The 72,089-nt window shown below is 45.4% G+C and overlaps 1 protein-coding gene and 1 pseudogene across 1 annotated transcript; one reads left to right on the forward strand and one right to left on the reverse strand.

The window, feature by feature from the left end:
- The first annotated feature begins 745 nt into the window (after positions 1-745).
- LOC131193642 (zinc finger protein 197-like) lies at positions 746-35,509 on the forward strand. Its single transcript, XM_058174069.1, has 7 exons — positions 746-952; positions 19,710-19,810; positions 20,143-20,743; positions 20,990-21,104; positions 21,216-21,283; positions 22,199-22,328; positions 31,728-35,509. The coding sequence occupies exons 1-7, from the start codon at positions 746-748 to the stop codon at positions 32,537-32,539; spliced, it is 2,034 nt and encodes a 677-aa protein (XP_058030052.1). The 3' UTR covers positions 32,540-35,509.
- Positions 35,510-63,189: 27,680 nt separating this feature from the next.
- The window catches only part of LOC131192669 (zinc finger protein 420-like), a 9,789-nt pseudogene continuing 889 nt past the window's right edge, over positions 63,190-72,089 (reverse strand).

Genomic DNA, 72,089 nt, shown 5'->3' on the forward strand with positions numbered 1-72,089 from the left:
TAGTTGGCCAGGCAATATATAAACTAACTATGTATGTTTGTAGAAAGGCATGATATTGCTTTAAGGCTGTGCTGCATCATGCAAGCATCCTGATTTTTTGAGCTCTGTAGCCAATGTATAAAAGGAAGATTAAATTATGGCTTGTTTGGGAATCTACAGAGACGCTACAACATTGTAAGCTGAAGACATGCTGCAACTGTATATTTGAGCTTTATGATCATTGCTTGATCATGGCTAGTTACTGATTCCTCAAGATACTGACTGTTGTGTATTGAACTGTTTTGCTGAACTGAAAGAAGACCTTGCTTGTTTGTTGTTCTACATTGGTAAGAAGACTGACTGACTGACTTTATATGTGTATGACCTGGAATTGTTTTTGGACTATGACTTTGCCTTTTCCCTAAAAGTAAAGGTAGATCAAACCCCAGTTTGTCTGCAAGTGACTGTTATTGTATACAACCAGTCTCAGTCGTTTTCATGCGTAGGGTACTCTGCTCAACAGTCCACAATCTTGGTTGTGAATCCAGATTACCCTTAACATTGGTTATGGGCCCAGAACACTGAGAGTGGCTGTGACTATACAGTAATATAATTCAGACAGCTGTGTTTGATACAAATAGTCCAGGTGAAAATGGCACAAGAACAGTTGTCCAGCATATCCATAGTAACCCGGTTGGATGGATCAAACTATGCATCCTGGTCTGTGAAGTGTAACCTATTTCTACGCAAGGAAGGACTATGGGGCATGGTTAATAATCCACCAGATGTAAATGTATGGGATCCAAATGATGAGGAAGACGAAAAGAAAATAGCCAAATTCAACAGGGATAACGAACGGGCTCTTTGCATAATTGGGCTGACACTAAATGACCAGCACCTTGTCCATATTCGTGGTGAAGAGTCTGCTGCTAGGTGTTGGAACAATTTGAAGAGGATTTATGTTCGAGATAGTGTGGGTGCACACATACACCTTACACGTAAACTGTTTCATACTCGGTTTCTGAAAGGTGGACATATGTTGGCTCATTTGGAGTTTATGACAAAAATTTTCCAAGAGCTATATGAAAAGGAACTCATTTTTTCTGAATTACAACAGGTGTACATTATTCTTTCCTATTTGGACGAAAGGTATGACAACTATGTTTCTTCACTGGAGGTTCTGACCAGAGATGAACTAACATTGTCTGGCATAACCGGAAAATTGCTGGAAGAGTCCAGAAGAAGGCAGGAAAGAGAACAATTCAGAGAGAAACAACCACAGGAAGAAAAACTGTCTTCATCTGTTTATATTGTTAGAAAATGTTTTTCTTGTGGGGCTAAGGGTCATATAGCAAAATACTGCAATAAGGGTAAGAAAATGCCTACTCGTACCCAAAGGTCTAAAAATGACGTTACTCTAGCTGTATCAGGATCTGCTGCGGGAAACAATGATTTTTGGGTAGTTGATAGTGGAGCATCGCAATCAATTACTAGGAGAAAAGAAAGGTTTGTGAAACTGAATAATAGCAAACAATACATAACATTAGCAAATGGGTGGAAAATGAAAGTGGCTGGTGAAGGTATTGCACATTGTCCATTTATCAATGAGCAGTTGCCAATGTTATATATACCAAAACTAAAATACAACTTATTATCTGTTAAGCCTTAGGACAAGCTGGATTTGTAGTAACCTAGCTATATAGGGGAGATAAATGCCTAATAGAAAAGGAAGGTAAATGTGTTACCGCAAAATTAGAAAAGGATTTATTCATACTGAAGGAGAATCCAGCTATAGTGGCTAATGCTAACTCAGTTTATGATAATAAGAAGCCACATGATGAATGTATTCATCTCCTTCATCGATGCTTAGGCCACACAAATTTCAAAGCATTGAAAAAAACAATAGCATTATCTGAGGGAATAAGGTTGAAACCATGTGCTAAGTACCTCAACTGTAATGCTTGCAATCAAGAAAAAAGCAAAGTAACCCCAGCAAACCGAATGAACGGATTCAAAACTAAACGACCACTAGAGGTAGTATTTGCAGACCTCATTGGACCTAAAAACCCAGTTTAGGGGGAGCCAGCTATATACTGAGCTTAGATGATCATTTCTCAACTAAGGTAGGGTACTCTGCTCAACAGTCCACAATCTTGATTGTGAACCCAGATTACCCTTAACATGCGGGATTTAAAATTACGAATTTAGTGGTTCCTGAGAACTGAAAGGTTGGTGACCCCTGATCTAAACTCAAGTCCCGTGGGCTGGATGCAGCCCCCGGGGTGGTTAAATCTGGCCAATGGGGCAGGCCTGGAAATAGCAAAGGACTGGCCCACAGTGCCTCTGGCAGCCTGTTTTGGCTGGCAAACTGCTGCAGGAAGCTGTCCAGGCCGAAAATGGGGGGGGGGTGCGTGCGGGCCCCCTGCATCCCATTTTGGCTGGCAGGATACTGCAAGATGTGTCAGTCGTGTCTCGCCCCCTCCCTCCCCCGCCAGCCTACAGAGGAGAACCACAATGTTGATCCGGGCCTCAAAGAAATCCAGTTTGACACCCTTGTCCTAAATCTCTGTTTTTTCAATAGACACAGAGGGATAAATCACATTTACACACCATTCAAAGAAGACAATAGGAAACCTAGGAAGGGAGAAAAAGACACACCTCTCCTCCAACAGCCAATAGATAAGAAGGGATCAGCACCACATAAACAAGGACATCCCCCTCCCTGGGACTCACCTCTCTGACCAATCACAGAATTGCTCTGGGAAACACACCCCCATAGTTGTATTGGCAGATTCCCACTTGGCCTTTCATGGAAGGCCTCCTGCAGCACCCTGCCAGCCTAAATGGCATTGTCCCCCCCTGCCCAGTTTTGGCTGCCAGAGGCAGGTCCCTTGCTATTTCCAGGCTGACCCCGTGGGCCTTGAGTTTTACACCCCTGTTTTAAGGACAAGGAACTTGAACTCTGTTATTGTACATGCTGACTACTACAGCCAAAATTCTTTATAAGCAGTCAGTGGATAGCAAGGATACCAGCAAGAAGTCATACAGTCATAAGTGGGAGAAGATGGGTGATAGGAACGATGAGAAGATTAATAGTAGTGCAGACTTAGTAAATAGTTTGACAGTGTTGAGGGAATGATTTGTTTAGCAGAGTGATGGCGTTCGGGGGAAAAACTCTTCTTGTGTTTAATTGTTCTGGTGTGAGTGCTCCATAGCAGGGGTCTCCAACCTTGGCAACTTTAAGCCTGGGGGACTTCAACTCCCAGAATTCTGAGAATTGAAGTCTGGCAGGCTTAAAGCTGCCAAGGTTGGAGACCCCTGCTCTATAGTGTTGTTTTGAATGTAGGAGTTGAAACAGTTTAAGTCCAGGATGCGAGGGGTCTGTAAATATTTCACAGCCCTCTTTTTGACTCGTGCAGTATACAGGTCCTCAATAGAAGGCAGGTTGGTAGTAAGAAGAGTTGCAGAGATGAAAAATTACCTGTCTTCATCAAATAAAAAAGAATAGACCTAGCCTGGAAACCACTTCTGGACTTTGTGCTTGATGTAGGCGGGGGAAAAAAAGGAAATCTAACCTTGGGGTTTGCTAATTAGGGACACTCTTGTTCCACAACCAAAATAGGCAAATTCCTGGGGGAAAGCTCCTCACGATTCCACTTTACCTTGAAATTGTGGCAAAGTTGTAGAAGTTCTCCGAGGAAAAGAGCAGAAAGTGGAGAAGGAGAAACATCGCGCGCGGCCCCCCCCCCCCCCCGCGCGTGAAGAGGTTCCAGCTGGGTGAGGAGCGCTTCTCCTCGTTTCTCATCCAGCGCAGGAATCGGCGGTTCTGCATTGGGGGGGGAAGGAGCCTTTTTGAGTTGGGAGGGGCCTGGAAGATTGGAAGCACCAATGGGAATTCTCTTTACTTTTAAGCGTCATCGGTCTCCGGGCAGAGTCGTTTGTGACGTCACTCTGAAGGATTGTTCGGCGCAGAGAGAGAAGCGGAGAAAGTGGGAGGGGGGATCATTTCGGGTATGGAGGGGCTGCAGCTGAAGGGGGTTTCATGGCAGCTCCACAAGGGACCCCCCCACTTTCTTTCCTCTTCACGATTGTCAGCCAGCACTTTCCTCTCTGTGCATGGAGGGGTGGGCTAGATGTTCTTTTAGGTTCCCAAATTGCCCCAGGGAGCGTCAAAGGGGCGCTTGGTCCTTTCCTGAAAGGGGCTCCCGTGGGGGGGGGCTGCCTAAGGAGGAGATGGGGGCAATCAGCCAGGAGCACCGGCTGAGGCTATTCCGGGGAAGGATGGGAGGGGTGACGGGAGGAAGCGCAGCCCCACTGCCTGTTAGGATCCCAGGGGGCAGCCCACAGTCGTGGAGGGCTGGGAGGCCAAGGGCTGCAGCTGAGAGAGGCCGAATCCAGGAAGGCTCTTTCTCCCAGATCCCTCAGGGGGAAATCTCTTTTTTCCATAGTCTGAGGATCCCAAGGATTCCCTCTGGCAGCTCTGGGGTCCCAGATCCTCCCCCTCCGCCCTCTCGGCATGGATCGCTGAGACACCCCCCCCCCGAGAGAGACTTTGGGAAAGGGGGCGAGGGCAAGAGAGGGGAGCGTGTGAGTGAAGGCGCCCCAAGCCAGCCCGCTCAGAGACCCCCAAGTCTTCTCCTGGCTGGGGCGCTGCGCCTCCCCTCCTGCCATCCACCGCAGCCCAACTCCAGGCCAGGTCGGCGCGGGGGGGCCAAAGGAAGTCCATCGTCCCCTCCAGGGCTGACATGAACCCTCTCTTGAGCTGCGGCCCCCCAAGACTGAAGGGACCCCCCCTCCCACTTTCGCCGCTTCTCTCTCTACGCCGAACTCTCTCCTCCAGCGGGTGAAGCCAAGGGAGACTCTGCCCGGAGACCGATGACGCTGCAGAAGGGAGAATTCTCATTGGCCCTTTTGCTCCTTCGGGCCTCTCCCTATGCCGAAGTCCGAGGAAAACTCCTCCTCCCCCCAATCCAGACCCCCCGATTCCCGCCTCTGGGGCTGGGAGCCTCGGCGTCTTTCTCCTCCCTCTTTGGGGCAGCATCAGAAATAATAATAATAATAATAATAATAATAATAATAATAATAATAATAATAATAATAAAAATAATAATAATAATAATAATAATAATAATATCAGAGTTGGAAGGGACCTTGGAGGTCTTCTAGTCCAACCCCCTGCGCAGGCAGGAAACCCTACACCACTTCAGACAAATGGTTATCCAACATTTTCTTAAAAATTTCCAGTGTTGGAGAATTCACAACTTTTGCAGGCAAGTCGTTCCACTTATTAATTGTTCTAACTGTCAGGAAATTTCTCCTTAGTTCGAAGTTGCTTCTTTCCTTGATCAGTTTCCACCCATTGCTTCTTGTTCTACCCTCAGGTGCTTTGGAGAATAGCTTGACTCCCTCTTCTTTGTGGCAACCCCTGAGATATTGGAACACTGCTATCATGTCTCCCCTAGTCCTTCTTTTCATTAAACTAGGCATACCGAGTTCCTGCAACTGTTCTTCATATGTTTTAGCCTCCAGTCCCCTAATCATCTTTGTTGCTCTTCTCTGCACTCTTTCTAGAGTCTCAACATCCTTTTTACATCGTGGCGACCAAACCTGAATGCAATATTCTAAGTGTGGCCTTACCAAGGCATTATAAAGTGGTATTAACACTTCACGTGATCTTGATTCTATCCCTCTGTTTATGCAGCCCAGAATTGTGTTGGCTTTTTTAGCAGCTGCTGCACACTGCTGGCTCATATCTAAATGGTTGTCCACTAGGACTCCAAGATCCCTCTCAGAGGTACTACTACTATTGAGCAAGGTACCACATATACGGTACCTGTGCATTTTGTTTTTTTGGCCTAAATGTAGAACCTTACTTTTTTCACTGTTGAATTTCATTTTGTTAGATAGTGCCCAATGTTCAAGTCTGTCAAGATCTTTCTGTACCTTGAGCCTATCTTCTGGAGTGTTATTCCTGCCAGTTTGGTGTCATCTGCAAATTTGATGAGTTCCCCATCTATCCCCTCGTCCAAGTCATTGATGAAGATGTTGAAGAGTACTGGACCTAAAACAGAGTCTTGGGGTACTCCACTGCATACTTCCCTCCATGTGGATGTAGTTCCATTGAGGATTACACGTTGAGTGCGGTTGGTCAGTCAGTTATGAATCCATCTGGTGGTGGTGCTGTCTAACCCACATTTTTCTACTTTATCTAGTAGTACGTTATGGTCTACTTTATCAAATGCTTTAGGTGGGTTTCAGCAGGTTCTGACCAGTTCTGGAGAACCAGTAGTGGAAATTTTGAGTAGTTTGGAGAACATATGGACTACTAGCCTTGATCAAGGCAAAGCAATAGATGCAATCTACATAGACTTCTGCAAAGCTGTTGACTCAGTGGTACATGATAAACTTCTCCTAAAACTAAAATCCTACGGCATTTCAGGACCTCTTCACAATTGGATAAATGCCTTCCTGTCAAACAGACAACAAGTGGTCAAAATTGGCAATGCTCTGCCAAATCCTGTTCCTGTCAAAAGTGACGTTCCCCAAGGCAGCGTTCTTGGACCAACGCTCTTCATACTATACATAAATAATCTCTGTGACCTTATCTCAAGTTATTGTGTTCTCTTTGCTGACGATGTTAAACTATTTAACACCACCAACAATACTTCTACCCTTCAAAAAGACCTTGACTTTGTATCCGATTGTTCTAAAACTTGGCAACTCCAAATCTCAACCAGCAAATGCTCAGTCTTACATATTGGGAAAAAGAACACTAACACTAAGTACAAGCTTGATGGACATTACCTTACAGATGACCCCCACCCTGTTAAAGACCTTGGAGTTTTCATATCAAATGACCTAAATACCAAAGCCCACTGCAACTACATAGCAAAAAAGGCTCTAAGAGTTGCAAACCTAATTTTATGCAGCTTCTTTTCCAAGAACTCTACACTACTAACCAGAGCACTCAAAACATTTGCTAGACTTATTCTTGAATACAGCTCACCTGTCTGGAATCCATACCACATCTCTGACATTAATACAATTGAACGCGTCCAGAAATATTTTACAAGAAGAGTTCTCCGCGCCTCTGAAAACAACAAAATACCTTATACTACCAGACTTGAAATCCTGGGATTAGAAAACTTAGAACTCCACCAACTCCGACAAGACCTGTGTTTAACACACAGAATCATCTATTGCAATGTCCTTCCTGTAAAAGACTACTTCAGCTTCAATCGCAATAATACAAGAGCAAACAATAGATTCCAACTTAATGTTAACCGCTTCAATCTTGATTGCAGAAAATATGACTTCTGTAACAGACTTGTTAACGCTTGGAACTCACTACCTGACTCTGTGGTCTCTTCTCAAAATCCCAAAAAACTTCAATCAAAAACTGTCTACTATTGACCTCACCCCATTCCTAAGAGGACTATAAGGTGCGTGTTTAAGAGCACAAAAGTGCCTCCTGTTCCTGTCCTATTGTTCCCTTTCATTATATCAAATTAATATAGTTGTTGCATACTTTTGCTTATATATATGTTTATATGATGTGTTGTTGTTTTATGTCAATGTTTGCGTATACTGTTGTGACAAAATAAAAAAAACAAACCAGTAAATACCGCCTCTGACTGGCCCCGCCCCCATCTATTCTCTGCCTTCTGAGTCCCAGCTGATCAGAAGGAAATGGGGATTTTGCTATAACCTTCCCCTGCCACGCCCACCAAGCCACGCCCACAGGACTGGTAGTGAAAAGAATTGAAACCCACCACTGGGCAGCATCCATGGGATCTGCTGGGCTCCTCCTGATGCTGCTGGTGGGGACGCTGGCCCTGATCCCCGGAATTGAAGGGGGGAAGGAGATCCCCAGTAAGGAGGGCGCTCGGCGGGGGGAGGAGGGGGGCGAGGAGGAGCTGTCAATGCTCCCGGGGGAAGGGGGAGGAGAAAGGGGCTGAGACCCCAGTAATGGGGAAAGGGGTCCAGGGCAAGAGAGGCGGGAGCCTCAGAAGCCTCGATCTCCGCGTGGTCTCTGCTCCCCCCCTCACCTCACTTCTTTTGAAGAGAAATATCGTTTCCAAATAAATGCAGCTTTCCCCACCTTTCCAGATCTCTGCCTTGATTTGAAATAAACCTTTAAGCTCAATAAATCTCACAAACATTTTATGTAATGAACAAGCTGGATTTTTTAATCCCTGCCGGTTGTTCTTTAGAATAGAATAGAATAGAATAGAATAGAATAGAATAGAATAGAATAGAATAGAATAGAATAGAATAGAATAGAATTGAATTTTAAATTGGCCAAGTGTGATTGGACACACAAGGAATTTGTCTTGGTGCATATGCTCTCAGTGTACATAAAAGAAAAGATACCTTCATCAAGGTACAACATTTATTTATTTATTTATTTATTTATTTATTTATTTATTTATTTATTTATTTTTGTCACACAGTATATATAAGCATAAGCATGAATTAATTATACAACCTATAAGCATATATGAGTATAATGAAGGAAAACAATAGGACAGGAACGGTAGGCACGTTTGTGCTCTTATGCAGGCCCCTTACAGACCTCTTAGGAATGGGGTGAGGTCAATGGTAGATAGTTTTTGGTTGATGCTTTTGGGATTTTGGGAAGAGACCACAGAGTCAGGTAGTGTATTCCAAACATTAACAACTCTGTTACTGAAGTCATATTTTCTGCAATCAAGATTGGAGCAGTTAACATTAAGTTTAAATCTATTGTGTGCTCATGTATTGTTGCAATTGAAGCTGAAGTAGTCTTTGCAGGAAGGACATTGTAATAGATGATTCTATGAGTTAAACTCAGGTCATGTCGAAGGCGAGGTAGTTCTAAATTTTCTAAACCCAGGATTTCAAGTCTGGTGGTATAAGGTATTTTGTTGTATTCAGAGGAGTGGAGTACTCTTCTTGTAAAATATTTACAATATTTACAATATGTGTAAATAGGTAAATACGTATATTTACATATTTACAATAAGTGTAGCCATATTTTATTGTAGCCTTTTTTATTGCATTCTTTTTTCTCTATTAGCTTGGGCTTGAAGTAGCTGTTTTGAAAATCTATCTCAGGCTGGCCAATTCTAACTGCTGTAAGGTGGGGTTGAAAAGAGAAGGGAGGAATGTTGTGTCTAGGTAGCATTGGAAGAAGATGCCTCAGCTGTTTCTCGCCTGAGGGGATCTGTGCTCTGATTGGTTGCTGTGGGTGGAAAGGGGGCATTTCCCTTTTCCCCGCCTTTTTCATCTGGGCGCCGTTTGAGATTTACCTCAGGATGTTCCTGAGTGTCTTCTCTGCTGCGAATGTTAAATACATTTATTTTTATTATTTATTTATTTTGTCACAACAATATATGTAGGTATCATACAAAAAGGTTATATAGTATATAAACACATATATGAGTAAATATTAGGAGGTATAAGCATATATATATATATATAGGAAGAAGAAAAGAAAAACAATAGGACAGGAACGGTAGGCATGTTTGTACGCTTATGCACGCCCCTTATGGTCCTCTTTATATTGATATAAAACTACCAGTTTGTTTCCGTGTCTCCCACTTCCTTTGGACAGCAGCTGCATATTTCCTCCACATTAAACCTCTTCAGTTGCTCCTTCCAGTCGTGGGTTTTATCCCACAAAGTTTCGGTGATTCCAACAATGTCACACCTGCCTTTGGGCTCTACCTTCACCCCGTTTCTTCCTCGTACTCTGAGCATCTTTGCAGAGGCCTCTGAGTCCCCTTTTTAATGACTCAATATTTGGTTTCTACATCTCCTCTTTTGTGTCTGAGTTCCCCTTTTTTCTTTCCATTTGGTTGATTCCCCTGAGATTGGAGCTTCCAATTAGCTTCTAAAACTTCCCCTCCTTCTCACTTCGGATTCACTTTCAAGCCCTCCAGATGAGGCGAGCCAGCCGGTGTCCAAAGCCGGCCTTCTGGGTCCTTGTGAGGGGCAGCTCATTCCCCGCCAGAAGCCCCCCATGTGGGTGTCGTGGACCATGGTCCAAGAATATGGATATATCATTGGTTCAGGTTTTCTTAGGCCTCACAGCCGGGAGAACTTGACTTGACCTTTTTCAGTGCTACATGACAGACATGATTTATAGTACCCATAGTTTTGCTTTCCCTGAGTTAGGTTTCTATTCAGGTAAAATGTATGATTTCCTGAAAACCATGTGGTATTTTGCTAATACGTATACTCTAAACGCTCGCTGATTGGTATTGATAACTTTCTATATGCTAATTCCCTCCTTGCTGTAGTTACCCCTCCCTGCTAAAACTGCATAATAAAAGAGACTGTTGCGATCTAAGGGAAAGCTTTTTAACAACCCCTTTCTTCGTGCTCTCTCATCTTGAAAAACTTCTGGTGTGGTGTCTTTTATTCAGCTTCTTTCGTCCTTGCGAGGACCTCCTAAATTGTCTCAGCGAGGGCTGAGATTCGTTCCTGCGGGAACCCAGGACAACATCAACAGGGAACCTAGGACAACAAATACGTGTTGCAGACCAACAGCAACATCTGGGGGCTCGTCCTGTCCTGTTGTGTTGTCCAGAGGCGCGATCGTTGTCTAGCGGTGCGTCACCTTCACCCTCATTGCTTACCCGTCGGGACGCGACATGTGCACACGTAAGTAATGGGCTCCTCGAACTCGAAAGTCTCATCATTGCATAGGATGAGCTTTACACTCTGGTGAAGAAGGCTAATTGTTTGCAAAAAGTTAATGGCACCACTGTCTATCCTCTTTCTAAGAAATCTCTTACCTCTTTTCTAGTCTCCTTCTGTCTCTGTAGCTGCCTCTGCTCCCCCTGCAGACACAGCTCTTTCTCCCCCTGCAGCGTCTCCCCTCCGCGGAGGATACAGACACGGCTGCAGGCACTCTTTCTGCCTTGGTTGCCTTTTCTTCTCTTTCTCTAAGAACTGAACCCCGATATCGGCTTACCCTTTAAACCTCAATCCAGCAGGAGGGGACAGCCGATACACGAGAACATCAATGTACGGGTGCTTAAAAATTTAAAAGAAGCTGTTACTTCCTACGGCATTTACTCTCCGTTCCTTCAGTTCCTATGCCTGCTCATTCCTTTCCCTCCTCCTCCCTTTCCCCCCACTCTGAACCTTCAAAGCATATTGAGCTAGAAAGCGTATTGTACCAAATGCCTGTTTCTTCCATCCCTGCTTTGAAAACTGCCTCCTTTCCCCTGCCTGCCTCCCTTCCCCCAGAGCACCCCTCCCTTTCCCCCATGGGTGCGATCGCTCAGATTAAGCAACTGATTTGGTTTAATTGCTTCTCTATATCTGGAAACAATCTGGAAAAGGATTTGCTCACAGTGACTATATGGAAAAAATTGGGAACTTATTTCCATGAAAGTCCAAGAGCCCCTGTAACAATTCTGCCCAAGTGGCACATGATCTTTGAATGCCTCATTTTACTTGCAGACGTCACTTAGACAGTTTGTCCGGACCTCTGCCTTATCAAAAATGACTTAAAAGGATCCACAATCAGTCATGATTTAAACTGCTGAGTTTTCTCAGACAAGTTCCCCAGGTCTTTAAATGTTGTTTGATGATGTGTGTGCTTGTGTATGTATGTATGTGATCATTTTCAGACCTGCATAAGAATTGTAGAGATAATTGTGATGCTTGATTTGCATGGAATGTGTGTATGTGCAAAACTCATTGAGAAGGTGTGAAATTTCTGTGTTGTCTTTTGGATTTGCAAGAAATGTATGCATGTGTGAGAAATTGTCTCTGCATGTGTGTATGTGTGTGTCTGTGTGTGTATCTGTCTGCATAAATTCCGTATGCAAGCAGCCAGGTACTTTTGGAAAAATAAAAAAATGTATTTTTCCTTTTGCAAGCAAGTGAGTTACTTTTGGACATTTTTTTTCTCTTCATATGCATGAGAGTGTCTTTCCAGTGAGTTACTTTTAACTTTTTTCTCTGCCCTCTGGCTTATCTTAACTACTCCCCCCTTCGTTCCTTGTTGTGCCAGGGAAAAGGGTGGGCTACGGGGGAAAACCATTCACCCCCACTCCATTTTTTTTTCTCTCTTCTTTCTTGTCTGAGAAGGGAGGGACAATTAGGCTCTCTGGAAGCATTGCTTTTGTAAAAAGCTATGTAAAAAACTATGCAGATATATTTTCTTTTTCACCATGAAAACAATTTTGATTTTAATTTTTAATCATGCATACAATTTTGATTTTGCTTTTAATTTTAATTTTTTATCTTTTCTGGAACTTTTTGAGGTTTAACCTGCCTGATTAAACCTATACCTTTATAAATGTTTTCAAAGCACTGAGCTGACTCAAACTGTTTCCTTTAGTTTTGTATTTTTGCAGCTGTTCACATACATCATAAGAGTTGGAGGGGACCCTTGGAGGTCTTCTAGTCCAACCCCCTGCCCAGGCAGGAAACCCTACAGCATTTCAGACACATGGCTATCTTCTTATGTATGGATGCATTTTTTTTTAAGCGTAAATCTGTTTTTTGGAAAATGCACTTAGGTTTTCCACACAAACTGACTCACCCTTATTTGCTGTTTGTATTGTTTCTTTTTCTTTTTTAGCAGCACAATATGTGCCCTGTTTTAGGAACTATTTCAGAGATGAGTTAGAAAGTTATAGGATGTGATAAGTTAGAAGAATGTGGTTTGTTTTTGGAAGTTTTTGATAGCATGGATTTGTTAGTGACCAACTTCCACACATGAATAAAAAGGGTGGGAGTTGGGTTTTTATTGATTGATTGTCTTTTTCTCTGTCTTCCACATAGTACCTTTCAACCTCATCTTAGACAGTCTACTCAAATAGTAAAAACTATTTTTCAATCTTACTTGTCCCCTTCTCTTGATTCTAATCTCACTTCTCTTTTCACAACTTTACAGTCTCTCATTTACAAACGTACACATCCCTATTTTGTTATGTAGCAGACGCTGCGGCCTCTGCCTCCTCTCTTTTGACACTTTCTCCTGTCTCTCCTTGGGACAGTCACTCCTATTTTCATCAAAACAAAAAGGCGCTCATGAAACAATTTGGCTTCACGGCTGCTGAGGCATCTGATCATACATCAATGCCCTACTTGCAGCCGCCAAGGTAACTCTCTTCCGATGGGGGTCAACCCCAGAGGAACAGTGGCCTGTCAAATTTGGCAAATGGATGTAACTCAATATCCATCCTTTATACATATTCAGGTTTCATCATGGCAACCTTGCAAAGGGGTGAAACCGCAAAACAAGTAATTAATCATTGTATTCGGACTTTCGTAACGTTGGGATGTCCAAAAACTCTAAAAACTGACAATGGACCAGCCTATACGAGCTCTGCCTTTGCACAATTTTGCCATCGCTGGTCAATAATCCATAAATTCGGCATTCCTTTCAATAGCCAGGGCCAGGCCATTAAACAGGCCTTGGACAGACACTTGGGGTCAAAAGGCATCAGCCCCCCGACACTCCCGGCGTTGCAAAATGTATTAAATGTTTGCTTGTATTCATTGAATTTTCTTAATCTAACCGGATCTCCTGCCTCCACTGCTGCCTCGAGACATTTTTCCGCTCCTCCCCTCCCCTCTTCTCGTCCTCTGGTATATTATAGGCATCTTCCGGATCCAGCTTGGAAAGGTCCAGCTCAATTGATTACCTGGGGAAAAGGCTACGCTGCAGTTCAATTGCCTGATCGAGTCCTGTGGGTTCCGGCTCGCTGTGTTCGCCCCTGTCATCTCAATCAACCAAAAAAGAAAGATGAAGATCCTCCTGATCCTATCCCTGATCTCTCTTGCCTCTTCTGTCTCTAATGCCTCTTCCTCTCTTCCTAAATGTACTCTCCTTGAATATCTAAGACATGGCTAAAGAATGGATATCCAATCCATCCCTCTAACAATACTTACATTATATCCTCTCCCTGTTCCACTTCTCTGTTAATTTTTAACATCTCATCTGAAGACTACAGCACTTATGTATGCTCCCTGTTTTTCCCAAAGCAAGAAAGATCTTTTGACATGAAAATTTCTCTTCTCTCTGCTACCCATTTCTCCTCTGGTGTATCTCGCTCCTTGCCCTCTTCCCACGTTTCTACCCCTGCAGCTCTCCGAGAGCGCTCTTATCCGAGCACAGCAGAACCTGCATCGTCCATAAATTATACTTGGACTATTTTGGACTTCCAAGGAGGCGTCCTTCATTCCATCTCTAATCGAACTCTGTGGCCTTGGTTTCCTGCACTCTACTTTGACTTTGCTGAAATGCTGGTCGGCGCCCATGGATTTAAACATAAAACAAAATGTGATCCTTCCCCTCGGGACGTCTGGGCAATTGGTCCAGGCCTGTATATCTGCCCAGGACATCTTACTGATCTCTCCCACCTAGATGAATGTGGGACCATCTCTGATTGGTACTGTAAGTCCTGGCAATGTGTCAACCGGAAAGATTTGGTGGACTGCTCCTATACTACTGACTATATCAAAGCTATACTAGGCCCTGATAACAATTTGCCTTGGAATTCCTGCTCCAATTGGGCCTGCTGCGTTCGCCTCAATCCTATGACTGTTACTTTTACATCTCATGGAAGGAGTCTTCCGATTACTGAATGGCTTAAAGGGAAAAGATGGGGGGGAAGGTCGAACGATAATTCCGACTACAGACATCCAGGAAATATATTCATAATTCGTCTTACCATGTCCTTAGAAACATCCCCACCTGTGGGCCCAAACAAACAAGTCAATTCGCCCTTTTTACAGCCCTTGATTAAAAGCAACAATCCATTGGTGTCCCTGGTCTCCTCTGCGCATGATGCCCTTGTGGCAGCCCGTACTTTTCCTAACAATGATAGTAGATGTTGGCTGTGTCTGTCTTCTCAACCCCCTTTTTATGAGGCCATAGGTTCCGCCCTACCTTTTACCAATAGCACCTCAGATACCGGTTGTAGGTGGTCTAACTCTTCTATAACGGTATCCTCAATTGAAGGTCAAGGTTGTTGCCTTGGGTATGTACCCTCTAACTTTTCTCACTATTGTATCAATGCCTCCTCGGATGCCTATACTTCCTGCACAATATACTTGTCCAAAGAAAGGCTAGGACTTGACACTGGAGGGTGGACTATAATACACACTACTCTATCAACTGCAGATCTTTCCAAACGTTTAAACGGTCAGTTTTTTATTCCTTCCAATGGCTCTATTTGGGCCTGCTCTACGGGTGCTACTGCATGTGTCAGTGGAGACATTTTACACACAAAACACGCTTTTTGCATTCAGGTTTATCTTCTCCCTAAAATGTCTGTTTTTTCCAATAATGAGTTCTTTTCTCGCATGGAAACACCCCAATACCTTCCACGAACCAAACGGGAGGTGGTTACTACTATGACTTTGGCCCTTCTCCTGGGCCTAGGAGCCACTGGTGCTGCAACTGGAATCGCAGGAATGGTTGTGGCTGACAAAAACATCCATGAGCTCAGTATTGAAATAGATGCTGATCTCAAACGCATTGAGCAATCTATGGTTGCCCTCCAAAATTCCCTGACCTCTCTCTCCGAAGTTGTGTTACAAAATAGAAGGGGTTTGGACTTGCTATTCTTAAAACAGGGCGGTCTGTGTGTAGCTTTGAAAGAAGAATGTTGTTTTTACACTGAAAGTTCTGGTGTTGTGCTTGACTCTATGGCAGAATTAAATACCCGATTGAAAGATAGAGAAAAAGAGCGTTCTCAATCCCACACGTGGTATCAGGGAATGTTTAATCTCTCTCCCTGGTTGACCACCCTCCTCTCTGCCCTAGCTGGTCCTCTGATTTTGTTGCTCCTTGCATGTACAATTGGCCCATGTGTCATGGGGAGAGTTCTAGCATTCTTGAAACAACGACTAAACAGTATTGGAGATGATGTCCTCTTACTAAAGCACACTGTTGAAAATGAATATAAACAACCTCTTTTAGAATTAGCCTCTGAGGCTGATGAAGACTCTGAATCGGGAACCATTCCTTTGAAAAAGTGTACTGACTCCCTGCGGGGTCTCCCGGAGGGGGGATCCACTGGGGATGTCATAGCTTTAGAAGAATATTACCCATCTTAAAAAATAAAAACAGAGGACATATGGATATATCATTTACCCATCTTAAAAAATAAAAACAGAGGACATATGGATATATCATTGGTTCAGGTTTTCTTAGGCCTCACAGCCGGGAGAACTTGACTTGACTTTTTTCAGTGCTACATGACAGACATGATTTATAGTACCCATAGTTTTGATTTCCCTGAATTAGGTTTCTATTCCTTAACCTTCCCTGAGTTAGGTTTCTATTCAGGTAAAATGCATGATTTCCTGAAAACCATGTGGTATTTTGCTAATACGTATACTCTAAACGCTTGCTGATTGGTATAGCTAAGTTTCTATATGCTAATTCCCTCATTGCTGTAGTTACCCCTCCCTGCTAAAACCGCATAAAAAAAGAGACCGTTGCGTTCTAAGGGAGCTTTTAACAACCCCTTTCTTCGTGCTCTCTCATCTTGAAAAACTTCTGGTGTGGTGTCTTTTATTCGGCTTCTTTCGTCCTTGCGAGGACCTCCTAAATTGTCTCAGCGAGGGCTGAGATTCGTTCCTGCGGGAACCCAGGACAACATCAACAGGGAACCTAGGACAACAAATACGTGTTGCAGACCAACAGCAACACAAGAATCCCAATTTCCCTAGAGAGAACTGTCCCTGAAGCCACCTAACAGTACCTGGAGATGTTTCAGGCGCACGCTTGCTAGCCCCAGCCCTGCCCACAGCATCAGGCAACCTTGCAGCCGAGGGCCCCTCTCTTCCTCAGCTCACCTTGTGGCTATGGAGCAGGTGGCGAGCCTGGAGCTCATCCTGGGCAGAAAGCCATGTAGCCAGGTGGAATCGGCTCCCCCCACCTGCCTCTATCCTGCTGCTGCTTGAGAAAAGGACAGGCAATTGTGGAAGATTGTGGGAAGCGCCTGCTTAAGATAGAAGCAAAGGCCAGACCTGTCCCTTTCCAGCGCTCAAATGTCGGTTTTGGGGGGCACGTTCATGCCAGCCCTGGAGGGTAGTGTGGGCTTCGTTTTGCCCTCCCTCCCCCGGATCCTGTCTGGAGGGGGACTGCTGTGGATGAATAAACGGGAGGTAGAGCCCCATAACCACCTAGGACTTTGTGGGGGTCTATGAGCGGACTCAAATGGGGAGGCCTTGGGTGCTTTCACACACACACTATTCCAGGTGGAAGTGCCCCTCCCCCAATCCTGTGGGTCAGTCTCCTCCCTCTGGGAAGCTTCTGCCTTTTGCTCCCTTCCAGGCAAAGGGGTTGCCGGAGGGCCGGTTTGACCCTCAGCGCTGTGGGGTTTTCGGACCCACCGCAAATGGCAGCCCGGTTTGGGTTCAAGAACGGCTGTTGTTCCTCTCAATGGGGGAGGGGGGAAATCAGAGGGTGGTGTCGGAAGATTTACCTTGCCATCCCCACCCTGACAAAACTTTCATATTTTTATCATATTTTTTACCCCAATAACATCAGAAAACCAAGCAGCCACACTAGAATAGAAAACTGACACTTTCCCCACCCCCTTTTTTTTTTCTTCCTGCTCTGACAGCAAGGGAAAGCTCTTAATAGGCTTAAGGGGGTCTCTGGGTGTTCAGCCAGGAATACTTAACACCTGGTAAAAAGATTGCAAGCTCAGATTAGAATAGAATAGAATAAAATAGAATTTTTTTATTGGCCAAGTGTGATTGGACACACAAGGAATTTTGTCTTGGTGTACATAAGTGTACATAAAAGAAAAGATACGTTCATCAAGGTACAACATTTACAACACAAATGATGGTCAATATGGGCCTCAAAAGGGCCTCTGGTGGCTCAACAGACTAAGCAGTCTGTTATTAACACAGCTACTTGCAATTACTGCAAGTTCAAGTCCCACCAGGCCCAAGGTTGACTCAGCCTTCCATCCTTTATAAGGTAGGTAAAATGAGGACCCAGATTGTTGGGGGCAATAAAAGTTGACTTTGTATATAATATACATATGGATGAAGACTATTGCTTAACACAATGTAAGCCACCCTGAGTCTTCCGAGAAGGGCGGGATATAAATTAAAAAAAATCAATATAAATCATAAGGATTGCCAGCAACAAAGTTACAGTCATACAGTCATAAGTGGAAAGAGATTGGTGATGGGGATGAGAAGATTAATAATAGTGCAGATTTAGTAAATAGTTTGACAGTGTTGAGGGAATTATTTGTTTAGAAGAGTGATGGCCTTCAGGGAAAAACTGTTCTTGTGTTTAGTTGTTCTGGTGTGCAGTGCTCTATAGCGTCGTTTTGAGGGTAGGAGTTGAAACAGTTTATGTCCTGGATGTGAGGGATCTGTAAATATTTTCACGGCCCTCTTCTTGATTTGTGTAGTATACAGGTCCTCAATGGAAGGCAGGTTGGTAGCAATTATTTTTTCTGCAGTTCTAAGTATCCTCTGAAGTCTGTGTCTTTCTTGTTGGATTGCAGAACCGAACCAGACAGTTACAGAGGTGCAAATGACAGACTGTTGTGACAAAGAAATAATAATAAAAAATGGGTAGAAACTCATCAAGGAGAGAGGCAAGCTGGAACTCAGGAGAAACTTCCTGACAGGGAGGAGAATTAACCGGTGGAACTGCCTGCCACCAGAGGTTGTGGATGCTCCATCACTGGAGGGTTTTAAGAAGAGACTCAGCAGCCACTTCTTTGAAATGCTAGAGGTTCTCCTGCCTGAGCAGGGGGCTGGACTAGATGGCCTCCAAGGTCCCTTCCAGCTCTCTTGAATTCTGTCTCAGACCGTTGTTGCTTCTGCCCGTCAATAAACCTCCTTTCTTAAGCAGCCTCCATTTGATTCCCTTCTTGGAACTGGAGCTGATTTTTCTTCCGACACTATCAGGGGATAAAATAGAAACCCCCGACTGGAAGGGGCAACTGAAGAGGTTTAATGTGGGGGAAATAAATATGCAGCTGCTGTCCAAAGGAAGTGGGAGACACGGACACAAACTTTTAATTTTATTTCAATATAAATGTATTTCACATCCGCAGCAGACACAAAGGAACATCCTGAGGTAAATCTCCAACAGCGCCCAGAAGGAAAAGGCGGGAAAAAAGGGAAACGCCTCCTTTCCACCCGCAGCAACCAATCAGAGCGCAGATCCCCTCAGGCGGGAGCCCGCCCTCCCCCCCTCAGCCGCAACGGGGTCTTCAAGACCTTTGGGCCACTTTCTCTTTTGGGGAGAGATGACGGCATCTTCCAGTATCTCAGGGGCTGCCGGAAAGAACATTTATTTTTTATTTTCTCTTCCCTTCCCTTCTATTCTATCAATAAGAAGCAGACCGAAGGAAAGAGGTGGAAGTGGAGATGCGCTATATATAAGAAATCAACCAATCGCTCTGGAATGCATTTGGGTTGATATGAAAGCGGGAGAAGAAGCACAGAGGTCGAAGCCTTTGTCTGACAGGGAGCCATGGAGAGAGGGGCCTTTCTTCCCCCTACTCCCATGCCCATCATCCCCGCCCTCTCCCTTCCCCCTCCCACGCGCTCCTCTTTCCCGCCCTTTTTACCATCCTGGCACTTTGCCCCAAAGCCACCAGGGGGGGCCCTCTGCCAAGGGAAGGCAACCACAGGCGCTTCCCCATTGGCCCACTGGAGGGCGAACGTCACATCCGACTCTCCAGAAGAGGCTGAGAAGGAAGTGACGTCACAAACGCTTGCCTCTCTAGGACTCCGCCCTCGCTCTCCTTAATCACTGGGACCCCGGAGGAGGCGGAGAAGCTGCGAGAGAATCTGGAGGGGGGCGGGGGGACATCCAGACGTGCCCTGGGTGAGGGGGGGGGTTTTCCTGGATCCCTTGCTCCTCAACCCCCCTCTCCCTGCAGGGGGGACTGGGGATCCGGGGAAGGGCCCGAGTGGGGGGAGGGGAGGGTCAGATGGAGAGGAGAGGAGCCGGGTGAGGGGGAGGCAGGATTCGCACCAGGCTCCCCGAGGACACCATCCTGTCTCCGGAGGAGGAGAGAAGCGGGGCGGCCTCTCCAGCCGCCTCATTCCCCTCCCTGCACTGGGATGAGCCGCTTTGGGCTCCGGGCAGGTTGGGTGAAGGTCGCTCAGTGGCTGAATCCCAATTTCTAATTCTTTCTGTTTTTCTTCCCATCTCAGATACAGAAACTGGAAACCATTTGTGGTCTTTGCAAGGCAAACTTTTCTCTTGGGGGAGAAAAAGAGCAGAATCATTTGCAGGGATCAGTCCTGCGGCCCCAGAAATGTTCCGGTGAAGGAAAAGGCATCTGGAGACCCACCAGAGTCCTTGGAGCCATCTGGAGTTGCTCTGCAGGACAGAGAAAGGATGGAGACACAACCTTTGGGAAAGGAGGGAGCCGGAAAAGGCCCTTCAGCTGCTCAGCCTGGGAAGGGGGGAAAGCTGTGGACAAGAACCGGGCAGAAGATCCTGGAGGAGGAAACCATCCTCTCTTCAGAAGTTCAGCCCTGGAGCTTCATCCAATATCGGGAGGCTGAGGGTCCCCGAGGACTTTGCAGCCGACTCCATGACTTTTGCAGGCGATGGCTGAAACCAGAAAAGCACACCAAAGCCCAGATGCTGGACCTGGTGGTTCTGCAGCATCTCCTGTTCCTTCTGCCCCCAGAGATGGAGGGCTGGGTGCGGGAGTGTGGAGCAGAGACCAGCTCCCAGGCGGTGGCCCTTGCGGAAGGCTTCCTCCTGAGCCAGGTGGAGGAGCAGAAGGAGCTGATCCAGTTGCAGGTGAGAAACTTTCAGGAGCTCAGAAGGGAATAAAGAATGTGTTTGAATCCTTCACCCCTCCTTCCCAAACTTCTCTGACATTCATTCTATGTGGCAATTCATCAATTATTGTAGGACATTGTTCCACTGTTTTCTCACTCAACGTCACTGATGGATATTGGGGGCTTTGAGGCTGATATAAGAGTCCATTTTATGTCATGTGATGTACAATAATTCTGCTTCTTTTTTCCTTCCTCCTATTTGAAGTGTTGCACTGTAGATATCAGAGATCCTGAGGGAAGGAAGAACCCATCAAATCCCCCTCAGGACCTATTTTTCAGGAGGATCCCGTGGGAAGATCCAAGTCAGGACACCTCAGGAGGTAATGGAAGATCCTCTGATTACCCATCTGTCTTCTCTCTCTCTTCTCTTTCATAGAATATTTCCTCCTATTTTGTTAATTATGCATTTTGAAATTATTTATTCCTTACAGAGAAACAAAGAATGAAGGTTTCTGGTTTTTATGATGGAGATCAAATAGAGATTGACCCTCCAAATCAAGTAAGAAAGGGAAAATTTATTAGATTTTTATTCTCCTTTCAGAAAGTGAAGCGGGTGTGCAGAGTGCTTTCTCCTTCTATTTTCCCTCCTTGTTTGGACTGGGCTAATCCAGGTCAGTTAATCCAGAAGTGGGATTACTTTAGTGAAAGGCACTGAAGGTTTTGTAGAATTAATGATAAAACTTCCCCAGATATTTCTTCAGTGAAAGCAATTTTCAAATTTGCCCATTTTCTCACCTAAAATTAGGACTTGTGTGATGCACAGCCATTTAATTTAGTGCATACCTTTGCTTTCCGAATTTGGGAACAATGGAACAGAATAACAAGTTGGTAGGGATCTTGGAGGTCTTCTAGTCTAACCCCCTGCTCAGACAGGAAGCCCTATAACATTTCATATAAATGGCTGTCCAATTTCTTTTTAAACACCTCCAATGTTGGAGCATCCACAATTTCTGAAGGCAAGTCATTCCGCTGATTAATTGTTCCCACTGTCAGGAAATTTCTCTTTACTTGAAGGTCGGTTCTCTCCTTGAATATTTTCCATCCATTGCTTCTTGGATGCTCTTTTCGTGAAATTAAACATACCCAATTCCAGCAACCTTTCTTTATATGTTTAAGTTTTTGACACACAAAGAGAAAAAGGTTACCATCACTGACCTATTCTATGCCTGTGCATTTGGTTGTTCTTTCCTAAATGTAGAACCTTACATTTCTCACTGTTGATTTCGTTTTGTTAGATGGGGCCCAATCTGTCGATCCTTCTATATCTGGAGCTTCTCTTCTGGAGTGTTGGTATTCCTGCCAATTTGGTCTTGTCTGCAAACTTGATGAGTTCCACTTCTATCCTCTTGTCTAAATCATTGATGAAGATGAACAGATCTTGCGAATTCTGTTCTGTTCTTTTTTCCATGTTCAGGAGAGTCTTGTGTCCTTTGAGGAGGTGGCTGTGTCTTTCTCTGAGGAGGAATGGTCTCAGCTGGATCCTGACCAGAAAGCGCTGCATTCGGAAGTCATGCTGGAAAACCATAGGAACGTGGTCTCTCTGGGTAAGAGTTCTCTAGTCCCCAATCAGAGAGTTCAAGAAGACAGATTATAGTTAGTTTTTTATTAAAGAACCACTAATCAATTACTGTCTCCTGGGAGGGAGAAGGAAAGGATCTGCCTTCTCGTGCTCTAAGGAAGGAAGGAGTCAGTGTCTCTTTGCTTAGATGCTTTCTGTGACTTTTTTTTTTATTGAAAAAGTTTTAAAAAACAAAAACATTTTCCCCCCTTCCCCCCCCCTCACAATCCCCTTCCCCTCACTCTTCACTACCACCACCCCGGCTTCCCGGGTCAATCACAAGGTATTGTTATACGTAGACCAAACACAGAGTAAGATTTTCCCTTCTAATCCAATTAGCCTCATCCGCGTCTTTTCATTTCCTAACCTCCCTCATTACATTCTAAAATAATACATCCTAATTATTCAAAGGCAATCTGATATCTCTTAATGTGATACCTGTTTTGTAAATAATCCAATTTTTCCATTCAATTAAATATCTTTCCTGCGTATTGTCTTTCAAAAAGGCTGAGATTTTTGCCATCTTAGCCAAGTTAGTAACTTTCAATATCCATTCTTCTATTGTAGGTAATTCTTTTTTCTTCTAATATTGTCCAATCAACAGCCTTGCTGCTGTTATTAAGTTCAAGATCAATTTAGTCTCAGTCACTGTACAATCTGTTATAATTCCCAAAAGGAAAAATTGCGGCTTGAACTTTAACTTCTTCTTCAAGACATTTTGAATAATCCACCAAATTCTTATCCAAAAAGCCTTAATTTTCTTGCAAGTTGACCAAATATGAAAGTATGTAGCATCATCACACTCACATTTCCAACATTTCGCTTGGATATCAGGATACATACATCATAATTTTTTGGGATCTAAATGCCATCTATAAAACATCTTATAAAATTTTTCCCTTAGATTCTGTGTTTGTGTAAACTTAACATTTCTAACCCAGATTTTCTCCCATGTTGCCAACATTATTGGTTCCTGAATATTTTGTGCCCATTTTATCATACAATCCTTTACCAAATCCTTTTCCGAATCTATTTCAAGCAACACATTGTACAATCTCTTTATATGCTCCTGGGTCTGATTTCTAATTTGCTTTATTAAATTTTCCTCCCTTTGCATTATACGAATTATTATTTTTTTGTTTACATTTATATCCCGCCCTTCTCCGAAGACTCAGGGTGGCTTACAGTGTATAGGGCAATAGTCTCATTCTATTTGTATATTTTTTACAAAGTCAACTTATTGCCCCCCCAACAATCTGGGTCCTCATTTTACCTACCTTATAAAGGATGGAAGGCTGAGTCAACCTTGGGCCGGGCTTGAACCTGCAGTAATTGCAGGCTTTTGTGTTCTTAATAACAGGCCTTACCAGCCTGAGCTATCCGGCCCTTACCATTTTTGATCTTCTTTCCATCTGGCACTTAGTTGCCCATATTGAAACCAAGTATATTTCCTCCCTTCTTTATTTAAGACTGGTTTCTAATTTGCTTTACCAAATTTTCCTCATTCTGCACTATACCAGTTTTCTGATCTTCCTTCCATCTAGCACGTAGTTGCCCATATTGAAACCAAGTATAATTTTTCCCTTCTTCTTTTAATACGTGCAGAGATTTTAATTGCAAACTACCTTTTTCAGTATACAAAAGATATTTATATGTAATCATTTCCTGATCCTGTTCTATATTTATATTCTCTATTGTATGTCTGGGACTTGCCCACATAGGAACCTTATAATTTAGTTTGTAGGGGCCTCTGTGGCTCAGACTGCTAATGCAGTCTGTTATTAACAGCAGCTGCCTGCAATTACTGCAGGTTCTAGTCCCACCAGGCCCAAGGTTGACTCAGCCTTCCATCCTTTATAAGGTAGGTAAAATGAGGACCCAGATTGTTGGGGGCAATAAGTTGACTTTGTATATAAATATACAAATAGAATGAAGACTATTGCTAACATAGTGTAAGCCGCCCTGAGTCTTCGGAGAGGGGCGGGATATAAATGTAAATAAATAAATAAAAAATAAGAGTATTTTTTCCAAACACGCTTCTTAACACATGATTTTTAAAAGCCTTATCCACTTTTTTGTCATAAATTAAATATGCATGCCATCCATATAGTAAATCATAACCTTCTATATTCAGGATTCTTTCCTCCGTTAGATTAAACCAATCACTTATTGCAGAGAGAGCAGCTGCTTCATAATATAATTTAAAATTGGGCATTTTTAAGCCTCCCCTTTCCCATGAGTCTTGAATTATTTTCATTTTAACCCTCGCTTTTTTACCTTCCCATATAAATTTATTAATACCAGTTTGCCACTCCTCCAAATTTTTTTCTTAATTATTGGTATCATCTGAAACAGGAATAAAAATCTAGGTAAAACATTCATTTTAATAGCAGCTATTCTCCCCAGCAGCGATAACTGCAATTTTTTCCACAGTCAACTCCTTCTGAACTTTTTGCCATAGCACCTCATAATTATTCTTGTACAATTTCCGTATCGATCAATTATTTCCAACAGTGATACACTTGAATTTATAGGATTTGTTAAAGTAATCACCAAATCATCTGCAAAGGCTCTCAGTTTATATTATATAACTTTTAATTCCTTCTGTCTCCTTTGATTCTCGTATTTTATCCAATAATGGCTCCAAAGTTAAAATAAACAATAGTGGTGATAAAGGACATCCCTGTCTTGTTCCTTTCGTAAGCTTAAAAACTTCTGTTAAATTACCATTAATTATTATCTGGGCTGTTTGCTCTCCATAAATCGCTCTAATTATTCTTACAAAACCATCTCCAAATTGCATTTTATCTATTAATTTAAATAAAAAATCCCAATGCAATCGATCAAAAGCTTTCTCTGCATCCAAAAAGATAAATGCTGCTGGAATAAAGTTTTTCTTTTCTAAATATTTCAATAAATTTAGAATCTGCCTAAAATTATTCATCTGTTTCCCTTTTATAAATCCCGATTGATCAGTATGAACTCTTCATTGTAGAACTAATATTAATCTGTTTGCTATTATTTTAGCAAAAATCTTATAGTCATTATTTAAAAGTGAAATTGGCCTATAATTCCCAGGTTTAGAACAATCCTGTTCCTCTTTTGGTATCAATAAAATAAAAGAAGTTCTCCATGAAGGGGGAATTCCCCCTCCTAATTGTATCTGATTAAATAATTCCTTAAATGGACCTAACATCTCATCCTGTAAGTTCCTATAATAACTTGCTGTAAGCCCATCCGTACCAGGAGTTTTCCCCATTTTTAATTGTTTAATTGGCATGCATCCAAGAAGGGTTTAAGGGTTTTTTTAAATAGGTGTCTTCAGAAATTTTTAATTAAATCATCAAATGGGTTTTTAAAGGGTGTGCTGGGTAGGGGTGACACCCACAGGGGGTTAGGCTGGTCCCTTCTAAGGTTCCTGATTTGGAGGTTCTTGATACGGAGATAGCTGAGGAGGTTAAAACTTGACCATCTACGGGTGTTTCCATCGGCACGGTAAGAGGCAGGGGCAGATATGGCGGAAGCGGGGGCTCATATCATGTTCGGGGAGCACGCTTTCGCTGTTTGTGACCGATTGCATGCTCCGGGCCCCCATGCTTTCCTCGTTCCCCGAATGGCTATGCCTCCAGGAACCTGGACCTTCGGCTGATGCTGTGCAATGAAAGGTCCGTCATGAATAAAGCCCCCCTCATAGCCAATCTCATTCAAGAAGGGGGGGGCGGACCTGATGGGCATTTCGGAGACCTGGTTGGGCACAGAAGGGGGGGTTCTCCTTACCGAGATGTGCCCACCAAGTTTCCAGGCATTCCATCAGCCCAAGGGCCCAGGGTAGGGGTGAGGGGGTAGCGGTTGTTAAACATGAGGGTCTAGAACTGAGGGAGGTCACTGTCCCGCAGATAGCCGGTTGTGAAACCCTTCTGGTAAAGTGGGACCGTGGGGTACAGGTGGGCATGCTGGTTACGTACCTGGCTCCTTGCTGCATGGCAGCAGCCCTGCCCGAGTTGTTGGAGATGATAGCCGAGATGGCGGTTGAGACCCCCAGATTTATGGTTATGGGGGACTTCAACGTGCCGTCGGTGGGTGAATCTTCTAGGGCAAGTCGGGAGTTCATGGCTTCCATGGCGGCCTTGGACCTGACCCAGGTAGTTAATGGTCCCACCCACACTGGGGGTAACGCTCTGGACCTGATTTTTTTCTCGGGACAGTGGCTTAATGATCTGGATTTAGGGGAGTTAATTGTTAAACCCTTGTCATGGTCAAATCATCTACTCCTTCAGCTAGACTTTCGAACCGCTACACCCCACCGCAGGGAGACGGAGCCGATTCGATGGTTCCGTCCCAGGCGCCTGATGGACCTGGAGAAGTTTCTGACGGAGCTTGGGCCGTTTCCTGGGGAATTAGCCCACGACTCGGCAGAAGAACTGGTGACCGCCTGGGAAGGGGCGGCCGCCGGGGCTTTGGACCGCGTCGTGCCTTTGCGACCTCTGACCCGGCGCCAAACTCGACCAGCTCCTTGGTACAACGAGGAGCTGAGAGAGATGAAGCGCCGGAAAAGACGCCTAGAGAGTGTTTGGAGGTCCAGCTGCACCGAATCCGACCGAATACTAGTTAGATCACATATTCAGACCTATCTAGTGGTGATAAGAATGGCGAAACATAATTATTTCTCCGCTCTTATTGCATCGGCAGATAATCGCCTAGCTACCCTGTTTAGGGTGACCTGCTCCCTGCTTTTGAAGGAGGCCCGGGAGGACCCCTTGCAGGGATGTGCTGAGGACTTCGTACAGTATGCCCGCTAAAATCGCTCGGATCAGGAATGGTCTGGACGCTGATTGGATAGATCCGGGCGGGATGACGGGGATGAGTCTTGTGGACATTACCTGGGCTGAGTTTGATCCTGTGACTCCTGACAACATGGACAGGCTGTTGAGTAGGCTGAATCCCACCACATGTTTATTGGACCCGTGTCCCTCCTGGTTGGTACTGGCCACACGGGAGGTGACACGAGGCTGGCTCCTGGGAGTTACCAACGCTTCTTTGTTGGGGGGCATTTTCCCCACCGCCTTGAAAGAGGCGGTGATGAGGCCCCTCCTCAAGAAGCCTTCCCTGGACCCAGCTGTATTGGCGAACTATCATCCAGTCTCCAACGTTCGCTTTTTGGCGAAGGTTGTTGAGAGTGTGGTGGCATATCAGCTTCCCCAAAACCTGGAGAAATCTGTCTTTCTAGACCCATTCCAGTCCGGCTTCAGACCTGGATACAGCACTGAGACAGCTTTAGTTGCGTTGGTGGATGACCTCTGGAGGGCTTGGGACAGGGGATGTTCCTCTGTCCTGGTCCTTTTAGATCTCTCGGCGGCTTTTGATACCATTGACCATGGTATCCTGCTGCAGCGATTGGAGGGATTGGGTGTGGGAGGCACCGTTTATCGGTGGTTCTCCTCCTATTTCTCTGACCGTTCGCAGACGGTATTGGCAGGAGGGCAGAGATCGACTTCTAGGTGCCTCACTTGTGGGGTGCCTCAGGGGTCGTTTCTCTCGCCTCTCCTGTTCAACATCTACATGAAGCCGCTGGGTGAGGTTATCCGTGATTTCGGGGTGGATTATCATCTGTACGCTGATGATACGCAGCTGTACATTTCCACCCCAAACCACCCCAACGAAGCTGTCGAGGTGATGGCCCGGTGTCTTGAGGCCATGCGGGTCTGGATGGGGAGGAACAGGCTCCAGCTAAACCCCACCAAGACAGAGTGGCTGTGGGTTCCGGCGTCCCGGTACAGCCAGCTTACGCCATCGCTGACTGTTGGGGGTGAAGTATTGGCCCCCAGGGGAAGAGTGCGCAACTTGGGCGTTCTCCTGGACGATCGGCTGTCTTTAGAAGAACATCTGACGGCCGTCGCCAGTTGCGCCCCTTCCTTGACCGGGACTCCTTACGCACGGTCACTCACAGCCTCGTTGCCTCTCGCCTGGACTATTGCAATGCTCTCTACATGGGGCTCCCCTTGAAGAGCACCAGGAGGCTCCAGCTAGTCCAGAATGCGGCTGTGTGGGTAATAGAGGGAGCACGACGTTGCTCCCATATAACACCTATCCTGCGTGGCCTGCACTGGCTGCCGGTAGCCTTCCGGGTGCAATTCAAGGTGTTAGTGACCACCTTCAAAGCGCTCCATGGCTTAGGACCAGGTTATCTACGAGACCACCTTCTGCCACCGATAGCCTCCCAACGACCTGTGCGCTCCCACAGAGTGGGCCTGCTCAGGGTGCCGTCGACCAAACAATGTCAGTTGGCGGCCCCAGAGGGAGAGCCTTCTCTGTGGCAGCACCGGCCCTTTGGAACGAGTTACCTCCTGGGTTACGCCAACTCCCCAACCTCCGAACCTTCAAGCGGGAATTGAAAACTTTATTTAATCGTGCGGGACTAGCCTAAATGCATTTTAATTATAGCTTTTAAATTTTAAAGGGTTTTATGTCGGTCTACGATCGTTTTAGTTAATTGGCCAATTAAATATACGTTTTAAATTTGTTTTAAATTTGTTATTTATATTATGTATATTCTGTGTTTTTTAATATGGCTGTAAACTGCCCTGAGTCCTTCGGGAGAAGGGTGGTATAGAAATTGGATTATAAATAAATAAATAAATAATTACCAAAATAATTTCTTCAGAAGTTATAGGCCGATTCAATTCTTCCCTTTATTCTAAAGTTAAGCTTTTAACCTTCTAATCTTTCAAATAATTATCAATATCCATATTCAATATTTTATCTTTAGCATATAAACTTGTATAGTATTCTAAGAAAGCTTTTTTAATTTTATCCTGTTGATATCTCTCTTTACCTTTATGTTCTATTTTTTCTATAATGCGTTTTTTTGTTTTTTCCTTAAAGTATATGCTAACCACCTGCCAGGTCTATTTGCATTACAAAAGGTATTACGTTTGGCATATTGTGTATTTGTTGTCACCTGGTCAGCCATTATCATATTGAATTGACTCTGTAATATCTTTATTGCATCTTTAAATTTTTGATTATGCGGATTATGTATTAATAATTGTTGTTTCTTATGAATTTCCTCTTCTAGATACCTACGCTGTCTTTGTTGCTTATTCCTCTTTCTATTATTAATATATATTAATATACCTCTCATAAAAGACTTTCTGGCATCCCAAACCATTTCTATCGATGTTCCCTTATTCAAATTATAATCAAAAAATTCTTTCATCTGCTTTTTACATTGATTTACATTATCCTGATACGTAAACAAGTTTTCATTTAATCTCCATGTTCTTCTACCTTCTTTTTCATATTGCAATTCCATCCAAACTGGGCTATGATCAGACAAACATCTTGGAAATATCTTAATTTTCTTTACCCTAGAAAGCAAATCATTAGAATTTAATATAAAATCAATACGTGAAAAAGATTGATGCCTATCAGAAAAAAAAGTTTGGATAAGAAAAATAGCATAGTGGTATATTTGAGAAAGGATATACCAGCTAAGTTAATAGAAGCAGATACTTATCTCAAATATACCACTATGCCATTTTTCTTATCCAAAGCTGAGGCACCAAAATGTTTACCTAATTTTGAGTTTATTAAGTATTTTTGATCTGATCGTTTAATATGTGTCTCTTGTAAACAAATCACATCATTTTTAAATTGTTTCAAATAATGAAATATTTTTCTTCTTTTCTGAGCTGAATTCAAACCATTGATATTCCAGGTCAGAATTTTATTTGCCATTACTGGCCTCCTGAAGCTTTTGAACAATCAGCTGAAGATCCTCCTCCCATATCTTCGACCTTGCTCCTCCCACCGCTTCTGTAGCAGAATCCTGACCTTTACTTTGAATTTGTTGCTCCTTTTCTTTACGCTTGAAGGCTCCCCTCGTCACTCTTTGTTCTTTTGGTTGTTCCTCAGATGATAACATCACTGGGGTCACCTCAACTTCCACACTCATTTGACTGACTTGAATTCTTTTTTCTATTACTTCTATTTCAACTTTCAACACAGTAGAAAGAAAGTCTTTGGCCTTATGGACAGTATCTATATGATATCTTCTTCCTTGATAATACACTGTCAAACCAACTGGTACCTCCCATCTAAATTGAATCTGGTACTTTTTAAGTTCTTGTGTAAAAAATATAAAGTCTTTCCTATCCCTTAACATCTTGGGAGGAATCTCTTTCAAAACCTTCAACTCCTGTTCTCCTATTTTCAACTTTTTCTGATATGCAACTTGCAAGATCTGATTTCTCATTGTTCTTTTCATAAAATAAACCACAATGTCTCTAGGAAGTTTCTTCTGCCTAGCAATCCATGAATTAACTCTATTTTTTCAATTTGATAAGCAACCTCTTGTGGCTCAAATTCAATAAATTCAGCCAAGGCTTCTGATAAAATTTTCTTTAAATCTTCACCTTTTTCCTCCTGTAGTCTCCTAATTCTCAGAGCTCCTTCCATCATCCTATACTGCATCACCACCACTTGATCTTCATTTTTGTCCAATTTTAGCCATTTCAATTTTAAAAGTCACAAAATTTAAAACTTTTCTGTTCCCCTTTGAGTATAGGAGAGCTCAATTCGTTACAATCCATAAATAACATTTCTTAGTTACGCAGCCAGCACGTGAAGTGTTAATATCACTTTATAATTGCCTTGATAAGTCCACACGTAGCATACTGCATCCAGTTTTGGTTGCCATGATGTAAAAAAGATGTTGACAAGAGTAACAAAGATGATTAGGGGACTGGAGGCTAAAACATCAAGAATGGTTGCAGGAACTGGGTATGTCTAGTTTAATGAAAAGAAGGACTGGGGTGACATGATGGCAGTGTTCCAATACTGCCACAAAGAAGAGGGAGTTAGGCTGTTCTCCAAAGCACCTGAAGGCAATGGGTTGAAACTAATCAAGGAGAGAAGCAATTTAGAACTAAGGAGAAATTTCCTGACAGAGCAATTAATCAGTGGAACAATTTGCCTCCAGAAGATGTGAATGCTCCAACACAGGAAGTTTTTAAGAAGATGTTGGATAACCATTTGTCTGAAGTGGTCCTGCCTAAGCAGGAGGTTGGGTTGAACTAGAAGACCTCCAAGGTCCCTTCCAACTCTTGTTATTCCATTCTATTCCTTAACTCAAAACTGACTGAGTGAGATTTGCATATATATACCATAGATAATTGTAAAGAAAGAGATGTTTTCTAGATATTTTCAAAGCTTTCATGACTTATGAATATAGAAATCATCCTGTCTATATCACACCACTGTAAGTATGCAAACATATCACCTAATGGAATTTCAGAGAAACTCAGAAGGAAATTCATTTGACTTTCTACACTTTGATCTTTTTCTCTAACCTTGTGATCATTTTCATTTTCCTTTTGCTTTGAAGGTAATAATGGGCAGGAGAATCAAGATTTCTGTGAACTGTTTCAAGTGATCAATGCTAAGGATGGAACAGAGAAGTTTGGAATTCGAATGGAATTAGGAAGCCATGAGAGAAACCAGTCAAAGAATTGGAATCGGGAAAGTTCATCTTCCACCGATGCTCCGATGGAAGACTTTCTTGCCCAACAAGAGAAAATAATGAAAAAATATGTTGAGAAAAGCGTGAAGCTAATCAAAGCTAAAGTACAAGTAAATGAACACTATTTAACCCAAAACAAAGGAGAAGATGCTATAAGAAGACACAACGGACAAAATTACAATGGGACATTCATTCTTTCTCTTGGAAATAACTTCCTTACATCTGAAAAAACGTTTGACACAAAAGAGGAACCTTATAAATGTTTGGAATGTGGAAAATGTTTTAGAATAAGCGGGCAACTTACTATTCATAAAAGGATTCACACAGGGGAGAAGCCATATAAATGCATGGAGTGTGGAAAGACCTTTGTTCAAAGAAGAAATCTTATTTCCCATAAGATGAGCCACACAGGGGAGAAGCCGTATAAATGCATGGAATGTGGAAAGACCTTTGCTCGAAGAGATTATCTTATTTCCCATAAGACGATCCACACAGGGGAGAAGCCTTATAAATGCATGGAGTGCGGAAAGACCTTTGGTCATAGAGGAAATCTTATTTCCCATAAGGTGAGCCACACAGGGGAGAAGCCGTATAAATGCATGGAGTGCGGAAAGACCTTTGCTTATTGTAGTGGCCTTAGAAAACACACAAAGCTCCACTCAGGAGAGAAGCCGTAAAAATGCATGGAGTGTGGAAAGACCTTTGCTCAGAATGGTCCTCTTACTTCTCATAAAAGGATCCACGCTCAGGAGAAACTATATAGCAATAGCAATTCCACTTAGATTTATATACAATTCCACAATGCTTTACCACTTTATCTCTGAGCAGTTTGCAGTCTCCAGCAATCTGGGTCCTCATTTTAGCAACCTCAGAAGGATGAATTAACTACTAAAAGAAATCTATACGAGTTGAAGGTGTTTTCAATAAAATGCCAATTTGAAACTTCAATTTCCACTTACTTAAAAATGCTCCATCCATTTTCCTTGCTAAAATATTTTTTCTCATCCAGAATTTGCATTTTTGCTCAAATAGTCACAATTTTCACTTTGTAAAGCCACTGCCTCCTTTTTTAGCTATTCCACAAAGATCTTTAATGTTCCCAGATTCAAATGGGCTAATTATGAAAAAACAACAGCCCACACCTGAAATCTTGTTCTTTGTCTGGGTGGCAGCCAGATTAGATCCCGGGTTTAAATTACGAATAGCAAATTGAATGTTCTTCAGCATCATAGAATTAACAGTTATTAAAAACAATCCCTCAACAGTGAGAAACACTGTTAGCAAAGTACTCTGAGCTGGAGTGAACATTTAAAGGACCCTCTTGGGGGACTCACCCAGAACCTCCCCATTAATCCATCTAAGAATTGTAACAGCATTTGGTGAAGGAGGCGATCAAGAGGGATCCCGTCCAAGGCTCTGCGGTGATCCTGGGATCTGCTTGATCTTTTCAGCCTCCATCTGCCCCACCTTCCCTTTCCCCAAGATCCCCCCCCCATCCCTTCCACACTCCCTGCCTCCACCATTCTGGGTAAGCTATCTGGGAGCCGGACCCCTCCCCACCTCCTTCCCTGGGAACTGCTGGTTCCTTTGGCTGGAAGAAGGCCGGCTAGCTGCAGGCAGAACCTGGTCTGAGGGGTGTCTTCCCCAAAATCCCCCCAAAGGGAAGATCCTCCACATTACAAAAGAGGCCTTGAGACCCCTCAAAAGTGCTTCTCTCATCAAATAAATAAATAAATAAATTACTAAATTTAAATGGCAGGGGAAAAAAACCTAGAATTAAATTAAAACTTTTACAGGATACTAAAGATAAAGGGGGCATGGCATTACTGGACATGGGGCTTAGTCCAGAATGAGCTGCGCAGGTGATAGAGGGAGCTACGCGTAGCTCCCATATAACACCGCTCCTGCGCAGACTGCACTGGCTACCTGTGGCCTTTCGAGTGCACTTTAAGGTGTTGGTTACTACCTTTAAAGCGCTCCATGGCTTAGGGCCTGGGTACTTACGGGACCGCCTGCTGTTACCACATGCCTCCCACTGACCCGTACGCTCTCACAGAGAGGGACTTCTCAGGGTGCTGTCCGCCAAGCAATGTCAGCTGGCGGCCCCCAGGGGAAGGTCCTTCTCTGTGGGGGCTCCCACACTCTGGAACGAACTTCCCCCGCGTTTACGCCAAATACCTGACCTTCGGACATTCCGTCGCGAACTGAAGACACATCTTTTTATTCGCGCGGGGCTGGCTTAAATTGAATTTTATTAATTTTAAATTCTTATTAATTAATTTTAAATGGGGTTTTTAGTTTATTGTATATTTTTATTTCTCAGGCCAATTTTAAAATAAGTTTTTTAATTGCATTTTAAATTGTACATTGTATTATCTGTTTTATTTTTGCCTGTATACCGCCCTGAGTCCTTCGGGAGAAGGGCGGTATAAAAATCAAATAAATAAATAAAAATAATAAAATAAAATATACTATCAGGCATCTATTTTAATTTGGTTAAACAATTGGATGGAGTTAAGAAATAAAAGGATCTTAGCTATAGAAGGACACGACCTGCAAGTGGGATGGCACGCATTCCTTTGGGATGAAAAGTTTAAAACACAGTTACTTTCAAAGGCAGATATTAAGGAATGCTCTCTTACAGACTTGGCAGAAAATGAAAAAAAAAGCACTACATAAAAATTCCAATGTAGTTCTCCACAATGGAAGCATTGAAACATCCAAATTTAATTGATATTGATAAGGTAATTAGATATTAGGATACGTTAAATGAACAGGGAAATTTGAAAACAAAACAGGAACTAGAACAAGATCTAGGTAGGGAGATAGACTGGTAGACATATACACAAATTCACTCCAAATATGAAGAGAATATAAAATTATATGAAATTCAAAATGGTCTGCAAGAATTGGATAAAATTATACAAGGAACGGAAGAAAAATTAATTAGTAAAATATATAAATATTTATTGAGATATAAGATGGAAGACAGGTCATCAAGGAGACAACAATAAAATGGGGAAAAGTTTTTTAGATATAATATAGAATTGGAAAAATGTAAAAAACTGTGGGAAACAAAATAAAATTGACTATGTTTGCGGCATTCAAGAAAACCAGATCAAGATGTTCTATAGTTGGCATCTCCCTCCGGCAAGGCTTGCCAAGATATTTCCAAACATTTCACCAATATGTTGGAATTGTAAAAAGGTGTATGGAATGTATTATTTATGGTGGTGTCAGCCTCGCATGCTATCTTGATTGTTTTGTTTACTTAGTTAAGTGTTTGTTTTATTACTTGTTTATTGCTTAGTTAAATGTTTTATTGCTATTTTAGTGTTAAGTATTAGGAACGGGGTAATGTTCCTTTAAGAGAGGGGGAGAAGGCTCATCTTGAAAGGAACCCAGGAATTCAAATTTCAAGACGCGGGCTGACACTAACGAACTCTGCATACCAGACAAGTGGAAACCATCGGAAGAAGAACCCCATGTGAAACCTGAGGAGAAATGGATTGGACTAGACTGTTTGACCTTTGGAGGGAGGAGGGAATGTATGAGAGATATGTATGTGTAACTCACGCCTACTATTCAGAACTTGCTTTTCTTTCCTTGTATTCAGCCATAGTCAGTAAATTTCTCTATAAACAATGGAGTTGGAGGTTTCCTTTCTTGGGTATTGAACGGAGGCATGCCTGACATTAAGCAAGTTCTCCATCATTATCAGCCATCCAGGAACCTGCCGTGGGGGCTGGATATAAAACACCAGAAAGAAATATCTATGGACTTTATAGTAGAATTGCCCGAGTGGAGGAAATACAGTAATTTGGGTTGTAACCAACTTGTTCTCCAAAAAAGTGCATTTCATCCCGTGTTCTAAAATACCCTCAGCAAAAACCTTGGCCAAGCTGTTTGTCAAACACATCTACAGATTACATGGTGCCCCAGAACGAATAATTTCAGACCGGGGGGGTTCAGTTCACTTCCCAGTTCTGGAAGGTATTTTTACGATTCTTAGGCACAGCCGAGTGATTAAGCTCCTCCACCATCCTCAGACTAATGGATCTTGTGAGAGATCGAATTCTGTACTGGAACAATATTTGAGGTGTTACATTAATTATCAACAAGATAATTGGGCGGACTTACTACCTTTTGCAGAAGTGGCCTACAATAACTATACATAGCAGCACTGGCTTCACTCCATTCAAGCTGGCTGCTGGTTGACGAAGCAATGGAGATACTGTTCCAGGATACTGATGACCTTCTTTGTACCCCTGTCGGTCTCCGGATGGTGCGATGATGACAGACACACCTGCACCGCCAACGCGGCCATCAGGCTCTTCCAGAAGCGAGCTGTGAACTGAACTCCGCGGTCCGAAACCACCCTGTCCGGCAGACCGTGGAGGCGGAAGATGTGCTACAGGAAGAGTAAGGCCGTTTTGGCGGCTGTGGGCAGCCTGCGGCACGGGATGAAGTGTGCCATCTTGGTGAGCATGTCCATCACCACCAGCACCGTGGTGAACCCAGACGATGGCGGCAGGTCCATCAGGAAGTCCATGGAGATCACCCCCCAGGGTATGTCGTGTGTTGGCAATGTCTGGAGGAACCCAGGAGGGGCCCCCGTGGCGGCCTTGGCTTGCCGGCACGGCACGCAGGATGTCATGTACGCATGTACATCATACCACACTCAGGGCCACCAAAAGGTCCGTGTCACCAGGTGGAGGGTCTTGAAGAACCCCAAAACACTGCTGCAGGGTTGTGGCACTGGGTCATGACGAGGGCTCAGAGTGGTCCTGTGGGCACGTATAATCGCCCCCGAAACTTGAGTAAGTCCTCTAAGGTCCAAGGAGACGCGGGGCCCACCTCCGCTCTCCTTTGCTGCGACCAGACGTCCTGGCGCTGTGCCTCTCGCACCCGGGCCCACAAGTCCACCGTTCCCGTGCTGCGGCCAAGGCTTCTGCCGGCAGCACCGACCGTGGAGGAAGGGGGTCCTTGGCGCAGAGATACTCTGGCATGCAGGACAGGGCATCCGCCCTCCGGTTGTGACCGCTGGAAATGTAGGTCATGCGGAAGTTGAACTGGGCAAAAAACAATGACCACCGAATCTGCCGCTAGTTCAACTTCCGAGCTGTGGTGAGGTGCTCAAGATTTCGATGGTCCGTTTGGACCTCTACCTGATGTCGGGCCCCCTCCAAATGGCGTTGCCAAGCCTCAAATGTGGCCTTGATAGCCAGCAACTCCTTTTCCCAGATGGTGTAGTTGCGCTCGGAAGGATTGAGTTTCCGGGAGTAGTTAAGCACAGGGAAAAAGAGTGCCGCCATTCGTCGGAGCCTGTAGCAGCACCGCTCCAAAAGCCACATTTGATGCGTCCATCTCCACCACGAAAGGCCGGAGCGGGTCGGGATGCCTCAGGATGGGTTCCGTGATGAAGGCTTTCTTGAGGGCTGTGAATGCTTTTTGCTGCGGGGGACCCCACCGGAACTGGACCTTCTTCCTGAGGAGCTGGGTAAGTGGAGTCGTCAGTGTGGCGAAGCCTGGGATGAAGGTCCGGTAGTAGTTGGCGAAACCCAGCAGGGGCTGAACACATCGGCGAAGTCCGTCAGCTCAGGAGGCAAGGAGATGGCAGGGGTGGGGATGTCCTGGCCGGCACAGGTGTGGCGGATGTGGTCAACGCACTGCAGACTCGGGGAAGAGATGGCATTCTGCGACCAGGCCACCTGAGGATCGTGGGTCCGAAGCCAGGCCAACCCAAGGACAAAGGGAAAATGAAGGTCCGCCGTGACATAAAATTGGATCGCCTCCTCATGGTCCCCAATGGCCAGGCGCAAAGGCTGAGTGGCGAATTTAATGGGCCCGGCCACCAGTTATTGTCCATCAATTGTCTCTACCCGCATCGGAGGGTCCACCGGAACCACAGGGACCACAAACTGGGTCACAAAGGCCTGGTCCATAAAGTTTGTTGTGGCCCCTGAGTCCACCAGCGTATGCGCCTGGAGCCCGTCCGATTGGTTCCCCAACCACACCTGAGTGTCCAGAATCAGATTCCAAAGGGGTCCAGAGTCTACTTCTGCAACGTCCACTGGGGGCTTGGTACGTGCCCAACCTAGGGTTTTCCCGAGGTCGAGCCTGCTCCGTTTCCCAATTGGTCACGCTGTGATTTGGGGATTGGCGTGCGTGCCCCACTTCACTTTCTGGGGCAAGAAGCGGCGAAGCAGCCGGGCTCCTCACAGTACAGGCACAATCCCCCTTGGCACCTCCGGATCCCCTCCTGGGCCATTAGGCGAGGTCTGGCCGTTCCCAACTCCATGGGCTCCTCCGCAGCGGTTACAAAACGTGGGGCAACCCGGGGTGCAGGTTGTGCAGGAAGCGGGGGTGCAGATGGGACGGTTGCCATTGCAGACGGGCGTCGAGGCGGAAACAAAGGGGCACCAAGTCATCAAGGGTCCATGGCACCTCCACCCGGGCCAGCTCATCCTGCAGCTCCTCTGAGAGGCCCTCCTGGAATGTGTTCACCAGCGCTGCATCATTCCAATCAGAGTCCTGGCACAAAAGATGAAATTCAGCGATGTACTCCTGCAGGGGGCGCTTCCCTTGACGGAGCTCCTTAAGGCAACTGGTTGCCATCAGAATCTGAACGGGGTCCTCATACATGATTTGCAGGTGCTGCCAAAAACACCAGCAGTTGGCTGTCCTGGAGCAAGAGGGGCGTGGCCCATCGGGCAGCCGAGCCGGAAAGAAGGTTAATCACAAAGGCCACCTTAGCCAGTCGTCTGGGAAATACTCCGGCTGCATAGCCATGTAAAGCTGGCACTGTCCCAAAAAGGTCCTGAGTCCTTCGGGAGAAGGGCGGTATAAAAGTTTAATAAATAATAATAATAATAATAAGGTTGGGAACATCTCAGGCTGCCCAGAAAACTTATCCGGCATGGTTATCGGGCACTTGCGACGAGGAGGAGGAGTGGGAGGACCGGGGGGGCTGCGGGCACATTCCCGGCAGCAAGTTGGCCTGCCAAGTGAGCCACTTGCTGCTATAGCTGTTGAGTAGCCGCTTGTAGCGGCTGTAAGCCTCCTCTGCTGTGCGTGCCGGTCACGTCTGCGCAGTCTCGCATCGAGCCAAGATTGTTGGGGCATTGCCAAATCAGAAAAAGGCCCGGGGGAATCAGGCCTTGCCAGCCCCTCCTCCTCCTCCTCCTGGGTCGGTGCCAGGGAGGGAGAGGGCCCAGGGGAAGCAGGCTTTGCTAGCTCCTCCTCCTCACTCTCCTCCAGAAGTCCGAGTCCGGGAACCTGGGTCATAAGAGCGGGGGTGTCGCCCGTCGGGACCGGTCGGTGACCCGTTTGTAGTCCTCCTTCGCCCGATTCATCTGCCAATGCACCAACTGCTGGACTGCGTTCAACTCCGTCAGGAAGGTCTGCGTCTCAGGAACAGAGGGAAGAGCCGTGGATGGTACCCCACATTGGCAAAGAACGGGGTCATCTGGGTGGAGGTGTGCTGGGAGTTGTTAAAGGTGAACTCCGCCAGGGACAGGTAATCGGCCCAGTTGTCCTGCTGCTGGTTGACGAAACAGCGGAGGTACTGTTCCAGGATGGCGATGACCTTCTCCATCCCGCCATCAGTCTCCGGATGGTGCGACGATGAAAGGCATACCTGCACCTCCAACGTGGCCATCAGGCTCTTCCAAAAGCGAGCTGTGAACTGAACACCATGGTCCGAAACCACCCTGTCTGGCAGACTGTGGAGGCGGAAGACATGCTGCAGGAAGAGATGGGCTTTCTTGGCAGTTGTGGGCAGCCCACGGCACGGGATGAAGTGTGCCATCTTGGTGAGCAACTCTACCACCACCAGCACCATGCTGAATCCAGAGGACGGCGGTAAGTCCGTTGGGAAGTCCATGGAGATCGCCCCCCAGGGTCTGTCGGGTGTCAGCAGGGGCTGGAGGAGACCGGGTGGGACCCCTGTGGCAGCCTTGGCTTGCCGGCACGGCACGCAGGACGTCACGTACACGTGCATGTCATGCCGCACGCAGGGTCACCAAAAGGTCCGCCTTACCAGGTTTAGGATTTTGAAGAACCCAAAATTTCCCGCTGCAGGGTTGTCGTGGCACTGGGCCAGGACGAAGGCTCAGAGTGGTCCCGTGGGCATGTACAATCGCCCCCAGAATTTGAGTAGGTCATCCTCCAAGGTCCAGGGAGACATGGGGCCCACCTCCGCTCTCCGCTGCTGAGACCAGGCATCTTGGCGCTGCGCCTCTCGCACCCGGGCCCTTATGTCCACTGGCTCCCATACTATGGACAAGGGTTCTGCTGGCAGCACCGTCTGTGGAGGAAGAGAGTCCTTGGAGCCAAGGTATTCCGGCTTGCAGGACAGGGCATCCTCCCTCCGGTTGTGACTACTAGGAATGTAGGTCACACGGAAGTTGAACTGGGGGAAAAACAGCGACCACTGTTGTGACACCAGTCCCCGAACCTCGCCCCATGCCCAAAAGTGACTCCGAGAGTGAGGGGGAAGGGCCAATAAGGCTTACCTCAGGAGCACCAATTCCTTTGGCCGGGCTGCTGGAGCCAGAACCAGGCCAGTCGGAGGACGTAATGAGGCTGTCATCCACTGATTCCTCCCTTCTCCAGGCTACGCCTTCAGACCCTGCTGATAATAATAATAATCAAGCTTGGATTGACCTGCGCTTCAGAAGATTAGAGAGGCGGTGTCATCAAAGGATATATAAGGACCTTTGGGACTGCTCTCACTCCATGGGAAGCAAAAGTTTAGCTGAACCGTTTCAAAAAGAGCTGGAAGTCTTGCTACGTGAGTCATTTTTTTGAACTTTGGCAGGCAGCTGCGATTTCTCTGCCAGGACTGATTAGAATCCATTGACTGAAAGCCAGCTCATTAATCCAAAGTGGGGAAGGAGACAGAACAGACCACAGGATCTGCCTCTGGTTCAGCGTCCGAGCTGTGGTGAGGTGCTCAAGGTTCCAATAGTCCGTTCGGACCTCCACCTGATGTCGGGGCCCCTCCAGATGGTGCCGCCAAGCCTTGAACGCAGCCTTGATAGCCAGTAACTCTTTTTCCCAGATGGTGTAGTTGTGCTCGGAAGGATTGAGTTTCCGGGAGTAGTAAGCGCAGGGAAAAAGAGTGCCGCCATCCGCTGGGGCCTGTAGCAGCACTGCTCCAAGGGCCACGTTGGACGCGTCCGTCTCCACCATGAAAGGCCAGTGCGGGTCGGGGTGCCTCAGGACGGGTTCCGTGGCAAAGGCCTTCTTGAGGGCCTTGAATAGAATAGAATAGAATAGAATAGAATAGAATAGAATAGAATAGAATAGAATTTTTTAGAATTTTATTGGCGAAGTGTGATTGGACACACAAGGAATTTGTCTTGGTGCATATGCTGGAACCTTGACAGTAGTGTCCGTACCAGGTGCCGACTGCCCGGAAATCAAGCTTGTTGAAGATTGTGGCCTCCCACAACCTTTCCAGCAGCTCCGGGATGAGCAGCAGGGGGTAGCAATTCCACACCATGATGGCATTCAGCCGGTGGTAATCACAGCACAAACGCAAGTCCCCCATCTTCTTCTTCACAAAGAGGACCGGGGCCGAGAGAGAGGACTTTGAAGGCCGGATGAAACCTCGGGCCAGGTTTTTGTCCAGGAAGTCCCTGAGGGCGGCCAACTCGGGCTCCGACATGGAGTACAGGCGCCCCACAGGCAGCGGGGCATAGGGCAGGAGGTCCACGGGGCAATCGTAGGGCCGATGCAGGGGTAATCGGTCCACCTCCTCGCTGAACACATCGGCGAAGTCCATCAGCTCAGGAGGCACGGAGATGGCTGGGGTGAGAACGTCCTGGCCGGCAGAGGTGTGGTGGATGTGGTCGACGCACTGCAGGCTCGGGAACAAGATGGCGTTCCGCGACCAGGCCACCTGAGAGTCGTGAGCCCACAGCCAGGCCAGACCAAGGACCAAGGGGAAATGGAGGTCCACTGTCACATAAAACTGGATCCCCTCCTCGTGGTCCCCAATAGCGAGGTGCAAAGGCTGCGTGGCAAATTTAATAGGGCCAGCCACCCAGTTCCCTCCCATTGATCATCTCGACACTCATCGGAGGGTCCACTGATACCAAGGGGACATCAAAATGGTCCACGAAGGCCCGGTCCATAAAGTTCATCCTGGCCCCAGAGTCCACCAGCACGTGCGCCGAATCCCCTCCGACCAGCTACCCAACCACACCCGGGTGTCCAAAATCAGGTGCCGAGGGGGCCCAGGGTCCAGTTCTGCAACATGCGGTGGGGGCTTGGTACATGCCCAACCTAGGGTTTCCCTGAGGCCAGGCCTGCCCCGTTTCCTGACTGGTCCCGCTGAGATTTGGGGATGGGCGTGCACGTCCCACCGCGCTTCCTGGGGCATGTAGCGGCGAAATGGCCGGGCTCCCCACAGTACAAACACAAACCCCCTTGGCGACTTTGGCTCTGCTCCTGGGCCGTCAGGCGAGGTCTGGCCACTCCTAACTCCATGGGCTCCTCCGCAGTGACCACAGAGCATGGGGCGGCCCGGGACGGGGTTGGCACGGAACGCGGGAGCGCAGCTGTCGTCGTCGGTTCCTGGGGGAGCGACGGGATGGTCGTCATTGGAGACGGGCGTCGAGAAGCAGGCAGAGAGGCATCAGATCCTCGAGAGTCCGCGGTGCCTCCACCCGGGCCAGCTCATCCTGGAGTTCCTCCAAGAGGCCCCTCTGGAACGTGTCTGCCAGCACCACATCGTTCCAATCCGTGTCTTGGCATACCAGGTGAAATTCGGTGATGTAGTCCTGTAGGGGGCACTTCCCTTGCCGGAGGTCCCATAAGCGCCTGGTGGCCGTTAGGGTCCACACGGGGTCCTCATACATGAGGCGCAGCAGCCACCAAAACCCCTGGTAGTCCACCATCAAGGGGCTGTTCTGCAGCACCAGGAGTGTGGCCCATCAGGCAGCAGAGCCGGACAGAAGGTTCATGACAAATGCCACCCTGGCCCGGTCGTTTGCAATGTCCTCCGGCCGCATCGCCATGAAGAACTGACACTGTGCCATGAAGGCCAGGAACATCTCCAGCTGCCCAGAAAACTTCTCAGGCACAGGCACCGGGCACTTGCGACGAGGAGTGGGAGGAGAGGGGGAGGGAGGGCTGCAGGAGCATTCCAGGCAGCAACAGGTGAGTGACTTGCTGCTGCAGCCTTTGATTGTCGGTTTGCAGTTGCTGGAGCAGTTGCTGCAGCTGTTGCAAGTCCATCTTGATAAGAAGATAGTTCCGTTTGGGGTGGCGAGCAAGATGTTCTGTCCCCCTTGTCTCAGTCCAGGAGACATGAGCGATGGCTTAATTAGCCAGCAACTATCAGCTCTGGCAGCAAACTAGAAAGCGTCTGCCAAGTGTCTCTGTTATCTCTCTTGATGCCGATGAGTCAACCAGGGACAAACAGTACTTTAGCTCAAGTTCTCTCCCTCTAAGCAGTTGATTTGCTCACCACGAAGTGGTATAGCAGCCCTTGCTGCTTTTATACTCTGTGGGGTGTGGCTCCGTGACTCAGCACTTCTGTTCTGTTTCCCTCCCCCCAATACTTATTTATTTATTTATTTATTTATTTATTATTTAAACTTATATACCGCCCTATCTCCCAAAGGACTCAGGCATATAAAAACATCAATATACAAATTAAAATAATCATTAAAAGACTTATTCTAATGCCAATAATTAATAATACCAATTATTAAAAATAGAAATATAAATATTAAAATCAATATAAAACCCTCTAAATTTAAAATCTAAGCCAGTCCTGCACAGATGAATAAATGTGTCTTGAGCTCATGACGGAAGGTTGAAGATCCGGAAGTTGGCGGAGTCCTGGGGAGTTCGTTCCAGGCGGAGCCCCACAGAAGGCCCTTCCTGGGCGTGCCAGGCGACACTGCCTAGCTGACGGCACCCTGAGGTCCCTCTCTGTGAGGCGCACGGGTCGGTGAGAGGTATCTGGTCGCAGTAGGCGGTCCCGTAGATAACCCGCCCTATGCCATGGAGCGCTTTAAAGGTGGTCACCAAAACCTGAGCGCACCGGAAGGCCACAGTAGCCAGTGCAGCCTGCGAGGATGGGTGTTATCACGGGAGCCACGAGGGCTCCATCTATCACCAGCAGCCACATTCTGGACTAACTGTAGCCTCCGGATGCCCTTCAAGGAAGCCCCATGTAGAGGCGTTGCAGTAATCCAGGCGAGGCGTCACGAGGCGTGAGTGACCGTGCATAGGGCCTCGGTCCAGAAAGGCGCAACTGGCGCACCAGGCGAACCTGGTAGAACGCTCTCCTGGAGATGGCCGTCAAATGATCTTCTAGAGACAGCCGTTCATCCAGGAGGGCGCCTAAGTTGCACCCTCTCCATCGGGCCAATGACTCGCCACCGATGGTCAGCCGGATTTAGCTGACTGTGCAGGATTCCGGCATCCAAGCGTCTCTGTAGCCAGCCCATTGAAGCACCTCGCTGGATAGTTTTATTCCACCGACACTTGACTCCCTACAGCTATTTTTTCACCTTCTGCCCAAAATCCAGCTCCCTGCAAAAGATTGAATGTTTTAGCCTTGTTCTCGCTGGCTCTGTCACTTAATACAATGGCTGTACTAATAAACTAGCATCTAAAGTTGCAACAAAGGAGCTGCAAGACAGAAGGCCTGCCAACAGACCTTGCAGACTTTGGATCCTGGTTTATTAATATAGCCCCTGGATACAGAAATGAAACCAGCCTCTGGGATATATATCCTAAATAAATGGACACCTTGTTGAGCTTTATCCAAAATATCACTGGGCATTGTATTGATAATATCTATCTATCTATCTATCTATCTATCTATCTATCTATCTATCTATCTATCTATCTATCTATCTATCCATCCATCCATCCATCCATCCATCCATCCATCCATTTTTCTATCATATTGAGCTGAATAAAATTGCTCATAGTGCCATCCTTTCTGTGTCAAAGTTGACACAGCTCATTCTCAAAACGCCTATAGTGCACTCCTAATTTTGAGTTCATTTGCTCAACTGTTTTAAGTATGCATCAAAAATATACTGTTCTTTTCCAATTCCCATTCATACCATGGGTAAATGAAAAGAAAAAAACCTTGAAGACAATCTTTTCCCCCAAAACAAAGAATAGAATTACCATATTGCCAGCAAATGTAAGATGGGACATGCAACCTCTCGCCCTCCAATTTTAAAGAGAATTTTTTTCAGGAGCAGCATAGATTTCTTTTGGTTATAATGCAGCCATAACTCTGAGATACGTTTTTATACCCAAGAGCTAATGGCTAATTTACCAATTACTGCAAAGACAACAAAGCACAAATCAGTATAATAACTCTATCCCAATTGTGGAAGAACTGAGATGACTCTCTGGGCAGGTGTAATTGACAATTACTGTGATGTATTTTAAATAAAAAATCGTACATAAATGCTTGATTGCTAAAACAGTGTCATTTTATGAGACTCCATAACAGGATTCATATACAGGAAATTCTCAGGCAAGAAATGTTAGAATACCATTTGGAGAAAGAGTGACGGAGAGAAAGAGGGGGGCAGAAAATGATGAAGGAGAGAAAGAGAGATGAAGGATAGAAGGGGGAGAAAGATGAAGGAGAGAAAGGGGGGGAGAAAGATGGAGAGAAAGAGAAGGAGGGAGAAGGAGAGATTAAGGAGAGAAAGATTGAGAGAAAGAGGGGGGAGAAAGATGGAGAGAATGGATTTGTTCTGGTAATTGGTTTAACAAGCATGGCACTGAAAAAGTGACTTATGACCGTTTTTCACACTTATAAACATTGCAACAAACTGTCATTAGGGCAAAAAAGCTATGTTACATGACCACCTGGCCATGCCCACCCAGTCACATGAAGCACCGCAGTTGTGACATGAGTGACATGGCTATTAAAAACGCTGCAACAGGCATAAATGATGACCGGTCATAAGTGTGAGGACTGGTTAAAAGTGTGAGAATCTGTCAGAAATCACTTTTTTCAGTCCTCTGGGTAGTCCCCATGTGCATCCCTGACAGGTTCTCGCACTTTTGACCAGTCCTCACACTTATGACCGGTCATGATTTATGCCTGTTTGCAGCATTTTGTGCATAGGGACTACTCAGAGGGCTGAAAAAGTTATTTTTGACCTGTCCTCACACTTTTGACCGGTCCTCACACCTATGACTGTCCTCACAATCAGAGCGCGGGAACGGCGAAGCGGCCTGTGATTGGTCAATTCAAAAAAGGCGCGAAGTTGAATCAGACTGTCGTGAGAGTGGGTCACGCAGCAACACGCCTAGAAAAAAAAACTTACGAAGATTGAGGGGGTGCCGTGCCGATTGGAGGTGGACACCGGCTCAGCGATCACGATCATGTCCTGGGACACTCTCGTGAAAGCCTTACCCGCCATCGCAAAGCGCAAGCTGAAAACACAGAAATTAAAGGTACAAGACTACCAAGGGAATCGCATCCCTGTTCGAGGGGTAACGTCCGTCCACGTCGAGTATGGACAATACAAGAAAACTCTGCCCATCACCATAGTCGATGGGACCCTGCCAAGCTTGTTGGGACTGGACTGGTTCCGAGCATTGGGCATGGGAGTGACTGGAATCTTCAGAAACGAAGTCAACCTCAAAGACGCACTCATGAAGGAGTTTGGGGACGTTTTCAGAGACTGCCTGGGCAAGTACACGGGGACCCCTATCTCGTTTAACTTAGACCCACAAGTTGCCCCGATTCGCTTAAAGGCTAGGAGGGTCCCGTTCGCCCTAAAGCCCAGGATTGACCGGGAACTGGATAAACTAGTAAACCAGGGAATTCTAGTGCCAGTTGACCATGCTAAGTGGGAGACCCCTATAGTCACCCCAGTCAAACCGGACGGGTCGGTCCGGATTTGCGCTGACTATAAGGCAACGCTTAACAAAGCGTTGCAAAAGAGTGCTTACCCCGTCCCAGTGGTACAGCACTTACTGCACTCAATGGGGCAAGGGCAGGTTTTGCCAAGCTAGACTTGGCCCAAGCCTATCAACAGCTGCCTGTAGATAGCAGCACAGCCAAGCGCAGACAATTGTGACTCACAGAGGGCTTTTAAGTGTACCCGGTTACAGTTTGGGGTTAGTGTGGCTCCAGGGTTATTTCAGAACCTAATGGAGCGGCTATTGCAGGACTACCAGGGTGGTACCATACTTTGACGATGTACTGGTATCCGCTGAGAATCTAGAGGAATTAGGGTAAGGCTGCGAAAAGTTTTGGGCATTTTCCGTCTGCCGGTCTCAAAGTTAAACTGAACAAATGCCAGATCGGGGTTGAATCTGTGGAATTCCTGGGCTACCGGATAGACAGGAAGGATTCACCCCACTGAAAGCAAGGTACGGGCCATCAGGAAGGCCCCGGTTCCAAAGAACAAAACGAGTTGCAGGCATTCTTAGGTCTGGTCAACTTACGCGGTATTCTTAAGGAATAAGGCAACAGTAGCCGAGCCGCTGCATAAATTACTAGCAAAGACGGCTGCATGGTCTTGGGGAAAGGCGGAAGCTAGGGCATTCGAAGGGGTAAAGAATCTCCTATCGAGTGATAGCCTCCTTATCCCAATACAATGGCACGCTGCCATTAGTGTTAAGCTGCGATGCATCTCCCTATGGGGTGGGAGCTGTGCTCAGCCACAGGTTGCCAAATGGCACAGAAGCCCCTATTGCATACTACTCCCGAACCATGTCATCAGCTGAAAGGAATTATAGCCAGCTTGATAAGGAAGCCTTGGCTATAGTCTCCGGAGTAAAGAAATTCCATGAATATGTATTCGGTCGTGATTTCGAAATCATCACGGACCATAGACCCTTGCTAGGCCTGTTGGCAGGCGACCGCCCGACGCCCGTGGCACTTTCGCCCAGACTGACCCGATGGACTATCTTCCTGGCAGCGTATTCTTACAAATTACTACACCGGCCAGGAAGGAATTAGGGCATGCAGACGCCTGAGCAGATGCCCGCTACCAGAGACTATCAAGACCCCACTCCGGGACACCAGTTCTGCTAATTGACTCTTTGGACTCTGGCTCTGTCACTTAATACAATGGCTGTACTAATAAACTAGCATCTAAAGTTGCAACAAAGGAGCTGCAAGACAGAAGGCCTGCCAACAGACCTTGCAGACTTTGGATCCTGGTTTATTAATATAGCCCCTGGATACAGAAATGAAACCAGCCTCTGGGATATATATCCTAAATAAATGGACACCTTGTTGAGCTTTATCCAAAATATCACTGGGCATCGTATTGATAATATCTATCTATCTATCTATCTATCTATCTATCTATCTATCTATCTATCTATCTATCTATCTATCTATCTATCCATCCATCCATCCATCCATCCATCCATCCATCCATCCATTTTTCTATCATATTGAGCTGAATAAAATTGCTCATAGTGCCATCCTTTCTGTGTCAAAGTTGACACAGCTCATTCTCAAAACGCCTATAGTGCACTCCTAATTTTGAGTTCATTTGCTCAACTGTTTTAAGTATGCATCAAAAATATACTGCTCTTTTCCAATTCCAATTCATACCATGGGTAAATGAAAAGAAAAAAACCTTGAAGACAATCTTTTCCCCCAAAACAAAGAATAGAATTACCATATTGCCAGCAAATGTAAGATGGGACATGCAACCTCTCGCCCTCCAATTTTAAAGAGAATTTTTTTCAGGAGCAGCATAGATTTCTTTTGGTTATAATGCAGCCATAACTCTGAGATACATTTTTATACCCAAGAGCTAATGGCTAATTTACCAGTTACTGCAAAGACAACAAAGCACAAATCAGTATAATAACTCTATCCCAATTGTGGAGATGACTCTCTGGGCAGGTGTAATTGACAATTACTGTGATGTATTTTAAATAAAAAATCGTACATAAATGCTTGATTACGAAAACAGTGTCATTTTATGAGACTCCATAACAGGATTCATATACAGGAAATTCTCAGGCAAGAAATGTTAGAATACCATTTGGAGAAAGAGTGATGGAGAGAAAGAGGGGGGCAGAGAATGATGAAGGAGAGAAAGAGAGATGAAGGATAGAAGGGGGAGAAAGATGAAAGAGAGAAAGGGGGGGAGAAAGATGGAGAGAAAGAGAAGGAGGGAGAAGGAGAGATTAAGGAGAGAAAGATTGAGAGAAAGAGGGGGGAGAAAGTTGAAGAAGAGAAAGGGGCGAGAAAGAGGGAGAGGAAAGAGGGAGGGAGAATGGATTTGTTCTGGTAATTGGTTTAACAAGCATGGCACTGAAAAAATGACTTATGACCGTTTTTCACACTTACGAACATTGCAGCAAACTGTCATTAGGGCAAAGAAGCTATGTTACATGACCACCTGGCCACACCCACCCGGTCACATGAAGCACCGCAGTTGTGACATGAGTGACATGGCTATTAAAAATGCTGCAACAGGCATAAATGATGACCGGTCATAAGTGTGAGGACTGGTCAAAAGTGTGAGAACCTGTCAGAAATCACTTTTTTCAGTCCTCTGGGTAGTCCCCATGTGCATCCCTGACAGGTTCTCGCACTTTTGACCAGTCCTCACACTTATGACCGGTCATCATTTATGCCTGTTTGCAGCATTTTGTACATAGGGACTACTCAGAGGGCTGAAAAAGTTATTTTTGACCTGTCCTCACACTTTTGACCGGTCCTCACACCTACGACTGTCCTCACATTTTACATTTTGCGCCCTATCTTGTAACTGTGGTGAAGAGAAGCAGTTGTGAAATGAGTGACATGGTTGCTAAAAATGCTGCAATGGGCATTAATGTGAGGATGGTCATAAGTGCGAGGACTGGTCATAAGTGCGAGGACCGGTCATAAGCGAGGACTGGTCAGAAATGACTTTTTAGCCCTCTGAGTAGTTTCTATGCCCATAGCCATGGCCACCAGCACATGACCAGCTAGCCACACCCACCTGGTCACATGACCAGCCAGCCACGCCCACCCGATCACATGACCAGCTAGCCACACCCCAAAATAAGCCATGCCCACAGAACCGGTTGTTAAAAAATTGAATCCCACCACTGGGTTCAGCCATTGAGCGACCTTCACCCAACCTGCCCGGAGCCCCAAGCGGCTCATCCCTCCGAGCCGGGAAGGAGGCAGCTGGAGTGGCTGCCCTGCTTTTCTCCTCTCTTTCTCCGGGAGCCTGATGTGAATCCTGCCTCCTCCTCGCCCGGCTTCTCTCCTCTCCTGCTGGGCCTCCGCAAGGCTGACCCTCCCCTCCCCCCATTCGGTCCTTCCCCGGATCCCTAGTTCCCCCTGCAGGGAGAGGGGGGTTGGGAAGCATGGGACCAGGGAAGAGCCTCCCTCCCCGGGGTACTTCTGGATGTCCCCCCCACCCGCCAGATTCTCCCACAGCCTCTCCCCCTCCTCTGGAGTCCCAGGGGTTAAGGAGAACGATTGTCCTAGAGAGGCAAGGCTCCAGTGGGCCAATGGGGAAGCGCCTGTGGTTTCCTTTCCTTGGCAGAGGCCGCCCCCTGGTGGACTTGGGGCAAAGTGCCAGAATGGTAGAAAGGGCGGGAAAGAGGAGCGCGTGGGAGGGGGAAGGGAGAGGGCGGGGATGATGGGCATGGGAGTAGGGGGAAGAAAGGCCCCTCTCTCCATGGCTCCCTGTCAGACAAAGGCTTCGACCTCTGTGCTTCTTCTCCCGCTTTCATATCAACCCAAATGCATTCCAGAGCGATTTGGTTGATTTCTTATATATAGCGCATCTCCACTTCCACCTCTTTCCTTCCGTCTGCTTCTTATTGATAGAATAGAAGGGAAGGGAAGAGACAATAAAAAATAAATATTCTTTCCGGCAGCCCCTGAGATACTGGAAGATGCCGTCATGTCTCCCCTCCTCCTCCTCCTTTTCATCGGACTAGAAAATACTCAGTTCCAGCAACTGTTTTTTTTAAATATGTTTTAGCCTCCATCTTTGTTGCTCTTCTCTGCACTCTTTCTAGAGCCTCAAGATCTTATTTATTATACAAAGCACAAAGAAAAACAGAAATAGGGAATTAAGGGAAGGAGAAAGGGGGGGAAAGAAAGTCTGAAGACATTGATTTCTTTTTAGCCCAGGGAAAGAATTGTCACAGCCTGACAATTCACTCTTAAGGGACAAAAGCAAAGTCATTTGAGGTTTGTTTCTTTGGGACCCTTTAAAAGTGGCCCAAAGGTCTTGAGGACCCCGTTGCGGCTGAGGGGGGAGGGCGGGCTCCCGCCTGAGGGGATCTGCGCTCTGATTGGTTGCTGCGGGTGGAAAGGAGGCGTTTCCCTTTTTTCCCGCCTTTTTCTTCTGGGCGCTGTTTGAGATTTACCTCAGGATGTTCTTTTGTGTCTGCTGTGGATGTTAAATACATTGATACTGAAATAAAATTAAAAGTTTGTGTCCGTGTCTCCCACTTGGACAGCAGCTGCATATTTATTTCCTCCATATTAAACCTCTTCAGTTGCCCCTTCCAGTCGGGGGTTTCTATTTTATCCCCTGATAGTGTCGGAAGAAAAATCAGCTCGTTCCAAGAAGGGAATCAAATGGAGGCTGCTTAAGAAAGGAGGTTTATTGACGGAGAACCTCTAGCATTTCAAATAAGTGGCTGCTGAGTCTCTTCTTAAATCCCTCCAGTGATGGAGCATCCACAACCTCTGGTGGCAGGCAGTTCCATCGGTTAATTCTCCTCCCTGTCAGGAAGTTTCTCCCGAGTTCCAGCTTGCTTCTCTCCTTGATGAGTTTCCACCCATTTGCCTTCTGGGGCTTTGGGGGATCCTTTGGGCCCCTTTCCCTTCTCTGGGGTAGCCGAGAGAGAAGCGAGCTAGATGAGCAGAGGGGTTTCTGGGCCGTTTCTGCGGCGTCCGGTGATCCAGAGGCTCCTTTTGTGGCTCTTTTGGCCTCTGAGGCAGCGGCTGCCTTGGATCCCGCCCCCGCCAGAGAAATGCCCTGATTTCCTTCCCGCGATCTCCGGCCCTTCTTTCCCCTCCGGCCGGCCTTTCGGGGAGTCCCGGGTGTCCACCTCCTGCAACCGCCGCGGCCATTCGGGCTTCCCAGGCAAAAATAAGACTTTCTTCTTCCCTTCGAGCCGAGCCAGGAGCCGCTTTCCCTGCGGCTGTTATGCGGCAGCCTCCGGGGTGGGTGGGGAAAGAGATGGCGGCTTTCCCCCCCCTTTTTACTTCCAGCGGCTTTTGCATTTCTTTTCTTGGCTTCTCGGTTTCTTTGGGAGTGCAGAGAAGGAGGGGCTTTTTGGGGGCTTCTGCGTTTTCTTCCTCCAAGAGTCTTAGTGAAAGAGAATAAAAAGGAACCTTTGGGTTCAGGGGCCGAAATAGGCAGATTCCTGAGGAAAAGCTGCAGATCTGCCCTTTTATATGGGGAGAATTTCTTCCAAAATGTTACTTTATATCTTTTTTTCTGCGGAAAAAAATATAGATTCTTACACAGCTTGAGATGATGGTAAAATAAGAGATTAACGGTTAGGGTTAGGAAAAACAAATACAATCACACTGTAGAAAAACAATTGTTTTAACCAGGATAAATCAGGTAATCAATTAGTTAACCAATCAAAAGGAGAAAGATTTTCATGAACATTATCTTTTATGGAAGCCTGTAAATTAGCCAGTTCATCCTCAATAGTCTTATTAAGTGAATGAAAATGCACAGCACAAGCACGCTGACCAACCAAGGTACAAAATCCACCCTGACGAGCTAACAAATACTCTATAGCAAAACGTTGTTGAAGCATATCTTGATTTAATTCTTCAATTTCATTTTGCAAATCTTGAACAATTGCAGCAGTAGCATTTATAGATTTTTCTAATTGACACGTGAGTCCCAGAATGTCTATTTTCTTGAGCAATTATTCCTGGATATGCTTCCAAGATGATGATTCCAGTATTTGCCCAACAACTGCACGTCCATAGGTAGACAATGCAGAAAGTTGAGTGTCTACGATGACTTCATCTGAACATGACGGTCCCAAGGCTTCACGATTTCTGCGAGATGATAATCTGCCAGGAACACCTATCTGTACTGGTAATGACAAATATCCAATTGCTGCACATTGATAGTTCTGAGGGTGTATATTTGTTGCATATTTGTCAAAGAAAAACCACATATTAGGATCTTTTAACTGCCATCCAGCACAAATTGATCTGACATTAAAAGAATCAATGGCATTAAAAATAGGAAAATTATCAGGATACATATCAGGTGCAATATTAGAACCTTCAGATGTAACATTAGTAGTACCCCATAACCAAAATCTTTTAGTACAATGACTATAATTCCCAATTTATCTAAAATACGTTTTGCTTTTGGGTAATCAGACCAATTATTAAGCCAAGTTTGACTAGCATAACAACAAAAACATAAACCTCGAGTAAACTGATTAATACGAAGATAATTCCATTTAACTAAATTCAATTGACTTGGAGGCTTAGAAAATAACCAAGAGGAAGAAATATGTTGAAGTTGCAAAACAATAAAAGTAGAAGAGGTAATTAGATTAGGAATAAAGGCAGCTTGTCCAAAAGCCATAGGAGGTTCATAATATAAAGTTACATTACGACCATGAGTTAAAAACATATATTGAGCATGATGAATCCAAAGGTTAGGACTGAGGGAAAAAGCAGGAGTTGTTTCAGAAGTAGTAGAAACAGAAGAAGAAAACGAAGAAAACAACACAATAGAATAGTGACAGAATTTGCGGTTATAACAGCGAAAACTGCAGCTACAAGATTTTCTGGAGTTTGAGGTAAAGAAGCTTTCTTTAGTTGTTGCTGAGCTTTATAGGTAGTAGCTTTAACTTGACCCCAAGTCATGGCTGGAGGGTGTAACCACAACCCCAGGTTATAAATTGAGCAGGACCACGCCAGATAGGATCAGGAAGTTGACGATAGGATACTAGAGGTCGAGAGACAGGATCCTGAATATGAAAATATAAGTTGACTGGAATTTCTGAAAAGGAATCCAAAAAAGTTAAGTAATTCCAAGCATAAAGAGCAATAGATATCAAATTTTGAATCTTTTGCAAATTGTATGGATCAGATTCAGTTTTCATTAATTTAGTTAATGTAGTTTTAAATGTACGATGAGCTTGCTCAATTATAGCTTGCCCTTGAGAGTTATAAGGAATTCCATGTGTTCCATTGTTGACAAAAAGAGATAAATTCCTTACTAATATATGCAGGACCGTTGTCTGTCTTCAATTGAGTCGGTCGGCCCAATGCAGAAAAGGCAGAAAGACAATGAGACACTGCATCAGAAGTGCGCTCATGTCTAGAAGCAGTGACCCACAAAAAATGAGAATATGTCTCAATAGAGGCATGCAAATAAGAATAAGGTTTAAAATTAGGAAATTGTGTGACATCCATTTGCCAAATTTGATTAGCTTTTGTTCCACGAGGATTCACCCCCATAGGAAAGGGAACAGCAAATTGTTAATAAAAAGTACAGCCTCAAACAATATCATGAGCCTGAGAAAGAGGAATATGAAATTGTTTAGCCAAAGACTTAGCATTTTTATGAAAATATGAGTGACAAGCAACAGGATCTGAAAATAGTATTGCAATATTTTTTAGAGCTTCATCAGCTGGTTGATTTCCTTCTGTTAGAGAACTGAAAAGGAGTGTGGCTAAGAATATGCTCCAAAATACGTTTTAAAGATAAAAATAAAGACAAGAGATTGATATCAAGAGAAACTGCACAATAAGCCTAAGGAAGAAATTGCATAGCAAGATATACCGGTTAACACCAGTAAGAACAACAATCTTTTTGAAAATGACCAGATTTAATGTATTTGTAATAACTATTCGAGGATCTTTAGCCAAAGAATAGCTAATATCAACAAGATATTGGGAAAAAGCAATTTGATATGAATCAGAGACAGTCATTAAATGTTCATGTTCAAATTTAGTACGAGTGAAAGCAATACCATCCAAATCTTGACCTGTTAATTGTAGAGCATGTCTCTGTGCCTTCATAATTAGTTCTTCTAAAGCTGACTGATAAGGAAAAATATTTCATGAATGTGAATTGCCTTTTCGGTAAAAAGAGAAAAAAGACATCCAGTAGGTAAAGGTGAAGTAAGAAGAATTGCTAACCATAGTCCCATAGCTGTAGAAGCTATTCTATCAACATATTGCAGTTTAAGTTTAGTTAGAATATCATGTAGACAATTCTTCTGCAAGGTGGTGAGAGACACCAAGTCTCCAGGAGGCTTGGAACCTTTTAACAAAGAGAAGAGAGGTAACATTTCTCCTAGAGAGATTTGAAAATATGGATGAACCCAATTAATTATGCCTAACAATTTCTGCCATTGAATTAAAGTATATGAAGTTTGTACTTTCAGCTCAGGTAAGATAGGGATAGAAGAAGATTGTAAAACTTTATTTATTTATTTTATTTATTTATTTATTAATCAAACTTATATACCGCACCATCTCCCGTAGGACTCAGGGTGGTTCACAGGCATATTAAAACAGTATAATAAATAAACATTAAAACCCAGTTAAAACTAAATATTATCATGGCCTGGTCACTAAAACAGTAAAAACCAATAAAAACCCCATTAAAATATGCTAAAACCTTTTATCTTAGGCTAGTCCTGCACGCTGAAACAATAGTCTTCAGTTCACGTCTGAAGGTCCGGAGGTCGGGTAGTTGTCGTAATCCTGGAGGAAGCTCGTTCCACAGAGCTGGTGCCACCACAGAGAAGGCCCTCCCCCTGGGGGCCGCCAACCTACATTGTTTGGTCGACGGCACCCTGAGGAGGCCCACTCTGTGGGAGCGCAGAGGTCGTTGGGAGGCAATCGGCGGCAGAAGGCGGTCTCGAAGGTATCCTGGTCCTAAGCCATGGAGCGCTTTAAAGGTGGTGACCAAGACCTTGAATTGCACCCGAAAGACTACCGGTAGCCAGTGCAGGCCGTGCAGGATAGGTGTTATATGGGAGCAACGCGGTGCTCCCTCTATCACCCGCGCGGCCGCATTCTGGACTAACTGGAGCCTCCGGGTGCTCTTCAAGGAGCCCCATGTAGAGAGCATTGCAATAGTCCAGGCGGGAAGTGACGGGCGTGAGTGACTGTGCGCGGCGTCCCGGTCAAGGAAGGCGCAACTGGCTAATCAGATGGACCTGATAGAATGCTCCTGACGGCTGTCAAATGATTCTCTAAGGACAGCCGATCGTCCAGGAGAACGCCTGTTGCGCACTCCTCCCTGGGGTCAGTACTTCTCCCCACAGTCAGCGATGGTGTAAGCTGACTGTACCGGGCCCGGTACCCACAGCCACTCTGTCTTGGAAGGGTTGAGTTGGAGCCTGTTCCTCCCCATCCAGACCCGCGGCCTCAAGACACCGCCCATCACCTCAACCGTTGGGGTGGTTGGGTGAAATGTACAGCTGCGTATCATCAGCGCACAGATGATAATCCACCCGAAACCACGGATAACCTCACCCAGCGGCTTCATGTAGATGTTGAACAGGAGAGGCGAGAGAACAGACCCTGAGGCACCCCACAAGTGAGGCGCCTGGGCCGATCTCTGCCCCCTGCCAACACCGTCTGCGGCGGTCAGAGAGATAGGAGGAGAACCACCGATAAACGGTGCCTCCCACCCCAATCCCTCCAACCGTCGCAGCAGGATACCATGGTCGATGGTATCAAAAGCCGCTGAGAGATCTAAAGAACCAGGACAGAGGAACAACCCCTGTCCCGGCTCTCCAGAGGTCATCCACCAACGCGACCAAAGCCGCCTCGGTGCTGTAACCGGGCCTGAAACCGACTGAACGGGTCCAGATAGACAGATTCCTCCAGGTGCTGAGGAAGCTGATATGCCACCACTCTCAACAACCTTCGCTAAAAGCGAAGGTTGGAGACTGGACGATAGTTCGCTAAAATAGCCGGGTCCAGGAGGGCTTCTTAAGGAGGGCCTCACCACCGCCTCTTTCAAAGCGGCAGGAAAACACCTCCAACAAAGAAGCGTTGGTAACTTCCTGGAGCCAGCCTCGTGTAACCTCCCGGGTGGCCAGCACCATCCAGGAGGGACACGGGTCCAATAAACATGTGGTGGAGTTCAGCCTACCCAACAACCTGTCCATGTCCTCAGGAGTCACAGGATCGAACTCAGCCCAGATAACATTCTCAAGACTCGTCTCCGCCATCCCACCTGAATCTATCCAATCAGTGTCCAAGCCATCCCGAATCTGAGCGATTTTATCAGACAGATATTGAACAAAATCCTCAGCACGTCCCTGTAAGGGGTCCTCCCGAGCCTCCTGCCTAAGCAGGGAGCGGGTCACCCTAAACAGGGTGGCTGGACGATTATCTGCCGATGCGATGAGTGCGGAGAAATAGTTATGTTTCGCCACCCTGATCACCACTAGGTAGGTCTGAATATATGACCTCACTAGTGTTCGGTCTGGTTCGGAGCGGCTGGACCTCCAGGCGCTCTCTAGGCTTCTTTTCCGGCGCTTCATCTCTCTCAGCTCCTCGTTATACCAGGGAGCTGGTCGAGTTCGTCGCCGGGTCAGAAGCCGCAAAGGCACGACGCGGTCTAAGGCTCCAGCGGCCGCATTCTGGACTAACTGGAGCCTCGGGTGCTCTTCAAGGAGCCCCATGTGAGAGCATTGCAATAGTCCAGGCGGGAAGTGGCGGGCGTGGTGACTGTGCATGGCGTCCCGGTCAAGGAAGGCGCAACTGGCGAATCAGATGGACCTGATAGAATGCTCCCCTGGCGGCGGCTGTCAAATGATTCTCTAAGGACAGCCGATCGTCCAGGAGGACGCCTAAGTTGCGCACTCCTCCCTGGGGTCAGTACTTCCTCCCCACAGTCAGCGATGGTGTAAGCTGACTGTGCAGAACCGGAACCCACAGCCACTCTGTCTTGGAAGGGTTGAGTTGAGCCTGTTCCTCCCCATCCAGACCCGCGGCCTCAAGACACGGCCCATCACCTCGACAACCGTTGGGGTGGTTCGGGGTGGAAATGTACAGCTGCGTATCATCAGCGTACAGATGATAATCCACCGAAACCACGGATAACCTCACCAGCGGCTTCATGTAGATGTTGAACAGGAGGCGAGAGAACAGACCCTGAGGCACCCCACAAGTGAGGCGCCTGGGGCGATCTCTGCCCCCTGCCAACACCGTCTGCGGCGGTCAGAGATAGGAGGAGAACCACCGATAAGCGGTGCCTCCCACCCCAATCCTCAACCGTCGCAGCAGGATACCATGGTCGATGGTATCAAAAGCCGCTGAGAGATCTAATAGAACCAGGACAGAGGAACAACCCCTGTCCCGGGCTCTCAGAGGTCATCCCTGCGACCAAAGCCGTCTCGGTGCTGTAACCGGGTCTGAAACCGGACTGGAGCAGGTCCAGATAGACAGTTTCCTCCAGGTGCTGAGGAAGCTGATATGCCACCACTCTCAACAACCTTCGCTAAAAAGCGAAGGTTGGAGACTGGACGATAGTTCGCTAAAATAGCCGGGTCAGGAGGCTTCTTGAGGAGGGCCTCACCACCGCCTCTTTCAAGCGGCAGGAAAACACCCTCCAACAAAGAAGCGTTGGTAACTTCCTGGAGCCAGCCTCGTGTAACCTCCCGGGTGGCCAGCACCATCCAGGAGGGACACGGGTCCAATAAACATGTGGTGGAGTTCAGCCTACCCAACAACCTGTCCATGTCCTCAGGGGTCACAGGATCGAACTCAGCCCAGATAACATTCTCAAGACTCGTCTCCGCCATCCCACCTGAATCTATCCAATCAGTGTCCAAGCCATCCCGAATCTGAGCGATTTTATCAGACAGATATTGAACAAAATCCTCAGCACGTCCTGTAAGGGGTCCTCCGAGCCTCCTGCCTAAGCAGGGAGCGGGTCACCTAAACAGGGTGGCTGGGCGATTATCTGCCGATGCGATGAGTGCGGAGAAATAGTTATGTTTCGCCACCCTGATCGCCACTAGGTAGGTCTGAATATATGACCTCACTAGTGTTCGGTCTGGTTCGAGCAGCTGGACCTCCAGGCGCTCTCTAGGCTTCTTTTCGGCGCTTCATCTCTCAGCTCCTCGTTATACCAGGAGCTGGTCGAGTTCGTCGCCGGGTCAGAAGCCGCAAAGGCACGGACGGTCTAAGGCTCCAGCGGCCGCCTCATCCCAGCGGCCGCCAGCTCCTCAGCCGAGCCGTGGGCTAACTCCCTCGGAAATGGCCCAAGCTCCGTCAGGAACCTTTCAGGGTCCATCAGGCGCCTGGGGCGGAACCATTTTAACGGCTCCGCCTCCCTGCGGTGAGGTGCAGCGGTCCGAAAGTCTAGCTGAAGGAGCAAATGATCAGACCATGACAAGGGTTGAGATATTAGTTCCCCTAACTCCAGATCATTTAGCCACTGTCCCGAGACAAAAATCAAGTCCAGTGTGTTACCCCCGACGTGGGTGGGGACCGCAACTACCTGGGTCAGGTCCAAGGCCGTCATGGGAGCCATGAACTCCCGAGCTGCCACTGACGAGTCGCCCGCCGACGGCAAGTTGAAATCCCCCATGACCATAAGCCTGGGGGTCTCAACCGCCGTCCCGGCTATCATCTCCAGCAGCTCGGGCAGGGCTGCCGTCACGTAGCAATGCCCCAAATATGTGTAAGGTGCAGTGCGTTGTATTTTTTCAGGAGTTATATAGAGACCCCTGCTGGCCACAGTGGCAGTCAATTTTTGTAATCTCCATTTTCCACTTTTCTTTTTGATAACAAAAAAACAGAATAGAATAGAATAGAATAGAATTTTATTGGCCAAGTGTGATTGGACACACAAGGAATTTGTCTTGGTGCATATGCTCTCAGTGTACATAAAAGAAAAGATACGTTCATCAAGGTACAACATTTACAACACAATTGATGATCAATATATCAATATAAATCATAAGGATTGCCAGCAACAAGTTATAGTCATACAGTCATAAGTGGAAAGAGATTGGTGATGGGAACTATGAAACGATTAATAGTAGTGCAGATTCAGTAAATAGTCTGACAGTGTTGAGGGAATTATTTGTTTAGCAGAGTGATGGCCTTCGGGAAAAAACTGTTCTTGTGTCTAGTTGTTCTGGTGTGCAGTGCTCTATAGCGTCGTTTTGAGGGTAGGAGTTGAAACAGTTTATGTCCAGGATGCGAGGGATCTGCAAATATTTTCACGGCCCTCTTCTTGATTAGTGCAGTATACAGGTCCTCAATGGAAGGCAAGTTGGTAGCAATTATTTTTTCTGCAGTTCTAATTATCCTCTGAAGTCTGTGTTTTTCTTGTTGGGTTGCAGAACCGAACCAGACAGTTATAGAGGTGCAAATGACAGACTCAATAATTCCTCTGTAGAATTGGATCAGCAGCTCCTTGGGCAGTTTGAGCTTACTGAGTTGGCGCAGAAAGAACATTCTTTGTTGTCCTTTTTTAATGATGTTTTTGATGTTAGCTGTCCATTTGAGATCTTGCGATATGATAGAACCCAGAAATTTGAAGGTTTCTACTGTTGATACTGTGTTGTCAAGTATTGTGAGAGGTGGAAGTATGGAAGGGGTTTTCCTAAAGTCTACCACCATTTCTACGGTTTTGAGTGTGTTCAGTTCCAGATTGTTTTGGTTGCACCACAAGGCTAGTCGTTCGACCTCTCGTCTATATGCGGATTCGTCATTGTCTCGAATGAGACCAATCACTGTTGTGTCATCTGCAAACTTCAGTAGCTTAACAGATGGATCATTGGAGATGCAGTCATTGGTATACAGAGAGAAGAGAAGTGGGGAGAGCACACAGCCTTGGGGGGCCCCTGTGCTAATTGTACAGGTATTTGATGTGATCTTGCTTAGCTTCACCTGCTGCTTCCTGTTTGTTAGGAAGCTTGTGATCCACTTACAAGTCTGTTCCGGTACCTGTAGCTGGTTTAGCTTAGTTAGAAGAATGTCTGGAATGATGGTATTGAATGCTGAACTAAAGTCTACAAAAAGGACCCTTGCATAGGTCTTTGGAGACTCAAGATGTTGTAGGATGTAGTGCAGAGCCATATTAACAGCATCATCTGTTGATCTATTTGCTCGGTATGCAAATTGCAAGGGGTCTAACAGCGGATTCGTGATGGTTTTCAGGTAGGAAAGCACTAGCCTTTCAAAGGTTTTCATGACTACAGATGTTAGAGCAACTGGTCTGTAGTCATTCAGTTCCTTGATGGTGGGCTTCTTCGGCACTGGGATGATGGTAGAGCGTTTGAAGCAAGAAGGAACATAGCACATCTCTAGTGATTTATTGAAAATATGGGTGAAGATGGGGGCCAATTGGTCAGCACAGACTTTTAAGCAAGAAGGAGTTATCTTGTCTGGGCCTGGAGCTTTTCCTGGCTTTTGTCTGTGAAATAGGTCCTGCACTTCCTTTTCTATGATCACTAGGGGTTGTGAACCCAATGAAATGGGGTCAGTTGTAGGAGGCTTGGCTGTTGTTGGTGTGTCTGAGATGGGGGTTGTGGAGATAGGTGGCTGTAGTTTCCTTTCAAACCTGCAGTAAAACTCATTCAGGTCATCTGCCAGTTGTTGATTACCTTCAGCCTGGGAAGGAGGTTTGCCATAGCCGGTGATATTTTTAAGAGTTTTCCACGTTTGCTGGTTCATTTGCTGAAAATTGATTCTTTAGCTTTTCAGAGTAGCTTCTTTTTGCTGCTCTGATCTCCCTTGTTAGTGCATTTCTGGCCTGATTGTACAGCATTTTATCACCTTTTCTGTAGGCTTCCTCTTTGGAATGTCGTAGCTGCTTAAGTTTAGGTGTAAACCAAGGTTTGTTATTACTGTGTATTCGCAAGTTCCTTGTAGGTACACATAGGTCTTCACAGAAGCTGACATATGATGTTACAGTATCTGTGAGTTCATCCAGGTCTGTAGAGGTATCTTTAAAAATATTCCAATCAGTGCAGTCAAAACATGCCTGTAGCTTTAATTCTGATTCCTCCGTCCAGGTTTTCACTGATTTAATTATTGGTTTTATGGCTTTAAAACAGGAGTGTTCTACGGACTAGTGGAAGGCTCAATATGGCCAGTATCCAATTGCTCCTGTACTAAGGAATGAAGAGCAATCAATTTTTCAGAAGATAAAGGCCATTGCTCAATCCATCAGGTGTAGAACAATTTAAGAGGAAATGCCATCGTCTAAAACCAGATGAGCGTTGAGAAGAGAAAGAAGGTCCCTGTTCCCATATATTAGTATGAATAACCCTACAGAAAGAGAAGTAGAGCCAAAACCAGAATCACCACAGTGCCCTGTGCCAGAAGCAGGAACCTCATATGGAAGAAAAAGAAGTTGTGCAACAGAAGGGCCTTTAGAGAGAAGTTGTGGAATATTAAACCAGATTTGCATAAGAATAACCCCAGTATAGTCAGAATCAATAACTCCTGGAACCACAAAACAGCCCAATTTATGAACAAAAGAACCGTAGGGAATAGGACCAGTGGACTGAGAAGGAACAAGTTTAACTTCTAAAGGAAACTTAAAATCCAAATCTTCTTGAGTAACTAAATCAACCCCAGCACTACTGGCTGTGGCTAGGGCTGCACAAGAGAGGGGGGTAGCGTTATGGGAAAGACACGCTTTGTTTTCTCCATTGGCAAGTTTCTTGAGTGAAAACTTAATGCCTTCTAACAAATCCTTTGTAAAATTTCCACTAACTCCATAATCTGTAAGAGCTCGCTTCAACTCCGGTAATTCAGCTGACTCTTTCCCAGAAATAGCAACATCTTTCTTACAAGTTTCTACCATCTTTTGAAAAGAAGATTGTGAAACAATGTCAGAAGGTTTCTGTGGCTTTTGTCCAGTATCGTAAAGAGCAGAAGATGATAATTCAGACACTGGAGGAAACACCACAGCAGTAGAATGCTGAGGCGAAGGAGGTGATAAAAGAGAAACTTCCTTATTACCAAATCTTTCTACAGCATAGCAACACAAATGCCAAACGTGCAAAATTTCTATCTCTGCCCTAGGCTCAGAATGCCAAACTGTTCCAATTTTCTCCCAATCTGACAATTTTAAAAAGCCTTTTTCAGGATACGATAAACATTTTAAAGCAATCTCTCGGACCAGCCGAAAGAGAGCTGGTTGTGAAACAATTGTTTCATTCTTCTTAAGATTAGCTAACTCCTCTGCATGCTTTCTCTGTCCCTGAGATAGCGAAGACCCCATACTTACAGAAACCAAAAAATGGTTGAAGCTGCCTCGAAGGCTGAAGGTGCGCACCTGTCCTTGCCGGACAAAGTAAGGAGTCCCTGTTTCGGGGCGCCAAATGTTGCAACAACCCAAAGGCTGAAGATGATTGATCAGACTTTATTCAGAATAAACACTAGAATCAATAGCATAAAGAATCCATAGAATCGATAGCATAGAATCAACAGTAAACAGAGTCTAGAATCAACGGCATAGAATCAACAGCAAACAAAGTCTAGAATCAACAGCATCTTATTGAACATTACACAAAGTTTATATAGCTTTCCATAACTAGCTCAGCTTAGTTAACATATGTGTTACTTCATTATTGGCTAATGAATCTCCAAGGCACAATAATTGGTTAGTAATTACATCATTAGCTTTCATGTGAATATGCGTGTATGCGCATGTGCACAAAAGAGGTAAAAGCAAAAAATATTTCAAGGTTACAATTTGTATCATCCTGTATCCTTGTATATGCTGGGAACGCTGCTTATATGAGGTTTGCCATCCGAGATAAGAATGTTGCCCTCATTCCAAAATATATACATGATGAACAACAAAAGGTTAACCCTTCATGGATCATCTTATGGGAAATAAGATTATCTCTTCGAGCAAAGGTTTTTCCATATTACATGCATTTAAAGGGTTTGTGTGGAGCTGTGTGGCTTCTAAGTGCACTGTGTGGAGCTTTTTGTGGCTTCTGTGTGGAGCTTTTTGTGGCTTCTAAGTGCACTGCTCTGAGTAAAAACCTTTCCACACTCCATGAATTTATATGGCTTCTCTCCTATATGGATCATCTTATGGGAAATAAAATTATCTCTTCGAGCAAAGGTCTTTCCACACTCCATGCATTTATACAGGCTTCTCTCCTGTGTGGGTCATCTTATGGGAAATAAGACTATCTCTTCGAGCAAAGGTCTTTCCACACTCCATGCATTTATATGGTTTCTCCCCTGTGTGGATCCTCTTATGGGAAATAAGATTACCTCTTTGAGCAAAGGTCTTTCCACACTCTATACATTTATACGGCTTCTCCCCTGTGTGGATCCTATTGTGGGAAATAAGATTTCCTCTTTTAGCAAAGGTCTTTCCACACTCTATACATTTAAATGGTTTCTCCCCTGTGTGGTTTCTTTTATGGTTCGTAAGTGTACTGCTCTGAGTAAATGTCTTTCCACACTCCATGCATTTATACGGCTTCTCCCCTGTGTGGATCATCTTATGGGAAATAAGATTTCCTCTATGAGCAAAAGTCTTTCCACACTCCATACATTTAAATGGCTTCTCTCCTGTGTGGAGCTTTTTGTGGCTTCTAAGTCCACTGCTCTGAGTAAACGTCTTTCCACACTCCATGCATTTATACGGCTTCTCCCCTGTGTGGATCATCTTATGGGAAATAAGACTATCTCTTCGAGCAAAGGTCTTTCCACACGCCATGCATTTAAATGGTTTCTCCCCTGTGTGGGTCATCTTATGGGAAATAAGACTACTTCTTTGAGCAAAGGTCTTTCCACACTCCATGCATTTATATGGTTCCTCCCCTGTGTGGATCATCTTATGGGAAATAAGATGACCTCTTCGAGCAAAGGTCTTTCCACACTCCATGCATTTATACGGCTTCTCCCCTGTGTGGTTTCTTTTATGGTTAGTAAGTGTACTGCTATGAGCAAAGGTCTTTCCACATGCCATGCATTTAAATGGTTTCTCCCCTGTATGGGTCATCTTATGGGAAATAAGATGACTTCTTTGAGCAAAGGTCTTTCCACACTCCATGCATTTATACGGCTTCTCCCCTTTGTGGTTTCTTTTATGGATAGTAAGTGTACTGCTATGAGCAAAGGTCTTTCCACACTCCATGCATTTAAATGGTTTCTCCCCTGTGTGGGTCATCTTATGGGAAATAAGATGACTTCTTTGAGCAAAGGTCTTTCCACACTCCATGCATTTATACGGCTTCTCCCCTGTGTGGGTCATCTTATGGGAAATAAGATGACTTCTTTGAGCAAAGGTCTTTCCACACTCCATGCATTTATATGGCTTCTCTCCTGTGTGGATCATCTTATGAGAAATAAGATGACCTCTTTGAGCAAAGGTCTTTCCACACTCCATGCATTTAAATGGTTTCTCCCCTGTGTAGGTCATCTTATGGGAAATAAGATGACTTCTTTGAGCAAAGGTCTTTCCACACTCCATGCATTTATACGGCTTCTCTCCTGAGTGGTTTCTTTTATGTTTAGTAAGTGTACTGCTATGAGCAAAGGTCTTTCCACACTCCATACATTTAAATGGTTTCTCCCCTGTGTGGTTTCTTTTATGTTTAGTAAGTGTACTGCTATGAGCAAAGGTCTTTCCACACTCCATGCATTTTAATGGCTTCTCCCCTGTGTGAATCCTTTTATGGATAGTAAGTTGCCTGCTTATTCTAAAACATTTTCCACATTCCAAACATTTATAAGGTTCTTCTTTTGCGTCAATCGTTTTTTCAGATGTAAGGAAGTTATTTCCAAGAGAAAGAATGAATGTCCCATTGTAATTTTGTCCGTTATGTCTTCTTATAGCATCTTCTCCTTTGTTTTGGGTTAAATAGTGTTCATTTACTTGTATGTTAGCTTTGATTAGCGTCACACTTTTCTCAACATATTTTTTCATTATTTTCTCTTGTTGGGCAAGAAAGTCTTCCATCGGAGCATCGGTAGAAGATGAACTTTCCCAATTCCAATTCTTTGACTGGTTTCTCTCATGGCTTCCTAATTCCATTCGAATTCCAAACTTCTCTGTTCCATCTTTAGCATAGATCACTTGGAACGGTTCACAGAAATCTTGATTCTCCTGCCCATTATTACCTTCAAAGCAAAAGGGAAATGAAAATGATCACAAGGTTAAATAAAAAAATCAAAGCGTAGAAAGTCAAATGAATTTCCTTCTGAGTTTCTCTGAAATTCCATTAGGTGATATGTTTGCATGCTTACAGTGGTGTGATATAGACATGATGATTTCTATATTCATAAATCATGAAAGCTTTGAAAATATCTAGAAAACATCTATTTCTTACAATTATCTATGGTAAATACTGTATATGCAAATCTCACTCGGTCAGTTTTGAGTTAAGGAACAGACTGGAATAACAAGTGTTGGAAGGGACTTTGAAGGTCTTCTAGTCCAACCCCCTGCTTAGGCAGGACCACTTCAGACAAATGGTTAGCCAACATCTTCTTAAAAACTTACCTTGTTGGAGCATTCACATCTTCTGGAGGCAAATTGTTCCACTGATTAATTGCTCTGTCAGGAAATTTCTCCTTAGTTCTAAGTTGCTTCTCTCCTTGATTAGTTTCAACCCATTGCCTTCAGGTGCTTTGGAGAACAGCCTGAGTCCCTCTCCTTTGTGGCAGTATTGGAACACTGCCATCATGTCACCCCAGTCCTTCATTAAACTAGACATAACCAGTTCCTGCAATCGTTCTTGATGTTTTAGCCTCCAGTCCCCTAATCATCTTTGTTACTCTTGTCAACATCTTTTTTACATCGTGGCGAGCAAAACTGGATGCAGTATTCCATGTGTGGCCTTACCAAGGCATTATAAAGTGATATAAACCCTTCATGTGATCTTGATTCTATCCCTCTGTTTATGCAGCCCAGAACTCTGTTGGCTTTTTTGGGAGCTGCTGCACACGGCTGGCTCATATCTAAATGGTTCAAAAACTATTGAACAGGGTACCACGTATACCGTATCTGTAAATTTTGTTTTTCTTGCTTAATGTATTTATTACATTTATTAGGGTGGGTTAATATCAGCAGAGAACTGTGAGAAATGAAACAATTTTGAAACAATCTCCTTCTTCCCTGGTGTATCTTAGAGCAGTTGCTCCACGGTGTCCGTCTGGCAGGCGGGACCCCCGCTCGGCCTGTTCCTTGATCCCAGCGATGAGACTTTGGAGCGAAATCCCTTCCTGAAGCCTCCCATTGGGTTGTAAAGGCTCTTTACGCTGAGACTGGAAAGTTTGGGAAGCTTCAAGAATGGCTATTTCCCTGCCCCAAAGTCTCATTGGCTTGCAAGGGCTCTTTGGCCGGATCAGGTACAGGTGTCAGTTCGCAGAGAAAGAAGGCCTAAAGTACTTTAGTGTGAGATCACATGAGACCAGTAGTGCAAGATCTCAGGCTACTAATCTTGCGTGATCTCACACTGCAGTACTTTAGGCCGATGTTTCTTTAAGAACTGAGGACTGCACGAGATCCAGGGCAAAAGTCTTTAAAATGAACAGGCCTTCCCTCTCTTTGCAAAGCACTTTGCCCTGGATCTCGTGCAGGCCTTGATTAGCAGAGAAGAGGAGCCTAAAGCACTGTAGTGCGAGATCTCAGTGCTAGATTTCCCACGTATCTTGCGTATCTCTCACTACATTAGGCCTCTTTTTTCTGCAAATGCAGAATGCACCGAAATAGGCAAAGGAACTGACAGCTCACCACATTTTCCCAAGGTACCGTATTTTTGGACCATAAGACGCATGTAGGTTTAGAGAAGGAAAGCAAGAAAAAAAATAGTTTTTGGCTCTGCACATTCTGTTTTTCCCCTCCGTGATGCCGGAGAAGGCAAAAATGGGACACATGGTGGGTTTGGGAGGCCAAAAACAAGCCCATATTCGCTCTATGAGATACATAGACATTTCCACCAACTTTTTTGCACTGAATGTTGCACCGCCTCTGCTGTCATTTGTAAGTGAACAACGGACATGGTGCAGCAAGACACATAATTTCGGGACTGGGTCTCAGGTACTAGGGGGAGGGCTGGTCGTAACCTGCAACGGTCGCTAGGTGAACTGTCATAACTCGGAGATTGCCTGTACCCAAGGATGGTGTGAGTCACATTGCATGAGGCCTTTGCTCTTGAATTGGGAGAATGCTCTTCCATGGGCTGAGTGTGAAAGTTCTGTTCTCACACAATTTTGGAGGTTTCAGAGAACAAATGACAACACATTCCTCTCACATGACCTCCAGAGGACACATAAAAGCAACCTCGTCCTTTTCAACCCCCACAGATAAATTCAAATAGAAATGGAAAAACAGAGATAAGAAATGGCAGAGAAAGCATCTAAGCAAAGAGACATTAACTCCTTCCTTCCTTGGAGTACAAGGTCAGATCCTTTCCTTCTCCCTCCCAGGAGACAGTATCTGATTAGTGTTTTTTTAATAAAAAACAAACTATAATCTGTCTTCTCGAACTCTCTGATTGGGGACTAGAGAACTCTTACCCAGAGAGACCACGTTCCTATGGATTTCCAGCATGACTTCCGAATGCAGTGCTTTCTGGTCAGGATCCAGCTGAGACCATTCCTCCTCAGAGAAAGACACAGCCACCTCCTCGAAGGACACAAGACTCTCCTGAACATGGAAAAAAGAACAGAACAGAATTCGCAAGATCTGTTCATCTTCATCAATGATTTAGACAAGAGGATAGAAGGGGAACTCATCAAATTTGCAGATAAGATCAAATTGGCAGGAATACCAACACTCCAGAATATAAGCTCCAGGTATAGAAGGATCGACAGATTGGGCCCCATCTAACAAAACGAAATCAACAGTGAGAAATGTAAGGTTCTACATTTAGGAAAGAAAAACCAAATGCACAGGCATCGAATAGGTCAGTGATGGCTAACCTTTTTCTCTTTGTGTGTCAAAAACTTAAACATATAAAGAAAGGTTGCTGGAATTGGGTATGTTTAGTTTCATGAAAAGAGCATCCAAGAAGCAATGGATGGAAACTATACAAGAAGAGAACCGACCTTCAAGTAAAGAGAAATTTTCTGACAGTGAGAACAATTAATCAGTGGAATGACTTGCCTCCAGAAATTGTGGATGCTCCAACACTGGAGGTGTTTAAAAAGAAATTGGACAGCCATTTATATGAAATGATATAGGGCTTCCTGTCAGAGGAGGGGGTTGGACTAGAACAGTGGTCACCAATGGGTGGGCGTGGACCACTGGTGGCCCATGAGAACATTTTGGTGGTCCGCAGAAAAATTATTAGTGGTCCACAGGATTTAAAATTATGAATTTAGTGGTCCCTGTGGTCCAAAAGGTTGGAGACCCCTGGACTAGAAGACCTCCAAGATCCCTACCAACTCTGTTATTCTGTTCCATTGTTCCCAAATTCCCAATATGCACTAAGTTAAATGGCTGTGCGTCACACAAGTCCTAATTTTAGGTGAGAAAATGGGCAAATCTGAAAATTGCTTTCACTGAAGAAATATCTGGGGAAGTTTGATCAAGTTCATTAATTCTACAAAACCTTCAGTGCCTTTCACTAAAGTAATCCCACTTCTGGATTAACTGACCTATCACTCTGTCTATCATTGATTGATCTAGTAGTCTGAGCCAGTGGCTGAAAGGAATAAAACAAAGAAGAGAAAATTACAAGTTATAAATGAGGGGGTTATAAAAATGGTAATGTGGCAATGTGAGTGTTTATTTTTCATTAGCCTTGCACAATTCCGAGTTAAAGAATTACCCCAATAAAAGAGTCTGTAGCAGTTACTGTCACTGTGATATGTTTATTCCTATTTCTTGAAGGACTTTTAAAAAATTCCTTCTTGTAAACTCAAAGATGGAGGACTACCTAGCAGAACAAAATAACCAGAGGAAGCTATGCTGGCTGACAAAAACTTGAAGCTGCTATTCCGCTCTCCATGTTGTGGAAGAACACAAAAATAACCCAGTCCAAACAAGGGGGGAAAATAGAAGGAGAAAGCTCTCTGCACACCCGCTTCACTTCCTGAAGGGAGAATAGAAATCTAATAAATTTTCCCTTTCTTACTTGATTTGGAGGGTCAACCGCTGTTTGATCGCCATCATAAAAAGCAGAAAGCTTCATTCTTTGTTTCTCTGTAAAGAATAAATAATTTCAAAATACATAATTAACAAAATAGGAGGAGGTATTCTATAGAAGAGAAGAGAGAGTGAAGGGAAGACAGATGGGTAATTGGAGGATCTTCCATTACCTCCTGAGGTGTCCTGACTTGGATCTTCCCAAGGGATCCTCCTGAAAAATAGCTCCTGAGAGGGATTTGATGGGTTCTTCTTTCCCTCAGGATCTCTGACCTCCACAGTGCAACACTTCAAACAGGAGGAAGGAAAAAAGAAGCAGAATTAATGTACATCACACGAAATAAAATGGATTATTATATTCAGAACACAACGTCAAAGCCCCCAATATCCATCAGTGACGTTGAGTGAGAAAACAGTGGAACAATGTCCTACAAGAATTGGTGAATTGCCACATAGAATGAATGTCAGAGAAGTTTGGGAAGGAGGGGTGAAGGATTCAAACACATTCTCTATTCCCTTTTGAGCTCCCTAAAGTTTCTCACCTGCAACTGGACCTGCTCCTTCTGCTCCTCCGCCTGGCTCAGCAGGAAGCCTTCCGCCAGGGCCACCGCCTGGGAGCTGGTCTCTGCTCCACACTCCCGCACCCACCCCTCCATCTCTGAGGGCAGGAGAGCCAGGAGCTGCTCCAGAACCACCAGGTCCAGCATCTGGGCTTTGGTGTGCTTTTCTGGTCTCAGCCATCGCCTGCAAAAGTCATGGAGTCGGCTGCAAAGTCCTCGGGGACCTTCAGCCTCCCGGTATTGGATGAAGGTCCAGGGCTGAACTTCTGAAGGGAGGATGGTTTCCTCCGCCAGGATCTTCCCCCCCTTCCCAGGCTGAGCAGCTGAAGGGCCTTTTCCGGCTCCCTCATTTCCAAAAGTTTGTGTCTCCATTCTTTCTCTCTCCTGCAGAGCAACTCCAAATGGCTCCAAGGACTCTGGTGGGTCTCCAGATGCCTTTTCCTTCACAGGACCATTTCTGGGGCCGCAGGACTGATCCCTGCAAGTGATTCCGCTCTTTTTTTCTCCCCCAAGAGAAAAGTTTGCCTTGCAAAGATCACAAATGGCTTCCAGTTTCTGTATCTGAGATGGGAAGAAAAACAGAAAGAATTAGAAATTGAATTCAGCCACTGAGCGACCTTCATCCAACCTGCCCGGAGCCCCAAGCAGCTCATCCTAGCGCAGGGCCGAGGTCCCCCCGACCAGGGCCGGGAAGGAGGCAGCTGGAGAGGCCGCCCCACTTCTCTCCCCCTCCGGAGATAGGATGGGGTCTTCAGGGAGCCTGGTGCGAATCCTGCCTCCTGCTCGCCCGGCTTTTCTCCTCTCCTTCTTGCTTCAAACGCTCTACCATCATCCCAGTGCCGAAGAAGCCCACTATCAAGGAACTGAATGACTACAGACCAATTGCTTTAACATCTGTAGTCATGAAAGCCTTTGAAAGGCTAGTGCTTTCCTACTTGAAAACCATCACGGATCCGCTGTTAGACCCCTTGCAATTTGCATACCGAGCAAATAGATCATCAGATGATGCTGTTCATATGGCTCTGCACTACATCCTACAACATCTTGAGTCTCCAAAGACCTATGCAAGGGTCCTCGTTGTAGACTTTAGTTCAGCATTCAATACCATCATTCCAGACACTCTTCTAACTAAGCTAAACCAGCTACAGGTACCTGAACAGACTTGTAAATGGATCACAAGCTTCCTAACAAACAGGAAGCAGCAGGTGAAGCTAAGCAAGATCACATCAAATACCTGTACAATTAGCACAGGGAGCCCCCAAGGCTGTGTGCTCTCCCCACTTCTCTTCTCTCTGTATACCAATGACTGCATCTCCAATGATCCATCTGTTAAGCTACTGAAGCAGATGACACAACATTGATTGGTCTCATTCGAGACAATGACGAATCCGCATATAGACGTGAGGTCAAACAACTAGCCTTGTGGTGCGACCCTAACAATCTGGAACTGAACACACTCAAAACTGTAGAAATGATGGTAGACTTTAGGAGAAATCTTTCCATACTTCCACCTCTCACAATACTTGACAACACAATATCAACAGTAGAAACCTTTAAATTTCTAGGTTCTATCATATCACGAGATCTAAAATGGACAGTTAACATCAAAAACATCATCAAAAAAG

The sequence above is a fragment of the Ahaetulla prasina genome, chromosome 2 (assembly GCF_028640845.1).
Source record: "Ahaetulla prasina isolate Xishuangbanna chromosome 2, ASM2864084v1, whole genome shotgun sequence".
Classification (NCBI taxonomy): Eukaryota; Metazoa; Chordata; class Lepidosauria; order Squamata; family Colubridae; genus Ahaetulla; species Ahaetulla prasina.

Excerpts from the sequence above, each read along its gene's own strand:
- LOC131193642 (XM_058174069.1), top strand. The coding sequence starts at position 746 with ATGGTTAATAATCCACCAGATGTAAATGTATGGGATCCAAATGATGAG. Across the intron at positions 21,105-21,215 it reads AAGTCAGGACACCTCAGGAG|AGAAACAAAGAATGAAGGTT; the intron begins GTAATGGAAGAT and ends TATTCCTTACAG. Across the intron at positions 21,284-22,198 it reads AGATTGACCCTCCAAATCAA|GAGAGTCTTGTGTCCTTTGA; the intron begins GTAAGAAAGGGA and ends TTCCATGTTCAG.